The sequence below is a fragment of the Phoenix dactylifera genome, chromosome 6, assembly GCF_051530095.1.
Source record: "Phoenix dactylifera cultivar Ajwa chromosome 6, Ajwa_hap1_PhDact_Kaust_v1.1, whole genome shotgun sequence".
Taxonomy (NCBI): domain Eukaryota; kingdom Viridiplantae; phylum Streptophyta; class Magnoliopsida; order Arecales; family Arecaceae; genus Phoenix; species Phoenix dactylifera.
The window spans coordinates 25,083,087-25,155,175 of record NC_143195.1 but is presented as its reverse complement, the minus strand read 5'-3'; the positions used below and the strand labels follow the sequence as shown (position 1 = coordinate 25,155,175).

Genomic DNA, 72,089 nt, shown 5'->3' with positions numbered 1-72,089 from the left:
GCTGTTACACTGCTTTTTCTGTCCGTTCTGCACACTCTGCGCAGCCTGACAATATGACCGTTGGTGGGTTGGAGTCGACTCGCGCGATCAGGAGTCGACTCGACTGTAGCGGGAGTCGACTCAAGCTTTTCCGGAGTCGACTCGGCAACTATTCCAAATTTGAATTAAAGTTGCCGTCACGACTGGGAGTCGACTCGTCTTGACCCAGAGTCGACTCGCCAACTTCTGGAGCTGACCTGGCAATTTTGGAGTCGGCTCATCCACTGAAGTCCGTGGATCCAATTTTGAATTTTGTCCACTCGAGTCGACTCGACTGTCCTTGGAGTCGACTCGAATCTCAGAGCCCGAACTTCCGATTCTCTGTCTTTTGGCTCATCCAGTCTTGGAGTCGACTCGAACTTTCTTGGAGTCGACTCGGCTCTCAGTTTCCGAAAGTTGGTCTTCTGCCTTTTGACGTGAAGCTTGTCTTGGAGTCGACTCGAGCTGTCTGGGAGTCGACTCGAATCTCAGAGGCAGTAACATGGTTTTTTGTCTGTCGATGGTCGCACAGTCTCGGAGTCGACTCGCGTATTGCGGGAGTCGACTCGAATCTCAGAGTCCATAAAATGCTCTCTGACATTTTCTTTGTGTACCGCTGAGAGTCGACTCTTGCTTTCTCTGGAGTCGACTTGCCAACCATCGGAGTCGACTCGCGTTCCACTGGAGTCGACTCGAATCTCAGACTCGAAAACTGCTCTCTGACTTTTCTTTGTGTACCTCTTGGAGTCGACTCTTACTACCCTGGAGTCGACTCGTTGAACATTGGAGTCGACTCGCGCACTTCAGGAGTCGACTCGTTGACAGGTTCTGAGATGAGGCTTTCTGTTCTCAGTCAGAGTCGACTCGTACTAGTCTGGAGTCGACTCGAGCTCGTGCCAGTGAACTTGATACGCTTGGAGTCGACTCGTGATACTCGGGAGTCGACTCGAGTCTCAGACTTTGGTTCAGCAGACTTCTTAACTTATCCAAAATACTATGAACCAAAATCTAGAGACACTTGGACAGGATTTTCACTGAAACACTCAATTGAATTCATTAGTAATCACAAGATATACTCAAATGCTTTGAGCTCATCAAAATCAAATGGGGTTTTAATCAATCACTCCACAATCTCTCCCTTTTTGATGATGACAAAACTTTGAGTATATGTAAAATGACTTGCTCAATAAATAATGAAATAAAATTCATAAATGAATTCAAATGTCTGATAATTTAATTTATCCAAGTTTGAAAGGAGTGAAACAACAAATTTCGGAGTTAAAGCTCCCCCTTTCATTTGGAATTATATAAGCCTTCATATTATGCAATCAATTGTTTGGCTTATATGTCATTAATGATTTAGCTTGATTAAAATTCAGATTCTCCCCCTCAACATATGCATTCAACTATGTTTTGATTCTCTGAATTTCCTTTTAATGCTTTGAAGTTTTTGAACTGAATTTTTGTTTTTAGAGGAAAAATCTGTCAATTTGTTCTTGAGTAGGATTCAGCTAATCTCCGAATATCCCTTGAATAGATTCTGGAGATTACTCCATTAGGAGCCTCAAAAGAGAGATAATGAGCCTCGAGGTACCGAATCCACTTAGAACAAATTTGTGTGTGTTTTTAAGAGTTTATCTTTTTATTTATTTCCATTGATTTCTTTTACATATTTTTTTTTTATTTTTCTCCCCTTTACACATTTTATACATATTTCTCCCCCTTTTTGTCATCATACCAAAAAGGAGGTAATCAACCACAATCGATGGCACAAACAATCATCAAATGGCACATAATTGAAGATAAGATGTCTACTCATTGTATTGATATGAATTGAAGTAGATTTGAGCATACAATAAGTAAAGTAAAACAATACAAAACAGAACTCAAACACATCTATGTCCTCCTCGAGGATGAAGCTCCCCCTCTCGAGGATGCATCTCCTCCTCTGGAGGATGTGGCTCCTCCTCTCAATCGGCTCTGCTCCATGAGGAGGGTGACTGCATCTGTGACATGGCCAAGCTGTGTGATGATAGACGTGGTGGCTCTGCTATGTGTAGTGGAGAGCTCTGTCACCGACGCCTGAAGCCCAGTCACCGATGTCTGAAGTGCGTCCAGCTTGTCGATGAGTACATTCGCCAAGCGCTCGGCCCCCTCGGTGGTGGTGTGCATGTCACGACCTATCTCCTCTCGCATCTGTCGAGTGAAGCTCGTGACCTCACTCATGCTGTGGAACTGGGCCTGGACCAAACTCCGGACATTGTAGATCTCTTCCCGTACATGAGCCGTCATGTCAGTCACGGCTGTCAAGGAAGGGACCAACTGAGAAGATACGGGTGCAGGAGTGGGAGCAGGCACCGCACCTCGGAGCTCCCGAAGCAGCTCATCCCTCACCTCTCTGACTATCTCCTGTCGCAGCTCCCGGAGCTGCTCAGGATCAATCCGGACCGCCATAGAGGGTGGTGCCGAGGAGGAAGGTCCGACGGAGGTGGTAGGAGCAGGAGGAGTGGATGGGAGGTCTGGATGGTCTGGAAGGTCTGGGTAGTCTGAATCGGGCTCAGGACTAGGTGAAGGTCTGGTGGTCTGAGCGGTGAGGGTAGACTTCCTAACCCAGATTCCTTCTCTCTTCCGAAACCCCATCCTGTGCATGGTCCCCGTACACAAGCGATCTGTCCATCGCAGTGCACGAGAGGGTTCCCTCTCAGGAATGGGAATCTCGTACTCCCTAAAGAGAAGAGTAAAAATCATGCCGTATGGGAGGGTGAGCCTAGGTCTATCTAGGGGCTCACACATATACCTATAGATGAGTTTGGGGAAGTTGACCGAGGTGTCCTGAAGAATGTAAGACATAACAGCTAGGTCCCTCTCATTTACAAAATCAAATCTTCCTGTCTTAGGGAAGATGGATCTGGACAGAATACTCAAAAGGATTCTCACTTCAATAGGAAGTGAGCTAGCAGATACCTTGTCTAGGGGGGACTGAGGTGGATGCCCTAAGGCGACCGTAAGGGCCTCAACTCTATCCTCAGGGTGTGCGGGAGCCATCCCTACTAATGGAAGGTGGAGGATGTGGGCAATGAGATCCTCCGTGACACGCACAGGGACACCTACTACTGTGCCCTCGATACCTCCATCTCCCCGATGGACGGTACTATAAAACTCTTGAACAAGGCCAGGGTAAGTGGGAAGGTCCAAAGTGAGGAAGTACTCTAGGCCCTGGGCTCTAAGCCTATCACCTATGATGAACCCTTCTCGGGAGAGATAGTCAAAGTCGACATACCTCCCGGTGGTGACGGCCTTCCCGGCCAACGGCCTTGCGGGAACCGCCCTAGGCGGGGAACGAGCCGGAGGTGGTTGCCTCGCGGGATCGTGCCGCGCCTTGGAGCGCCGCTCGGGACCGGCCTCGGGACGGGACCTCTTCCTAACCACGGTCTTACGAGGCATCTTGACCTAAACGGGAAGAAACACCTAAAGGACGGAGAAAGGTCGACGGAGGAGACTCGGGACGGACCGGAGACGACCTAGGAACGGACGAAAATTCTAAGAACCGGTGAAAAATCGACCGAACAGAGGTTGGAGACGATCGGGGACGACCTAGGAGTCGGCTCTAGGGCTTTTTGAACAGTGGCGGCTTGAAAGAAAAGTGTTTGCGAAACGACAAACCTAGGGTTAAAAAGTCGGATCCCGACTGCGAGTCGACTCCCCTGAGTCGCGAGTCGACTCGACCTCGAGTCGACTCCAGAATATGCGCGAGTCGACTCCCCCTTAGGAGCCGGCTCTGAAACTTACTCGAGTCGTCTCTAACCTTGGCACGCACCTAAAAGTCATTCTATAACCGTGCCAAATGAGGGAAAATCACCTAATTGGGATCTGATTTGATGATCATTGAATAGAAACTCTATTTTAACCGCATTCTAATCATCAAAATCAATTAATCTAGTGGAAACTCCCACTAGGATGGATCAATCACTTTTAATCCCCTCCTAAGCACGCTAAACCTCTCTTCACTTAGGGGTTTTGTAAAAATATCCGCTAATTGATTATCAGTACAAACAAATTGGAGTGACACATCACCATTCAATACATGATCTCTTATGAAGTGATGTCTTATCTCAATGTGTTTAGTTCTTGAATGTTGAATTGGATTTTTAGTTAGATTTATGGCACTTGTATTATCACAATTAATGGGGATTTTATCTTGTTTACTGCCATAATCTTCTAATTGTTGTTTAATCCACAAGATTTGAGCACAACAACTCCCGGCTGCCACATATTCAGCTTCTGCAGTGGATAATGCAACCGTGTTTTGTTTCTTGCTAAACCATGAGATTAGATTTTCTCCTAGAAACTGACACGACCCGCTGGTACTTTTTCTATCAAGCTTACATCCAGCGAAGTCTGAATCTGTGTACCCTATTAAGTTTAGGCTAGATTCTTTAGAGTACCATAGCCCTATGTTCTTAGTTCCTATTAAGTATTTAAAAATTCTCTTAACTACAGCTAGGTGTGATTCTTTAGGATTAGCCTGATATCTAGCACACATGCAAACACTAAACATAATATCAGGTCTACTTGCAGTAAGATATAGTAAAGATCCTATCATACCTCTATAAAGTTTTTGATCTACAGATTTACCTGATTCGTCTTGATCTAATTTGCATGATGAGCTCATGGGGGTGCTGATTGATTTGTTTTCTTCCATATCAAACTTCTTGAGCATCTCCTTGACATATTTTGCTTGATTGATGAAGATGCCTCCTTCAGATTGTTTGATTTGAAGCCCGAGGAAGTAGTTCAGCTCTCCCATCATGCTCATCTCAAACTCACTCTGCATCAAATCAGCAAACTCTTCGCAGAGGCGATTGTTAGTAGCACCGAAAATGATATCATCAACATAAATCTGTACTAATAGCATCTCCTTATTTTGCTTTTTCAGAAATAATGTTGTGTCTACATTTTCCTTAGAGAATTCATGTTCTAATAGGAATTTACTAAGTCTCTCATACCATGCTCTAGGTGCTTGTTTTAATCCATAAAGTGCTTTGTTCAGTTTATACACATGATTAGGGTATTGATGATTTTCAAAACCAGGAGGTTGTTCTACGTACACTTCCTCATTAATATACCCATTTAAAAATACACTTTTTACATCCATTTGAAATAGTTTGAAATCCTTAGAGCATGCATATGCTAATAATAGTCTAATAGCCTCAAGTCTAGCTACGGAAGCAAAGGTTTCATCAAAATCTATGCCTTCTTCTTGATTATAACCCTTTGCCACTAGTCTAGCCTTATTCCTTATAACAATTCCATTTTCATCTAGCTTATTTTTATATATCCATTTTGTACCTATAATTGGATATTTAGAAGGTCTCTCTACTAGATCCCACACTTTGTTTCTAGTAAATTGGTTTAGTTCTTCTTGCATTGCATTTATCCAATTTACATCATTCTCGGCTTCTTCTATATGTTTGGGCTCAAAGTGTGAGACAAAAGCTAGATGGTTATTTAGATTTCTAAGTGAAGCTCTAGTCCTAACCGGTTGAGATGGATCATCTAGAATGAGTTCCTTAGGATGCCCGTGAGCATACCTCCAAGCTTTTGTTAGCCCATGATCCACAATAGGCTCTTGACTTGATGATGCTTCTTCAATCAATTTTTGATTATCATCTTGTAATCCCATCTCATCTATCTTTTCTTCAAGTATTTCAACATCATCATCAAAATTAACTTTCTTACTAGAGGAGATGTCACTAGAGTCATCAAATACTACATGTATAGATTCTTCTATGACTAAGGTTCTTTTATTAAAGACTCTATAGGCTTTACTAGTTGTAGAATAACCTAAGAATATTCCTTCATCAGATTTAGGATCAAATTTCCCTAGATTATCTTTCCCATTATTATGTACAAAACACCTACATCCAAAGGCATGAAAGTAATTAACTTTTGGTTTTCTGTTTTTCCAAAGTTCATAAGGTGTTTTCTTTATAATGGGTCTTAATAAAGCTCTATTTAATATGTGACAAGAGGTATTAATGGCTTCTCCCCAAAAGTACTTAGGGAGGTTACTTTCACATAACATAGTCCTAGCCATTTCCTCTAGTGTTCTATTCTTCCTTTCCACAACCCCATTTTGTTGTGGTGTCCTAGGTGCTGAGAAATTATGGGTTATCCCCTTTTTACTACAAAATTCATCAAATGATTGATTTTCGAATTCGGTACCATGGTCACTTCTAATGGCTATGACTGAAGACTCTCTAGCATTTGTTACTTCCTTATGGAACTTCTTAAACATAGAAAATGCTTGATCCTTATGCGCTAGAAACATGACCCATGTGTACCTAGAGTAATCATCTACTATAACTAGACCATATTTATTTCCACCTAGGCTTGTTGTTCTAGTTGGACCAAATAGGTCCATGTGTAGTAATTCTAGAGGCCTAGAAGTAGATACACATTTTATGGATTTAAAAGAGTTCCTAGATTATTTGCCAAATTGACATGCTTCACATATTTTGTTCTTTTCAAATTTTAATTTTGGCAAACCTATCACGGAGTCTCTTTTAACTAGTTTAGTTATTGTGTCCATGCTTGCATGACCTAACTTACGGTGCCATAACCAACTAGCATCATTATCTTTAGTTTCATTTACAACTAGACATTGGTTATGTTTTGCAAGATCTTCTTGGTCTACAACATATACATTTCCACGTCTAATTCCTTTAAAAACTAAACTATTATCATTAGGATTTGTTATAATGCATAGTGATGGTTTATACATAACATCATATCCTATATCACATAATTAACTAATGCTTAACAAGTTATGCTTAAGACCATCAACATATCTAACATTATCTATAAAAGTAGAAGGGGTGATTTGAACTTTACCAATACCAATGATATGACCTTGGTTGTTGTCTCCAAAAGTCACAGCACCTCCCTTCTTAGCTTCAAGGGTGAAAAATTGATCTTTATCACCCGTCATGTGCCTTGAGCAGCCACTATCCAAATACCAGCGGTTTTTGTTGACCTTGGCTGCAAGACACTCCTACACAAGCAAATCATGTCATCTTAGGTACCCAAGTTTTCTTGGGTCCTTCATGGTTAGTCAAGTTGGTTCCTTTTGGAACCCATACCCTTTTAATTTTCCTTTTTGTTTTACTTTTCCTATAGTCACATGCATTTGCCTTATGTCCTATAGTTCCACAACAAAAGCAGGTTATTTTCTTAGTTTTAGTTTCTCCAGCTTTAACAAAGAAGTTACTAAGAAGTTTTTGTTTATTTCTTGGTTTATACCCTAAACCCGCTTTATTAAATACTGCTCGTTGACTATTTAGTATCATGTTTAATTTTTCAGAACTATATGTAAATTTTTCAACTAAGGGTTTGTATTTGTTAAGTTCTTTAGTTAGTGTTTGATTTTCTACTTTTAGATCATTAAGTTCTTTTGTAAGATCCTTATTTAAGGTTTGTTTATATTTTTTAAGTTCTGAAAATTCCTTAGTTAGTTTTTCATTATCTTTAGTTAAGGTGTTAGTCTTTTGAGTTAAAAGTTGGTTGCTTGTTTTAAGTTCAATATTTTCTTTGGTGATTAAGTCCTTATCCTTAACTAATTTATCGTATTTATGTAGGTATGATTGATTAGCTATTTTCAGTTCTTTATTCTTAAGATTTATAGCCTTATATTCTACCATTAACTCATTAAATGCATCATAAAGTTCATCAAAAGAGAAATCAAGATGCGTATCGGAAGTTACCTCATTTTCGTTGGCCATGAAGCAGAAATTGGCCTTCTCTTCTTGTTCATCATCTGATGAGGAGGATGATGAGTCGGAGTCGGATAGTGTAGTGACAAGAGCCTTCTTCTTCTTGTACTTACTCCCCTTCTTCAGTAAGGGGCACTCTGCTCTTATGTGACCCGGCTTCTTGCACTCGTAACACCCAATCCCCTCGTTTTTTCTTTCCTTACCTTTGTCCTTGCGGTAGAAATTTGAGGGGCCTCTCCTTTGATGATAGGACTTCTTGTGGTTGATGAATCTCTTGAACTTGCGCACAAGAAGAGCCTCACCATCATCTTCCTCATGTTCTTCTTCTTCACTGCTGCTACTGCAAGACAGGTCCTTGTTAGATGAATTAGATTTAAGTGCTATTACCTTTTTCTTATGGGAGGACTCTTCTTCGCTGTGTTGCTTCATGGTTAGCTCGTGAGTCATTAGGGATCCAAGGAGCTCTTCGAGTGGAAGCTTGTTCAAGTCTTTAGCTTCTTGGATTGCCGTCACCTTGGCTTCCCATGACCTTGGTAGACAGCGAAGTATTTTTCTGACAAGATCACTGTTAGTATAGCTCTTGCCAAGGCTTTTTAGGCCATTGACAATGTCAGTAAACCTAGTGAACATGCTAGTGATTGTCTCATTAGAATCCATTTTAAATAGTTCATACTTATGAACCAATATATTAATTTTGGATTCTTTAACTTGATTCGTGCCCTCATGGGTCACTTCAAGTCTATCCCAGATCTCTTTTGCAGAGTTGCAAGTAGAGACCCTATTGAATTCATTTCTATCTAAGGCACAATAAAACACATTCATAGCTTTAGAGTTTAGTTGTGCCTTCCTCATGTCATGTTCATCCCAATCCGTTTCTAGTTTGGATACCTTGACACCATCTACATATATGGATGGGATGTATGGGCCATTTACTACAATGGTCCACATCTCATAGTCTTGGGCTTGGATGAATATTCTCATCCTAGCCTTCCAGTATGAGTAGTCGGATCCATTAAAGAAAGGGGGTCTTTGGGTGGACTGACCCTCAATGTGAGAAGATCCAAATGGGGTTGTCATTTTGATCTTTTAACTCTTGAGTGGAAGAGTTTTTGGCTCTGATACCACTTGTTGCCCAGATAGACAACCCAAGAGGGGGGGGGGGTGAATTGGGTTTTAAATTAATTTGGATAATTAAAACGTTATGGATGATTAATTAAAAACTATTGCAAGTTATTTAATTAATGCTAAGTGCTATGAGTGATGTGAGAGAAAGAAGAGAAGAGACAATCCAATGCAAACACAGAGTTTTATAGTGGTTCGGAGCTACCCCTTGCTCCTACGTCCACTCCCCAAGTCTCTCTTGGGAATTCACTATAACCCCCTTGGATTACAGCCGGTTGTTTTGCAAGCTCACAACCAAACTTATTGTTTTACGAGCTCACAACGAACTCGGTCGGTTTTTCCAGGCTCACCGACTAGAACCAACCCCGATTGTTTTTCCGGGCTCACAATCAAACCCTTACACACGTTGGTTTTTAACTTGGCTCACCAACCAACCTTAATCCCCTTGATTCAATCCCCCGATTGAACCAAGTAAATACAAGTTATAGAAAGAAAGGAAAATAAGCTTCTCAAAAGCAGATGTAAAACAATATAATCAAAAGAGGAGTTTAGAAGCCCTCAAACGCTTTTAAGCTGAAGTAGAGGAATGGCTTCTTGAACTCCGGTCTCCTCTCAAATGAGTAGTCGACTTGAATGCAGGAGGAGGAGGCTTTAATTGCTGGGAAGATGTAGTTGGTTGCAGTAAATGCTGATCTTCCCCTTTTTCGTTGAAGAGCACGTTGCAGAGCTTGAAAGCTTGAATGCTTGGAGTGGAATGGTTGTTCTCTGCCTTGCTACAGTCTTCTGTGGCTATTTAAGCCAACCCCCACGGAAACTAGCCGTTACACTGCTTTTTCTGTCCGTTCTGCACACTCTGCGCAGCCTGACAATATGACCGTTGGTGGGTTGGAGTCGACTCGCGCGATCAGGAGTCGACTCGGCTGTAGCGGGAGTCGACTCAAGCTTTTCCGGAGTCGACTCGGCAACTGTTCCAAATTTGAATTAAAGTTGCCGTCACGACTGGGAGTCGACTCGTCTTGACCCGGAGTCGACTCGCCAACTTCTGGAGCTGACCTGGCAATTTTGGAGTCGGCTCATCCACTGAAGTCCGTGGATCCAATTTTGAATTTTGTCCACTCGAGTCGACTCGACTGTCCTTGGAGTCGACTCGAATCTCAGAGCCCGAACTCCCGATTCTCTGTCTTTTGGCTCATCCAGTCTTGGAGTCGACTCGAACTTCCTTGGAGTCGACTCGGCTCTCAGTTTCCGAAAGTTGGTCTTCTGCCTTTTGACATGAAGCTTGTCTTGGAGTCGACTCGAGCTGTCTGAGAGTCGACTCGAATCTCAGAGGCAGTAACATGGTTTTCTGTCTGTCGATGGTCACACAGTCTCGGAGTCGACTCGCGTATTGCGGGAGTCGACTCGAATCTCAGAGTCCATAAAATGCTCTCTGACCTTTTCTTTGTGTACCGCTGAGAGTCGACTCTTGCTTTCTCTGGAGTCGACTTGCCAACCATCGGAGTCGACTCGCGTTCCACTGGAGTCGACTCGAATCTCAGACTCGAAAACTGCTCTCTGACTTTTCTTTGTGTACCTCTTGGAGTCGACTCTTACTACCCTGGAGTCGACTCGTTGAACATTGGAGTCGACTCGCGCACTTCAGGAGTCGACTCGTTGACAGGTTCTGAGATGAGGCTTTCTGTTCTTCTTTCTGTTCTCAGTCGGAGTCGACTCGTACTAGTCTGGAGTCGACTCGAGCTCGTGCCAGTGAACTTGATACGCTTGGAGTCGACTCGTGATACTCGGGAGTCGACTCGAGTCTCAGACTTTGGTTCAGCAGACTTCTTAACTTATCCAAAATACTATGAACCAAAATCTAGAGACACTTGGACAGGATTTTCACTGAAACACTCAATTGAATTCATTATTAATCACAAGATATACTCAAATGCTTTGAGCTCATCAAAATCAAATGGGGTTTTAATCAATCACTCCACAATCTTGAGAAATATAAAAGATAGGAGGTGAATTACTATTAGTAATCTATTAAGTTTGAGTCTCACCATAGGAAAGTAGTTCTTCATTTCTTTTTCCTTTTATTATAATAAGGAGAAGTCTTTTTCACTCAAAGCCCACTTAGGAGCATAATGAAAGGGATAATATTTTTCTTCTTATTTCTTGAAATGTTATGCTTAGATAGGTGATAAGATTTGTCTCAACATCTAGCTTCATTACACACACTGCTTAACTAACACATTAATAAGTTCTCTCCTCTATTTATCATAAGTAAGATTTCCTATCAATTTGTAAGTTTGTGATATTATAAAGAATAGGTATATTATATCTTTTACATCAATAAGGATCGGTCATCTACTCTACATGTAAGATTTTATTTTTCTTTATTCTTTTCAAATGCATGGAAATCAGTTTCTATCTTAATATATCATTTACAATTGATTATGACAATAGGAAAAAGGATTATAGTCAAAAAATGTTAGATGGATAGAAGATGAGGGAGAAGGAAAATGAGAAAATTATAAAAAAAAATGATAAGAATTTAGATGAAAAGAAAAAGGTAAAAAAAGAAAAAAAAAAAAAAAAAGCTAAGAGGCAAGAAAGCAGAGAAGAGAAATGATAAAAAATTGCAAGAATGTAGAAGTAGAAATGAGGATATAGTTTTGGATGAAGAGAAGAAACCATAGAGAGGAGAGGGATGCAAGAAAAACGATAGGCGACAACTTATGGATATAAGATGTTGTGTCACCCATTTTGCAAATTAACATAAAATTAATGTGGTAGAAAGTATGACTGAAGGGCATCTTATTCTACCATTTTCTTGATATTCTTGAGATATGATCGAATAAGGATAGGTTAGATGACATTTTAGAGTTACGGAATGATAATAAAAGTGTTTTCTTGAAGAAAAAAGGTATCCATTGTTTGAGAGGAAGCAAAACTCATATTGGGGCTACTATGTAAAGTCTATGAAATACAAATGTTTGAAAAATCCAATCTTGAGGAGTTAGAGATATACATAAAAAGTATTACTCCAATCATTTATGTCTTACAAGAAAAAAATATTGAAAAGAGGCTTTTGGAGGTAAAGGCAAATGAAAGGTTGGCAATAGATTGCATCAAATTTGAAATATTGTATATTTTTTACATCTTATTTCTTCAAACAAATTAAGAAATACTCAAAATTTATGGAGATTTGAATGGAATTTGGCTATGCATAAGTATTTGCTAAATGAAACTCAACACGCTACAAAAAAAGATTCAGTCGAGGGAGAAAAGTGTAGGAAAGTTAGCTATCTTCACGGATAAACTTTTGTATTACTAGTAAGTTTTTTTTTAAAAAAAAAATACTCGTAATTTTGATTTGTAGCTACAATAACTAATGATATGACATGCATGTATGGTTATTTGAGCATACTTTATTTGGACAAAGATATAGTAATCAAACAGTGTCTTGCTATCTTAATTAGAAACTTTGAGGCCATTATGAAAAGAACAGAGTTCTATTGCAAGAATTATATAAAATATCTTCGAGTCAAGTATTCTTACCTATGCATTTGATGTTCAATTCTCATATTAATAATGTTAAAGAGCTTATTGCAATTATTCAAATTGACAGATTCTTATTACTCTCTTGCTGCCAATGGATGATGAGAAGTGAATTTTATGTGCAAGTTTCTTCTCGAAGATGAAATCCTTCAAGAAGCCAAACTACGAGCAAACTATTCACTAAAGTACTTATGATGAAGGCCAAAAAAATATAACTCTAAAGAAGGCTAAGAGATTGAAGAAGGATGGTAGTAAAAAGGTGCTCCAACTGAAAGAAGAAAATAAGTTAATATATGAGAATGGCCGTTTGGTTGATCTTTTTATGCACAACCAAAAGGCTAGAATTGAAGAGCTAGAAGCACTAATGAAACAATTAATTGTTGAGATCAAAGAGAAGAAGAAGAGAGCACAAGAAGAGACTAATTATTAAGTTCATGATATAATAAAAAAAGAAATGAGAAAGTGGACAATCAAGAAAATAAGCACAAAAATGAGTCCCAAGATATATATATGTCCTGCTTTAGATCAAGATGTTGATAAAAAGGGCAATACAATCGATGAGCCTATCATTTTAACATAATCTTGGGCTACCATTCCTTATCATTTAAGAGGTCATGATATACAAATTTTTCGAGCTTTGTCTTCTCCTTTTCTAAATATACTTATAGCAATTTTGAAAAGCACAAAACCAAAGAAAGTGGCACAGAAGATCATGTAATAGATCAAGAGCCAGTAGTGACAGCTAGGCAATTCAGTGAGATACTCGGTAGTGGATATTTCATGTGTCAAAGAAAAAGCACCATCGATAGTGAAAATAATCATTTGTAAATATCTACAACTTGAGACTTAGATGTTGCTAAATATTGCAGCACTTTTTGCACAAATTTATTGAGTGTAGATGAATTATGTAGGAGAATATCTTTCCAAGGACGACAAAACATTAATTGACAATTGGTTAAAGCATGAGATTGATAAGTAAATTTAATTAGCATCATATATGAATTACTATATTTCTGATGCATTGATCGTTCAAATATACTGATCGTTTGCTTCTTGTGTATAAAGCTTATTTTTATCATCCACACATTTGGAAACATATGACAACTTGATCCATCTTGGCTTTTCATACCTCCACTTACACAAGTAAGGATGCTATCATATTATATTTTCCAATTTTTTTCTTTTAATCTGTTTATATTTTTAGTTCTATATTTCTATAAATGCAGAAATTAATTGACTACGAGATTCCAACCCTGGAGGAATTGATGAAAATTTCTATGGTTTCTTACAAAGGAGATAATTACTAAATCCAAGTTTTTCTTCTTGCCTCTATATTTCAAAAGATATCATCGGCATCTTCTTGTGGTTGACTTTGAAGGAAAAAAAATTAGATAATATAATTCGGTGCATTGAGACCAAAGTTACAAGATGCTTGCCAATCCAAGTCTAATTATTAAAGCTGCTAAATTAATTTAGATTTTTATTTATGTAATACATCTATGCTAACAATCGCCATTCTCATGTTCAAGTATAAATTTTGAAAAGATTCAAATAGAGTTACTTGGCAAGCCACAAATAAAGAAATGGTTATTGGAATTTGTATCGACATGTCCATCGCAAGTTTCGAAGTAATGGTTTTTGTAGTTAGTACTCTTAGTACATTGTGATAGTATATTATTTCATTGTTTATTTGTTAATTGTCATGTTTTTGCAGTTCCTATGATTATAGATAGTATTTTAGTTCTCAAATATATAGAGCGAATATTGGATACAACATCACTCTAAACTAAATAGATTTTTCCTCTCCTCTCAAATTTATTGATCTTTATACTTTGCAGATCTAATACATAGATGTAATTTTATTTTTAGTGGGAGTGTGAATGAAGCCATCCTCATTTTGTGATGCAGATATTGTGACATCCAAATTTATTACTTTAAAGAAAAGGACTACTTGTTGATACATCTTCATAAATTATCTTTATAGATGCGACTGTATGATGTAAACTGATTGTATGATGTCAATGTTTCACTAAGTGAAATACACTTTGAGGTTACTCTTTTTTTTGGTTGATTGAATTTATGATTGTAAATAATAATTTATATGAAAAATAGTTTGTATGTAAATAATAATTTATTATAATGTTGACTGAATTTATCAAATACAAATCTTGTAATATATGGATATACAGTTTATGTGAAATTGGTATGCACTCCGTGGCTTACTGATATATGCTTATTTTGTTATGATTAGATAAAACTATGTAGATAAAAATGTAAAAGATTGTCTGGTGCGGACACCAGTGCCACATCAGCCATCATCGAGTCTACAGTCACCACAGGATCCAGCCAGTTTGATTTTATTTTGGATTGATTTATTTTAGTTGGGTTTATGTTATGTTGATTGGGTTTATTTGCATATTGTCATTTTAGGTCTTTTTGAAATTGTTTTATTTGCAGGGGTCTATTTGTTATTTTGTAATCCTATATATATGGGTCCATGCACTTGTTTAGAATTTGATAAATAGGTTAATAAAATTGATCTTCCTTTCTTCTGATGCCCTGGTGTGAAGCCATGGCCAGAGCCAGGTGAGAAGCCAGGTTCTTTTTCCTCCCCCTCCTCTTCTTCTCTTCTCTTCTCTTCTCTTCTTCCTCTCCTCTCCTTCTTCTCTTTTTCTCCCTCTTTTCCCCTCTATCCTACATCATTGCCATACGATGATACACAAAGTATAGAGTTTCTAATTCAAATGGAATTAATAGGGATATATTGAGGATTGCAAAAGTTTTGCATTTTCTTCATTTAATTAAGTCTATAGGCCATTGCATTACATATAATACATAACTTAGAGTCCTATGTGACAAAGTTTATGTGAAGTCTATACATGTCTGATGGCTTTCTGACACATACTATAAGCTTCTATAATATATAGTGAACAATAATTTGTTATACACCTCAAGGCAATCCGATATATAATTTTCAAAATATGATGTTCACCAGCACGTAGCCTATGGCCAGCTAATACACACATGACAAGTTAGTTATCTAACAATCTGATACACAACTATAAACAAATTGATGTACGATTTTTAGAGTATGGTGTCCATTAGCATACAGTCCATGGTCAACTAATATATACATGATAGTCAACTTTAAAGACCACGCAATAGCACGTATCTGGTAGGATAGTGATTACGGGTATCGATCCACAGGAATTGGGGTACAGTTGTTTTTCTTTAAAAATAAAAATATTTGAAAAAGAGAATTTGTGAAAACTATTAAATTAAGCAATTTAATAAGAAATGCAATTAAAACGATCAGTTTGGAAGAACCTAGGGCAAGGAATCCACCACTAACATCGAGACAAGGGTTATTTATATTTTAATTTTATTCTTGGATAAACATGCAAATTGGCTACAAGCCTAATAAGCATTTAAATAAAAATTTACAAAAGTAATTTGGGCATAATCCATCTTCAGTTGGCATGCAATGTCTACCCTAAACTAATGCAGTAGCACACCACATCTTCCTTAAGCATGGACTATCTTATATTTACCTAGTGATCATGAAGAACAATTATATGAACATCATACTTAAAATCATAGAAATTAAATATGATTCAAAAGAAGATATTCATTAAAAATAATAAGTTCATACAACTCCAAGAATATAAAATAAAATATAAAACCCATGTCCCTTTGTTAGGGCTGCATCCAGCCCTAGTGAGAAGATCAGCCTTCCATAGAAAATTGAACAGCTGCACTGCAGGGGGACTTCATGATGATTGGCTCCTTCCTCCCGTCGGCTCTCTCCTCCCTTCTCTGTCTCCCGTGAGAACTCCTCCGAAGGATGAATGGGATCCACCGGATCCCTTTGAATGGTTCCAAAAGAGAATACCCCCTCTGTTCACGTCTGGGCTTTTTATAGGCTGCAAACTCCCTCTTTCCTCCCCTGTTTCGAGTGCAGATAAGGATGAAGACGTGGTGGGATAAGGATGCGGTTGTTAACTTGATGTGGCTGAGAAGGAATCCAGATTGGGATGAAGGTGGATTACGGACGACAAGGATGATTTGTTAATTCAAATGCTGGGAAGTTGGGATCTCTTGTATGCATGGCGGACAGCTGGGAGGCTTGGGATTAATCTAGGAGTTTGGATGAAGGAAAGAGATCACGGGATGCTTGATTCACGGAGAGGATGAATCTGTTTCGATGGGAAGAATGCGGAGAAGACCTTAGCTGGATGGCTGAACCTCTGTTCCGAAACAAGAGATAAAGATGCAAGCTGGAACAGGGGAGTTGGAACGGTGGATACGGGATAAAGGAAGTACTCTGTTTTGTTTCTGTGAAGAAGAACGGTTGGGATGCTAGGTTTATCCGTGGGAGAATGAAGCTGGCTTCCAGATGCTGGGATGCGAGAGGTTGGACGTTGAGAGGATCTCGGCCGGACGGCTGAAAACGAACTCCGTTTTGAGGCAGGGGATGATGACACGGCTGCGAGTTCGGTTGGAGTTTATCCCGTGAAGATGGAACCAATCCGAACAGGATAAGCGTAGGATCTAGTGGAAGAAATTGGGGAGATGCAGATGAACACGGGCGCAAGGAAGAATCTGGGAATGATTCGGTTTGAAGAAAAGATGACCTGTGAGCTGGGAGAATCTGTTTCCGCGAAGTCTGGGAAGAAGAATCGGAAGCCATGAAGTTGGGATTTGAGGTTGAGCTGGGAGCGTTAACGCTTGGAACTCATTCGTGGTGGATGGAATCAATCCATAACGCTTGGGAATGTGGCTGGCCATGGGATAAGGATGATTAGTAACGGGATGAAGGCTGGGATTCATCACAGGTGGAAGCGGTTCTATTCTTTGGAAATGATGTGGAATAGGGGAGATAATGTTGGAAAGATCTCGGATGATTGCTTGGTTCGGAAGAGGGAAGAGAGCTGGGAAGTTTAGTTGGTTTTGTTAACGGAGAGGAGTTCGGGGTTGTGTTTAGAGATGGAACAAGGATGAGGATGGGTTGAGGCTTTGGGATCCGTGCAACTAGATGGTATACTTTGAGATATGAGAAACAAATACTTGAAGGGATTTTATTAAAATAGGATCATGTGGAAAAAGAGTTGGAATGAGTGAACACATAAGGAGAAGGGAAGAATTTGATGGGATGCAGTTGATCTTGGAGTCGACTCCAAATGATGTGGAGTCGACTCTGATTGCTTGTGAAATGGTGCAGTGTGATGGAGTCATTCGAGTTCTTTGGACATGGGAGGGAGAGTGACATTCTGCTGGAATTATTCCCGAAACAGAGGAATGTTTGTTGGATGTGGAAGATAACATGAAGTTGGATGTAGATGCTAGATAAGAAAATGAGCTGGGATGCATGGGTTGTATCACGGAGAAGTGGAAATGCTGGATTATGATTGGATGCATGTTTGTTTGCAAAGTAATCCTGCCATCCAGGCGTTCATAATTCTTCTTACTTTTGAAAGCCCATGTACTTTGGCATGTGTCATTCGGGATGGCTACCATGTGTGCTCTAGCGTGATCAGGCTTCATGGTTATGAGTCAGATGATGGGTTTGACCCGACCTGCATACATTGAATTCGACCCAAAATAATTAAATCAAACTCGAATTATCGAATAATTTATTAAAATGCAATGATGAAGGGAAACACATTTATTTTTATGTTTATATTTAAAATATGTGCATAAAAATAATAATAAATGCTATATAAAATAGATAAATTTATTCATTATTTAGCACTTATCAATACATTACAAATTAGTCATCCAGCTATCTAATACACAACTTTAGGCAAACCAATATATATTTTTTAGAACATAGTATTTATCAGTACACATGACAAATTAGTCATCCAATAGTCCAATACACACATCCAAGTATATGTTCATTACTCATCGTGTTTGTAACAGAGCAATTTAAATATTTTAAAAAAGCTTTCATGATCGATATAATATAGTCAACATGCAAAACATGTACAAAAAATTCAGCTCTCCAAATTTTTGATGATTTAATGCTTAATTCATCTCATTAAAAATAACTATGGTCCAAAACAGGAGAGATAATATTCAGCCCCATCACATCTGTGTTGATAACAAAAAGTTCCTAAGGAATGACAAAGAGTATACCCAATTGAGCTCTTTCCAATTAATCTCCTGTAAAATAATAAAAACTTCTTGAGTTCCATTCGATAGTTTTGCTAGATCTTTCAAAACTTTTAAAAATATGAAATAGTGATATTCGGTAACTTCCAACTAAATATTCATATTAGCGCCAAACTTTACCTTGCGAGGACCAAATGTTGTTGCTTGAGAACCACATAATGTTGCAAAACATAAATACATCTATTACCATGATAAATATTACCAAGAGATATCAAAAAATATCAAAGTTCTATGATCCTTGTATCACATGCTGGTCAAGACAATAAGGCATTGAAGCATTTGATATGGATATGGGTAGGTTTGAAGAGTACAACTGACAAAGTTGTTAATCTTTTCTTACATGTTTAGAACTTGGACATTAATAGAGCATGCATTATAAGGTGTTCTATGCTTTTGTGAAAGAATAGATGATTCTTGAGAAGGAACAGCATTCTCAAGTAGCATAGTTGTTGACTAGGCCGATGTCATCCGTCATAGCTATATGAATGAAGAACCAATGACTCATCAAAAGTCACTAAATTCAATGCATCATTAGCTCCTCTTGAGACATAGATGTCAAGAAGTTATTGTCACACTTAACAAATTATAATATTTAGTTGACATATTAAGTATCGGCATTATAGTTCATAGATTATCAATCAACACCACTTAGTTGTATCTTGTCTAGGGATAGCTTGTCTTTTCTTTTTCCACCTTTTCTGAAGTGCACTCTTCATCCTTTTAGTGCACTCTCCACCTCTTCTGATATGATTCTCCATATTGCTTGTTTATGATGTCATATTGTTTTGTGTTCTATTGTCAACATCATCTACATTCATTTTGTATAGCATCATTTAACCTCTATAGCCAATGTGTCAAATAATAGCACCTTTGACAGTAATAGTGATTGCCTTTTGACAGTATAATGAGAAGCTAGCATTTTCTTGCCATCTAAATGGACAATTACTTGATGGTCATTTGATAATGCTCCATCCTTTGCACATTTAGTCCACTATTTTACTATATATTGAGAAGGCAAATAAAGAATATTGTTGTGAAAAAGAACCTTCCATGCATGCAAATATAAAATGTCCATACTCTCATATTTTAAACAACAATTTTAACTAAGACATCAAGTGTGTTCAATTCAACAAAACCAAGACAACAACCATCTGATGGAGTAATCTTGTAAGTGTACTTGCCACCCTTGCATCTTGGAGATTCATAAATACATGCAAGTTGGCTTGTAAAGCCCTCTTCAAAATCACTATAAACATGCCTTGTATATTTCTCAGCTGCTTCAATTAACATAGGTGGGACACAAACATAAATAACTAATTTTTTTATTTATCTTGATTTAAAATCTTCATATAATTTCTTCTCTCAAAATAGACTTACTGCCTTGCCATATCTTCCTAGACACATTGAAAGAGATAATCTTTTGCAAAAGAAGTTTTTGAAGTGTACATTCATATAGTCTTATTTCGTTGTGTTGTTGTCAAATCAGCACAAAGGGACTCTCATTAGTATACCAGAATCCCATTTATCGCATAAATCATACAATTCTATCATCCATCTAGCTTCCTTGTGTTTATATTTTTTTAACTAGGCTTTTCCATTGGAATTGAAAATACTTCACATAGCAGCATTCGTATATCCAACTTCTGAAGTAGATTTGACATTTAGGATGACTGGAATATATGTGAGAAAGATTTTTTGTGGCATTTTAAAGTATATTCGATAAGCACAAATAATGACATGTATTGGGTAGAAGCAGTTTAATAGCCTTAGATAGGGCAACACACTAATCCATGAAAATTGTTTTAGGTTATTTTCCAGACATTGCAGCCAAAAAGGATCTAAACAACCAAACAAATGAATCACTAATTTCATCAAATAGTAAAGCTTCCCCAAACATGAATGTTTTCTCGTGGCAATTAATAACAAGAAGCACAACAAAAAGCATTTCATATTTAGTCGTTGTGTCAAATGAAACTGATAAAATAAGGGAAGACAAAGAATAAATGAAAAGGTATATGTTTATTCCTGGTATTTTGTATTCATATTAGAACAATATATATAGCCTAACAATGTGGCTCATAAGGAAGTATATCAAAAGAAATATTAATCATATTGGGACCAATATAGTAACAAGATGGTAAATATGTTTAATATCCTCCCTCAAACTAAAGGTGGTGAAGTAAAACCCACTTTGAATTTGAAAACCAGATCATGAAAGCATTTAGGTAGATGTGCTTTTGTAAAAATATCAATAATCTGATCAACTGAGGTGATTGAAAGGTATCATATTGTACCACAAACAATGTGTTGACGTTCAAAATGACAATCATTTTCGATATATTTTGTGCTTTTATCAAAAACATTATTGTAAGTAATTTGGATAGTACTTTGATTGCAACAATGAATAATAGTAGCATCGGAGTGTTTAACTCCCATATTTTCCAACAACCAACATAACCAAGTAAGCTCCTAAGTAGTATCTACAATGGCACGATATTCAGCCTCAATACTAGATCTAGCATTAATTGTTTGCATCCTATTTTGCCAGAATATAAGATATTGACCCTAAAGAGTTGATTTTGATGATACAAAATAATTGAGTAAAAAGAAAACTAATCTATTACCTTGAGTTTAATTGATTGATTTTAGAAAGCAAAAAAGAAATCTTTCAGTTTCTCTCAAATGAAGATCATCTATCTGAAGCTCAATATCAAAAAGCATAACTCCAAAATAGCCATTAAAACAATCCTTGGAGGCTCACATATAGATATAACAAATTTCGTCCTAAGCTACTTTAATAGCCAATTCTAAGTTTGCAACGAGTCAACCCTAGCACACAGTTGCTAACTAATATGCCCTCATGAGCCAACTCCAGCAGATCGCAAGTCAACCCCAAAACAAGCTCAAAAGATAGACAAAAACCTATGAAATTTAACGCAGTGGCGAGTTAACCCATGAAGTATACAAACCAACTCCAATTTAACAAGAGTCAACCTCTGAATGGCCACAGAGAAAAGATAGAGCTGAAAAATTCATCGCATTGGAGTGTTGACCCATGGGAAGCACGAGCCGACTTAGTCAAACAAGAGTTAATCTCAAAAAATAATGAGTCAACTCTGAACGATCACAATGGAAAGATAGAGAGTAGTAAAACTTAGTCCATTGAAGAGTCGACCCTTAAAAATAACAAGTCAACTCCTGTCACCAAACGAATCCACTCCTAAACTAAGAGAGCCGACTCCACAATATACACAGAAGAAAGACGATGCACTGCAAAAGCAGAAGCAAGATCGAGTCGACCCTTGAAGATTATGAGTCGACTTCTAAAAATCACGAGTCGACCCTGAAAATGTCGAGTCAACTCCTCTATGCCTGACAACAGTTACAACAAGTTTTTCTATGAGTCAAAACGATTATTTTTCATCTTACAACGGTTCTTTTACCTGTCTAACGGCTAGGAGTATGTTTCAATCTCTTCCAAAGGCCGTATAAATGCAGGATAAAAAGAATCTTAAGTGGTGCAAAAAAAAAAATCTTCTATAGCAAGAAGGAGAAAGCAAAAGAAGAGAGCTTTAAAGAGAAAATCATTCAAGAACATTTATTGTGAGCTAAACGATCACATCTTCTACAACTGAGAGATGATGAAGCGTATTTAAGATCAATAAAAGCTAACCAACAAAGTCAAGCTCTATTTATTTCTTTATATTTATTGTAAGGAGCCATACTTTATTATTCTTGCACTTAATTCTTTTAATACTTTGTTGTAACAAGTTTCAAAAACTAAAACTTGGAAAAAGGTCTATCCAAATCTTTAATTGGATTATTTTGAGCCAGGGATAGGCTTGGAAAAGATTTTGGTTAATTGCCTAGAAAAATCAACTGGGTTGATTGTGAGCTCAAGTAAAACAATCGATGTAGGTTTTAGTTGATTTTTGAAAAAATCAATTGGGTTGATTGTGAGCTCATGTAAAACAATCGAACTATAATCCTAGAATGATTATAGTAAAATTACTAAGGAAAAAAGTCATTGGGAGTAGATGTAGGAGCAGGGTCGGTGCCGAACCACTACAAATCTTATATGTTTGCATTGCTTGTGTTGTTTGCATTTATTTCTTGCATATCTACTTATTACTCTTTTGCTGAGTTTAATATTCATCTGTCAAGCTTTTAATTCTATTGTATTACACTTAAGTTTTTGAAAAGCCCAATTCACCCTCTCTCTTGGGTCGTATAGCTGAATAATAAGTGGTATCAGAGCTTGATACTCAAGCCTCTCTTTGACCTAACCGTCAAGAGTTAAAGATCTATGGCAGCCCCAGTTAGAACTTCTCTTGCCAAGGGACAATCAACAAATAGACCTCCACTTTTCAATGGCATAAATTATACTTATTGGAAAGCACGCGGGCGCATTTTTGTTCAAGCACTAGAATATGACATGTGGAGTGCCATAGTTAATGGACCTCACACACCCACGAAAATTATTGATTGTCTCTTCCTAAACGCAAAGGAGAATGGAATGGGTTTGATAAAAAGATGGTACAATTGAATGCTAAGGTTATGAATGTTCTTTATTATTCATTAGATGCAAATGAGTTTAATCACATATCAACTTATCTTTCTGCTAAAGACATTTGGGATAAGTTGGAAGTAACTTATTAAGGCACTAACCAAGTCAAAAAGTCTAAAATCAATATGATTGTATATAAATATGAGTTATTTAAAATAGAGTCTAGCGTGTCAATCTCTAACATATTTACTCACTTTAGTAATATTATTAATGGTTTTAAAAGTCTTGAAAAATCTTATACTAACAGTGATTTGGTGAGAAAGATTCTTAGGTCACTACCAAAAACTTGGGAGGCCAAAGTCACAACCATCCAAGACGCAAAGGACCTCAATGCCCTTCCTCTAAAAAAATTGCTGGGTTCGTTGATAACTCATGAGCCATCAATGAAGCAGAATCTTGAAGAAGATGAGTTAAAAAAAAAAAAGAAGAATCATCGCTCTCAAGTCGACAGCTCAACAAGAAGAGGAGACAAAAGAGGATGAGGAGATGGCTCTAATAATGAGGAAATTCAGAAAATTTATGAGAACAAAAAGGCAATGAAGAAAGCCTTGGTCTAAGGGGGAGCTAGAGTAAAGAAAAGCAGAAAGAGCAAAGAAACCATGCCACTTTAGAGCAGATTGCCCATTACCAAAGAAAGCTTTGAAAAGGCCAAAGAAGAAAAGCAATGATCGCTATATAGAGTGAAATGAATCAAGCTCATAGGAAAAAAATCCAAGAAACAACAAACCTATGCCTCATAGCTCATAAAGATAAAATAAACTCCGAATCTTTAAATGATTTCACCTTTGATAAACTTCAAAAATTGTAACATAAAAATGCTGGCAACTAGCGAGCCTCAGTGGCAGGGAGAAGGAGAGGGTCTTGTCCCTAGTTTCAGAGAGAGAAGGGAATAGAGCAATGGAGGAGGATTCTTTGGTGAGAGGAGGGAAGCAAGGTGTGCCTTCAAACCGGAAAGGAAAGAGATCGAGAGGGGGATTCAAAAGAAAGAGGGACATGAGGGTGTGAGATAAAGGGACTTCATTAGTAAGAGTTCCCTCCCATCTAGATCTTCAAGATATATGCTAAGGAGGCATCCCTAGGTGGTTTCCTCTTACGCCTGCACCAGAAGATTTTTTGTCTTACAATTCAAGCACAGAAAATAGATTGGTTACAGCCTGATATTTTTACCTTCAAGGATGGCATCATCCTGTCTACTACATAATATCAACACAGAGGAGGATAAATTCCTCTAAGGAGAATGTTTTGCACAAATGTGATCACAAACGGAGGATGCTAATAAACAAAGCTTGTCTAGCTGCTATTTCAACAAGCAAAAAATAGCATCTGCTTAATTTCATTAGTTTTAACACCAATGAACCAGTACCCATTTTGAAAATGCAGCTTACCACCACATTCAAGAAACTTACAGCGAGTCCAATCAACCTTCTGATTTTTCTGTTTGATCATCAAACAGTCTGAATGATCTAAGCGAATGATACTCAACAAATATTTGTAAGCTTTGATACTTGGGCTAGGAAGCGGAATGCTTTCCTCTCAGCTTATACGGGATCATGCAATTGCATGTAAAGACAACTGTTACTTCAAGCCATAATACCAAAGGGCAGTGTTGTAGGAACTGAACATAGTTCAAGCAACCATAGAAATTTGTCGTGGAAACAAAAGTATTTATAAAAGTACAGGTAAGATGCACGGAACAAATTAACATCTAAAGCTATTTGCCCACTCTTCCCATCAATGTCCACAATCCACATGAAGATGCCCAAGCAGTCTTTACTAATTATATTTCAGCATGAAGGTTATTTGGTTCCGAAGAAAATTCCACTAGATTTCCTTGAATCCACCTCTTCAACATCTCTAGAGCAGCCTTGGGTTGATCCATTGGGACCATGTGACCTGCATCACGAACCTGTTGCACATGATGCAGAAAATATGACTCAGTGAGTTCCATCATTCAACTAAATTCATATTGAAAATGAATTTTAAGAAAAGGCCTGCCTTGCTTGCTTCCTTTAATTAGCAATTTAACATATGTTGGGTGGTGAAATTCACCATACTACTGCAAGGGAACAAGTACAAGAAATAAAAAGGAATAAAGGTACCTTCAGGAAACTGAGAGGCCCATGGCTCTTCAAAACACCTGCTTCTTTCCCATCCACTGTAAAAGATAATTCTGATGATGAGACGAAATTTTGTTGGCCAGACCACTCCATAGAGTGAACCCATCTCGAGTTTCCTGCTCAGAGGCAACATAAGTCATATGGTAATGTATTCTTTTTGAAGTCTCAAGGTTTGATGGATATTATTTTCTGGGAGTAATTTTGATGGATATTAGTATTCAAGGAAAAACAGCATACATAGCTTAAGGTGCAAGAGGCATAATTGGTCCCATGCAAAAGATTAAAAAGCCAAGTGAAGGAATAGAGTATCCTTACCAAGCCAATTGCATATGAGATCATACTCCCCAGCATAGACAAGCAGCTTGATGCCATCCTCAAGAAGGGCAGGAATTCCCACTTCCAAATTTCTCATCCAATCCATGAGCATAGCCTGGTACACAGTGGGGCTACATGAAACAAATTCAATATCTCCAACTCCAAGGGACTCTCTAACATACTTCAGGTTAAGGAATTTTTCCATGTTTGAAAAATCATAACAGAGGCTCCCTACGCACTGCTTTCTGATGTCGTAATACTACAAAATTTCAGAGCACAAAGTCAGCAAGGCTCAAGTTTCATTTGCCACGTAAGAAACCAATGAAGAGAGAACAGCCATATGCCCTTACATTTATATTTCCACCTATCTTAATGATTGAACTGAATATGGTATTGCAAACCAAATATGAAGCTAAGCAAGATATTGTCCCTGATGTACCTGAAAATATTCAAGTTATCAATACCATTACTTATCCAATAAGAACCTGTAGTAATAAAAGCTTGAGAAAAATTGAACGTGCATGAGAACGTCCTAATGATTGAATATATTAGCAGACACGTAAACAAGTTGGCAGGCACGCAAGCTAGGAAGTGCATAATACATTGTCTCAATGGCAGAATAAGAAATGTTACTAGAGATATAGAAAAGATAGGAAAGCATGGTCACCTTCCATTTCATTTTGAATTTCCTGTTTAGGAGGTGAAGATGCTAATATGAAAGAAGTGGATAATGAGAACTTTGGGACTTGGTGCAACAAAATAATAAACATGGAAACAATTGAAGAATCTACACTTGTTCCCATTACGCACAACTGTCGGTACTACTGAACAATATAATATGCTTTCACTAGTAAAGAAATGAGAAACAAGGATCGAGGTGATGATTACGAAGGTTGGAATATCAGATTTACCACAAAGTTTGATGGCATATTCACATGCTGGATAAAACATGTTGATTCTTTTGTACTCAGATTCTTTAATTATTCCATTATCCAATGCATAGTCGGTGTATGCTTTGTACTGGATTGCTGGATCTGTAAGTCCATTCCCAATGGCAAAGCCCTGCATAACGAAAAGCAAATTAAGTCCCAAAGAGTTGGTATAAGTCATAATTTAAATTATGAATCAGGATCTGTAATAAGTGTACCTTCAAATTTATGTAAGTGCCCTCTTTAGCATTGTTTCCTTGGTGGACACGGCTTGCAAAAGCTGGAATGTAGTGCCCAGCATATGATTCGCCGGTTATGTAAAAATCATTACTTGCATATTCAGGGTGCTCAGCAAAAAAGGCCTGAGAACATTAGAAATAAGGGACAATCACCCCCTCAAAATTTGGCACTCCCATATCCGCAGACTCCAGTAAAACAGGAGGTACAAGTGTAATGAATCTAATCTGAGTGAAAAACAAATCAATGACAGTTGTGCAAAGTTGGAAGAAAGTTTGATAAAGAAACCTTGAAATGGCAATGGGAAGAAACTGCAGACCAGATGGAAATTGCACTCTAGATGTTTTTATCTATTTTCTCATTTTTATTCAATATATTGCTGTGATTTACAGTTCTATCTTGCCTCATCCATTTCCCTGGGATGAACTATGAAAGAAAATGACCAAACACCAGCAATCGAAGTGCACAACATTTTGCTTTTGATTGAAATATCAATTATACAGAAAAGGAAAACACGTCATATAAATAAGAATTGACATCAAAAAGTATATGCAACCAAACATGTCATGGTAGCAAAAAACCATGGCGCAGTGCAAAAAATATTATTAAAATAAGAGGAAAAAAGTAAGAGAAGCATACAAATAGCAACATAGAAGTTCTAAATAAAAAAAAAACAGAAATGTTAGTCAATCATGAGAGCTTCAACCATAAATTTATAATTTAATTTTTTGTCAGGAAGATTCATGATTAATTAGGAAATACAGCTGTAGTCACAAGTTCTCGGAGTGGATTTTTTTATCTAGGACAAATTTTTTAGAGTTTTAATTTCACATAATTTTCCCTTGAATTTTAATGTATAACATTGTTAGTTGGTAAGAAAAAACAATTAGCATGAAATGCTTCAATGTTGACTCAGAATAATGATCATGTATTATAAGAATGATGTATACCTGCAAAAAATCATATAGGTCATCACTAACACCATTTTCATCATGACGAATATCACGGCTATCTGTACTATAGCTAAAACCAGTTCCAGTGGGCTGATCAACATATAAAAGGTTTGATGCCTGCAGAATTCATGAAGAGAAAAAAAGGGTTAAACTTTGTTTAGTTTGAAAATTGGACAAGAGAAAGGGAAATTAACCAGCAATGAAGCAATGTTTAGTTTCAGCTGGATTAAACTTTTAGAAGAGAATTGAGTTTCGAAGAGAGGAAACTGTGTAAATGTACTTCTTGGTTTTGTAGTTACTTTAAAAAAATAAATTTAGACAATTCTGTATTCTAGGTTTACAGAAATTCCATGAGATAGCAGAATATCAAAGTAACAGTAAGCTGGTCACATGATTGATGAAATGGATAGATGTATTCTATTTCTAATGGCTAATTCAACAATATATGATTCCCTTAACATCTAATGCCACTCAGATTATATCCTATAGAAGGAGTTAAACCAGAGACACCATGCTATTTTCATTTAACGAACAGCTTTCCGACACTACCCTCTGTGCAACTAAAGATGTATGACAGTCAACACAGAGAATATAAAAGATCTAAACTTTTTCGTAGCATGTTTCGAACCTGACTTTAGCAATAATTATACAACCCGTTCCTTTCATTTCAGATAATTTTGGCCAAAACTAACAAAATATATTTAGACCACATGCATCATAGACCACCCTTATATAATAAATTTAAGGTTCCTTATGTGTTCCAAATTCAATCGGTTCTTATATAAGACTAACTTATGAGAACAAAATTTAAAAATTAATGTCATTTTTTAAAAATGAGACCGTTGCATGTCTGAATTCACATCATGGCATTATTAAAATTTGTGCATTAACATTTTGATGAAGCATTGAAGGTAATGTATCTCAACGTACATCCATAAAATAGCAAATAAGAAGATGGAATTGCGAAGATATGGAAAAAAGTATCTGATCACCCAGAAAAATAGAAAACAAAAGAGCAGACTTATTTTACATTGGTTACCCTTTTTTAAGTTCAAGCTGCCACTGCTCTAGCAAGGTGATCACGACACAATAAATAAATAAATAAATCTTCAGCACAGAGAATAACAACAACTGTAAACTTAATAGATGCTGTCAACTGTTTGGGGATAGAAGAATCTATAGGTCACGGAGAATAATAACTAATAAAAACTTGATAAAAAGGAACTGTTAAACCGATTAGAGCTTATACCTGGTCCCAACCAAATTCATTCCATGCGAGCGACATATTGTCCGCTATGGTAAATGGCCCATTTTCATAGAAAACGGCCAATTCACTGCTGCAGCCAGGTCCTCCCGTCAACCAAATAACAACCGGGTCTTTCTTGCTATGCCTTGACTCAAAGAACAGGTAGAACATCCTACAATTACCAATCAACCTCCTTCAATCAAATTGCATGCAAGAGAGTACCATGAACACGAAGCACAAAACCCTAATTTCCTCGAACCATGCAAATTTCACATCAAAATAGCAACTTTTTGATCCCCATTGCCCAATTACCATCCGGATTACCCACAAGACAATGAAATCAAAGCCCTAAGCCTAGAAAATACGGAGGAGGAAGAACAGGGGCCCTCACCGGGCGTCGTGGGTGTGGGGGAGGCGGTAGTAGCCGGCGTGGTGGCCGAGCTCCTCGTCGGAGACCCCGCCGGTGAGTCCGGCGAGGTTGAAGCGGCGCTCGATGATCCTCTTCGCCGAGGCATCGTCGGCAGCTTCGGCGGGCTCCGGCGAGGCGTCCTTGGGGAGGAGATTGAGGGCTCGGATAAGCTTCTCTGCGTGGGCGGACGGGAAGGTCGCTGACGAGGGGAGGCGGAGGTCGTCAGGGATCAAGGAAGCGGCGGTGGAGGAGGGCGAGAAGGGGGAGAGGAGGAGGAGGGCGGAGAAGAAGAGAACGAGAGAGAGGCTTCCCATAATTTTATTAGATTAGGAGAAGAGGAAGAAAGGGAGGTAAAGGGGAGTGTGGGGTATATAAAACGGGAAGAGGAGGAGAGAGAAAGGGAATGGAATGGACCAACCAACATGGCGGAACAGGGAGAGAGGAACGATTGGTTGGAGTGGCAGGTGCAGCGAGTTACAGCGTACAAGGGGAAGGGGGGAGGAGATATTTCTTGCAGCTACTTTTTCTCTATTTGTGGTTTTTTTTTTTTGGAAAAAAACTTTATATTATTTTAAAAGTTTGATATTTTAGCTACTAAGCTTTGCAATCCATCATTTGGAGCAATGTCAAAAAGGGCAGTGCTAGGATCAAGATATATGTTATCAAGTTAAATACAATGCTGCACTTTGGCATGTCATTAGATTCTAAGACATGTATGCAATTCAGCTTGCATGATGATACTTTATGGGAAGTTCATCCGCAAGGTTTGACAATGTCGATGCTAAAATCCAGCTCGACTATAAGGTGCCTTAGGATGACTATTGATAAGGTCAGCGAATCTTCAGGTCGGATTTACAAGGTCAGTCTGAGCTTTTTGCTGATCAATCTCCAAGTTAAAGATGAAATGGTCGGCTGTGGCTGTGCTCGGGTTGAGGATGTTGATGTTTGTTCTTCAACCTAAAACAAGAAAAGAAAGTTTGATTGCCAAAGTTTGTCCGACAAGAATCTTTCGATACCTAAATCAGTCAAGGATCTTGAGAAACAATGAAGACTTGAGAGAGAAATGACAGTATAAGTGTGGAGAATATCAAGAGAACGTATCTAGAGGTCTTTCAAATGCTACTCATATAGGCAAGGTTTGGCATCCGTTACCAAATAAGATGGTCCAACAAAGTTGGGGCCTTCTCTCAAGTCAACACTTATCTTCTTTCAAGTCTGCTCTTGTCAACATGATTGTCTGCCATCAAGGAAATAATGGAAAGTCGTTTTTAAAGGCCCGACAATGAAGTAAACATGCGAGTGTAAATTACTTAGACATGCATTTCTTCAAAAAATAAAAAGAAAAAAATTAATGCATTTTGAAGCACAATTTTGGAACTAAAACTAAACAAGTAAATAAATAGATTTAGGCATATAAAAGTTCTCCAACATTGCCATGGGTTAGCTTTGCTGTGCAATAGGGCAAATGGTTCTCTTGGCATCTCTGACGGCATCTTATCGGTGTATTCTCAATTTCTATTTCTCAAAATAGGAATATTATACAAGCTATTAGAAATATTTCATAGTCGAGGTCATGTTTTTTTTATGTAGTGTTAAGGGCAATTACGATTTTATAATGTACCAATTATTGAGCTATATGATGATAATATGTCATCGTTAGAGTCCGAACTCTCGAGGCCTCTCAAAAGATATGTTTATAAGAGTAGGTTACCAATTAATTGAGCTAATAATTGTTGACTACTACTATTATTACTACTACTATTGCTATTATTATTATTATTATTATCATTTCAGTTGATGATATGAAAATCACCGAAGCAAATGGCGGCCACTTATTTGCTCCCTCTAGGTAGGTCTCCCCTCCTAAAATTGGTTTACCAGATGAGTAAGGATGACTAATCCTGTATGGCAAGAGGGGACTAGTGTCGTCGTACATGGGGTAGGGTGTTATCAGTCAGCGTATGTGCTTTTTCCTCGTGTTATTTCCGTTGATTCCTGAGTGGGCCCCGAAAACAAACACCTAGTGAGTAGACAATAGCTGTTTGTTTGCTGCTTACCCCTGTAGGTGCGTTTGGTTAGCCACCAGAATCGAAATAAATTAAAATGAGAACGGAAGGATTATATTTTCAGATATATTTATTTCATGACTGAAATGAAAATAAAATTTAAATATTAAAAAAAGTTAGAATTAAATTTTAAAAAATTGAGATATTTTTATATTTTCTAAAATCAAAATAGCAATGGGACTCCTTCCAACCAAACGATTGGAATGGAAGCCATTTATTTTCTTTTCCATCTTAGATCCCAACTCCCTCCTATCAAACAATTCTCCTAATATTGACTTGTTAGATGAATATTACCAGCTAGTCACATATTTTCCTCCATTCACTAATTCGATGCTGCATTCGTGGTCTAGTGGTGTCACATAGGGTGGGGTAGTGTCAGTTGGGGTTAGGGCTAGAAGGCCAGGCCGGGCCAAGCTATGCCCCTACTTGAACTCGGCCTGATTTTTTTTTTGAGCTACGAGCTGGACTTAGGCCCAAAATTTTTGGATAGTTGCGGCCCGAGCTCGATTGGGCCAGCCCAAATTTACTCATTTGGCCCAAAAATAGGTTTGGCTCAAACGCGATTGAAGTTTTAATATTTCATAATATTGCTTCACAAGAAAATGAGCTAGTTAAAAATTAGGCTTTCTCTTATAACCTAAGTAAATAATAAATAATTCATAATATATTATTCTCAGCTAAATTTATTTTAATTTGTCCTTTACATCCTTGTTATTCTCTCTAAATAAGAACACACAAACATAAATTGGGCTTTGTTTCGGGCCTTATTCGGGCTCGAGCCGTGCTAGTGACATACCTGAGCTTAGCTTGAAAAATAAATAAGCTCTAAGCTCAAACTCCATTTGAACTCTTTCGAGCCTAGCCCGAAATCAACTTGAGCCTATTTCTAGCTCTAGCTGGGGCCATCTCCGGTTATCAAGGGCAAACATACAATAATCGGAAGCCCGAGCCCCGTTCAACCAATTACCATTTTCGAATGTAATCGGAGCCCACCAAGATGGAAACCGGCGATCCTCTATATTAGATGGGCTCAACGAATTACACTATTCATATAGACTCAATTACTTATACTTTTCTTCGCCCATGGCCAAATATTGTTGGCGATAGACCTTACCATTTAGAACATGTTTGGCAAAATCCCGCCCAGAAAAGCTGAAGAAGGATAGCAGAAAGGGCGGGTGGGTGAGGTTTAATCCCATGGGGCTTAGGCTTAGGTCTTGTGACGCTATGCTCTTCTTCCCCCTCTTTTGCTCTCTACCTTCCATCCCTCTCTCTCAAGCAACCCCATTAGTGATATAGAACCCAAGGCCCAATGGCTGATGCATTCCGTGCCTTCGAGGACGAATCCAATCCCTCGTCACCATAAGCCTTGAAGGGCAGACCCAAAGTCTATTGGAAATGCACACGATATTACTTGGAGCACCAAATGTCACAGCTTATCACCCTAAATATCCTCGGATCATGATAATAAATAAAGCCTTGCCATGTTGAGAGCTTTGCCGATGTTGATGGAAAGGAGAGACTCCTCCTTAAAACCACCTTGATCGTCACCAGAAATTGCTATTGCCCTTCTACGCTGGAGCTCAAGGTCATATTAAACTAGGTTAACAATGCTACGTCCCCGTCAACGCGGCTGTTGCCCCCAACGAAAAAAGACTTCCAACCAAGCATCCGTGTAGAGTCATGCGGAAGCCTCCAAAAAGAGGATCCTACCTAAAGAGACAATCGACCCGTGACAACCGAGAAATTATATCATATCATATACTCCCTGCACCATATGGCCATATACTCCCTGCACCATATGGCCATGCATGCTGCTAATTATAACCGCTCGTTTATGTGAATTCTATTCATCAAGCACTTATGTCGGTGCAGTGCTACAGAAATGCTGCAATGTAAGCTCTAGGAGTTTCTAACTTAGCCATTTGGTGACCGCCTGGCTAAATCAGATGGCAACTCCGACTCACACCCACAATTTTCCCTCAATAAGCAGCTTCCACCTATCCTGGTTTCGGACATTGGGAATTTTGCAGAAATTCCTCGTTTTATTTCTTGTTGCAGATTAGTTTTAAATTTTATCAGACAACTACACCCCTGCTCTTATGACTATTTATAAGAATATTTTTTTAAGTGTTCGATAAAAAAAAAACAGAGAGAGAGAGAATATTTTAAAGTGTGCATCGACTTATACTATGTGTATCTATGCGTTGAAGCAGAGGCATGGTAGGCCAATAAAGTTGAAAGTGAAACTTTCCTACAAAAACTGACAAATGATTGCCCATATCAGTATGAACAAAATTAGAGTGGTCTTTTCCTCCAAAAACCTGAAATTATTTGTTTTCTCACCAAACCATCACACCCCTACATTAATGACTTCAATAAGAATATCACAAATATGCATCATGTACTATGCTTGCAGTGACCATTTGAATATCTTCAAATGCATGCATTCATTATCTGCCAAAATATGCACGCGTTCATTCTGAAGATAGGGACATAACATTCTGATGTTCAAAATAGACTGTTTCTGTAAATAAGTATGTAAATAAATAAATAAATATGATCCATTTTTAAAAGTAAACAAAAACTGATCTGCCTTTTGAAAAAATGAAAATAAAGTGGATTTCTTCTGCCAAATCCCTTTCAGTTTGTATTAGTTCCAATAGCAGAAATGAAGAGGAAAAAAACCTAACACCGCCCCATTATTCTTGGCAAGTTCTCTTTCCTGTAGTCATTCAAGATGCATGCAAACATTTGGGTGGGAAGAGACAGCTCTTTGGTCTAATAATATCAACATACGTGTCCTCCATGCAGTGACTGTGTGTAAAGTATTTTGGGCATGACTTCAAGATAAGAAGCTTCACCAAATCTCTTAGATATCTTTTAAAGGTGGGAGGAGAAGATGGAGCAAAGATTGGAATGATTTGTTTCTAACATTTGTTGGAGTATTTGGATGGAAAGAAATGCAAAATTTTTCATGTACTCGGGAAAATCTGCATTGCAACTTTTCAAAAATTTCTATCTTCATATAAATTTCTTAAGCTATTGTTGTTCAAGATACTCAACCTCAATGAAAATCCCCCTTGATGATCTGTTGACTTTTCATTTTTCCTGTGGTTTTTGTTCGTTTTAAAGCTATCTGGTCCAATCCTTGTATTCATTCATTACCTCAATGGAAGCAGATTAGATTCTGCATAATTCTCTCTAGGAAAAGACAATGTTTCTAACAATCCTTTGCCACAATATACTATCTGCCTAAAACTCTGGATATTGGATGATATCTTACCTCAAATCTAACCATGCTATCAGAAAACTCTTACCTTTAACCTAATCATGGCTCCGGCAACTTCACCTAAGACCATATACAGTATTATTTTCCATATTTGATCATGTAAACCCCTCTCCAGAGTAGCACCCAGCAATCAGTGTTCCTTTTCTCTGTTTGCTTTATGCTTAATTTTTCTGAAACCTCTTAACCAGTAGAAAGAGGTTACCTTTGACACTGCTCAAATGCTCACCATATTGGCAATTTTACTAGCAGCACCGCACACGTGATTGCACTCCCCGCAATCCAACTAAATACTGCTCGAAGAATAACATGCCCTCTATATGAGAAATATATAGTAGGTATTAAAGGTGTAAATATTGCTACATGTACAAATCCTCTTAAAGGGCCACACATGCATTACCGCATACAAAGAGGTCATATCTGATTCAAATGATATGAAAGTGCTTTCTTACATGGATCAAGATCTCACGCTTGCGAGTCGTGCTCTTATCTCTTCTAATTCTCCATCATCATTACCCTCAGCAATAGCTTCTCTCTGCAAACATACACAAACTTCATTTTCATCTACTGTCAAAGTCATAAAGAATTAGATCAAAGGAACTTGCATTCATGGATAATGCATACCTCTTCAACAGCCTCACTTACTGAAGGTTGCTTTGCTCTCTCCCTCCTAACAGCATCTGGGAGCTGCAAGGCTGTCTCCCCTGCTATTGTAGTGAGCACTTTGTCTACTTCCTCTTCTGTTTCTTCCTCTATATCCTCTGAGTCCAATGCTGAATCAACAGCATCATTCACCATGTCTTCTATCACCCCAGCCTGAAAGGAAAGAGAAAAAAAAAGAAAAATGGTTGTATTAAAGTAATCCCTTCAAATAGACTATGGTTTGTAAGATTCAGCTAAAAGCAGAAAGCTTTAAATTCAATCGAAACTGAGACAATTTTGGTGGTTCAGTCAAATATTTTATATATTTGGTACAATTTGTATTAATTGCATTCTCATTTCTTTATTTGTTTGCCTTCTGGAAATTTTATCAAATCAAAAGCAGGCATCATGAGTTTTTAAAGATATGGAGCCAATTAATGTTGGGTTTCAAGGAAATAAAGAAGTGCAAATTTTCAACTTAGGTTTGGCTACCACAAAGATGAAATCTAATAGGCATATAGATCACTTTAAATTGTCATTAAACAATAAAATTACATAACAACTTAATGAACAACTTTTCTCTAAAAATATTTTAGACCTTTTATTGTTTAAGCACAAATCTTTAACTACGATAGCCATAGGTATCAAACAATACAATATTTTAGTAGTCTAATTCGTTAATTGACTAGTTTTTCTTACAAGTTTTGATATCCGGGCATTCTTTTTGATTGTTTAATTATTTTTGCCCAAAAAGACAAACTTGCATTGTCAACCCAAACCAGAAGTTTGGCCCACTTAAACAAAAACCAAATCCAAGTTTCTAACCTTGAACCGAACACAGAATAAAAATTATTACTAGCACCCATAGCAAAATACTTAATTTAGCAAGGATATAAAATGCACAATGAGTGCTTCTATGGAAAATATCTAATGAACTAAAATAAGTAAACGGACAAATGAGAATCATGTAGTCAACTAAATAAACCAAAATAACCTTGAGCAATAATACACCAATACACAACTACAGGATTTGTCATCATTGGTCTCCAAAATGCAATACACCAATATAATTGGAGCATTATTGATGTATCCATAGACAACTGAAAGAATTGGCGAAGTGAGGTAGGTCATTGGAGTATCCCTATATAATGAAGTCTCTAGCTGGTCTAACTAGTTATCTAGCTTCTCTGCATCGGTAATCCCATCTTATACAAGGATCTCGATTCGACCTTCAACCTTGAAGGGTTGAAGAGGGGATTTTGAGTACCTGCAAGTTGTTCATCCTCCTTACTAGAGGATAGATCCTCATCTCCAAACATGGAAGACAATCTTCTCTAGTTATATGAGACGTCTCTTCATCTCATCATCCATCGAGGTAGAACTAGCAGCCATACTTGCCTTTGTCCTTCAATGTACTTCAAAAATGGATAGCCCTTCTCCCGCCTACTCGCATTGCTCATGCGTATGGACCACAAACTAAGGCTCCTATAGTTGAAGAGACCCGAGCTCTGTACCAACTTGATCTAATCGGGGAGAAGTATGATTTCTCTCAACCTGTTCAACTTGAATCTCTCAAAAAAAATTTGAAAAAGATAGAAGAATAGGCAAAAATAGAGTTTAGATCCTCTTTTCTTTCATTGATTAATTGATGATTCAATTGATCTAAAAACTGAGATACATAACCTCTATTTATAATAGTAAAATCCACCCATGCACAATTCGGATTGGATTTCTTTCCTAATTCGAATAGGATCAGCTTTTCAAAAATAAACATGACTAGTAAAAATAAATACAAAAAAAACTAAATTTCTATAGGAGGTATGTATCAACTCCTATATCAACTTTGCCTTTTATCGCTCCATTGAATTCTTCCTAGATTAAAAGACATGCGGTAAAAATCTTTTTTGAAAAGAAAACTTTTGGTCTAATCGGCCTGTTTCAAGGCCCGAAAGATTGAATTTGGGCATGACCTCTAGGTACGCAGCTCCCCTCAAGGGGCGGCGCGATATCGTAAATTTTGAAAAGTTATCCAAGTTTAAAAAATATCATCTCAATCAGATACTATATGACCAAGTTATAACCTTTGAAAGTTTAGCACGTGATTAGTTTTCCGACGTGAATCCTATCTAGTCCTACTTGTAGTGGTTGAAATGGTCCACATCGAGTTTGATGATCCTCCTGGATCATATCTCCTCATGTTTAGAAAATTTAGCTCCTGCTTCCCGCCTCATGACTGAATCGCTTGACTTTGCTTGGAGATTGTTTCCAACCTTGCTCTTCTTTCTCCCAGATCTCAACAAAGCACCTGCCCTGCTCCCACATTTGGACTTCATTGTAGGGACGCTACTTGCCAACCTTCGTCATTGACGATGACTACAGCAACTTCCGTTCGATCTTGATCTCGATCTGAGTCGATTAGTCGATGGAACCAAGGGACAAAAGTGTGGCCTCTCATGAGTCGTATCGACTTCTCGTACCATCGTCACAAACTTGTTGGAGGCATTAATAAGTCGCTACACCTGGCCTGCAGTTGCAAAGTCTATGTTACCTTATATTTTTGAACTGTTAATCATACTCCTTCCTATCCTTTACGAGATGATGCATCCTCTGCCATCTGTAGAAGACTGCATCTCGATCCCAAAGGTACGAGCTCCCGAGGATGACTTGACAAACATCCAAAGGAACTACTTCATATGGTACTTTGTTAATGTATCTTTCGGTAATTGCAAATTTAAAGATACATTGGTGGGTGATCTTCAATTTGACATCCTTCTAAATTCATCCAAGAGAGAGAGACGGGGATGAGGCTTGGATGGCAACCCTAAATTCTGAACCAAGCTTTTAGTTACGAGCTTCTTCTGATTTTTAGGATTTATAATAGCTCCGATGATGCTCTGCTTCACCTGTATCTTTAAGTAGAAGAATTTCTCTCGCACCTCTAGATCTACCTCAGTTGTTGTCTCGGATCTTTTCACCATCACACTTAATCTTGCTCAAGTTGGGGCAGCTCCTCAACCTTAAGCCACATTGAGGATCGCCTTCCTTTTTTTCTTGAAATCCTCATCCTTCAACTTCTTCCTCTTCTGTTGCAACTTGAAGTGAAGCTTTTAACACTTCTCTTTGATGTGTCCACCGATGTTACAATGGTCGCAATAATTTTTCTAAGTTGTGCTGACGTGTTTCCTACTTTGTTCCCTTTTCTGACTTGATTTTCCATCATCTTTCCTAAATTCATCGCCCTTCTTGCCTTCCCTAAGTCGATTCTTCTTTTCGATTTCTATGGCCTTCACGCTAGCTTCGTTGATGTCTTCAACTTTGAAAAAATTCAGCTCATTTCGGATACTCTTGTTAAGACCTTCGACATACTTCATGAAGACCGCATGATCATCGATAGAGATGCCGAGTAAGAGGGCTTGCTTGTGGAACTCGGTGGTGTAATCCTAAATAGATTGATCATGCTTCTGCTGCAGGTACTACCACTTGATCCACCAATCCTCCTCGTGTCCGATTGGGTAGAATTACTTCTTGATTAGGCTCTTGAATTTGCTCCGCATCGGGCTAGAGACGTTGTTGTTCCTCATGTATGAAGTCCACTAGGTGAGGGTGTGGCTAGAAAGTTTGAGGTGGGCAACAACTACCTTCTAGACACTGGAATATCAATAAATAGTGAAGTAGGTCTCTAACTGGTCTAACTAGTTATTCAACTCCTCTGCATTGCAATTCTGTCATATACGGATCTCGATTCGAGCTTCTACTTTGAAGGGTTGAAAAGGAGGATTTAGAGTGCCTATAGGTTGCTCATCCTCCTCGCTAGAGGATAGATCCTCATCTCTATACATAGAAGGCAGCTTAGCTACAGGAGTTGCTGGTGCTTGTCTTAAAGGCATTGCCAATCAAGACACAATCTTGGTGAGTTTGGCAATCTTCTCCTCTAGTTGTGTGATACTTATTTTTATTTCATCATCCATCGACGTAGAACTAACAGTCATACTTGCCTTTATCTTCAATGTACTTCATGAATCGATAGCTCTTCTCCCACCTGCTTGCATTGCTCGTGCATGTAGACCATAAACTAAAACTCTCAATGAATTTTACCAACGTAATGATCATTTAGTTAATCCTTCAACCTCTGAAAACAAGACACCCATGTAGACCTGGCTCACCTAACGTACCTTGTTGTGCCACTCGTTGAGTATGGATCAAGCAAAAGCCTGACTTACTCGTGGAACCTGCACAGATCATTCTACCTTTGTAATCACTACCTGATCTCTCTCCGTTCCACGAACTTGCACCTTGCGACTATCATTTTGAGCCCTAATGCCACCTCAACATTGCCATTCAACCATGTTATCATCCCCTTGCTTATCATCTAGGCCCAACAAGGACCCTTTGCCTCTTATCCCTCTCCACCCTAGTCTTCTCTTCCCCTCTCTAACCTAGGCTAGCTAAGTGGTTGAAGCATCGATCGATAAAACTAACTTTCCCCCATTTAATCGTCCAACCCTATGAGCAAGTTGGTTTTGGTTTCCATAAGGGCCATTTTGGCTTGCTATTGGAAGTAAATTAACTCAAGCCAAACTTAACACATCAACCATCTCAACATAAGGTTCATCTATCATCCACAAATGGCCAAGTACCACAATAGCAAAGTGCTAACAAGATCGATACTTCCTTTCTTTAAAAATTTTGAAAATGCTGCACACAAATGAAATGCCAGAATATTTTTTTATACATGTCCAAATAATGGGAAACAAAAAATATCTTGCACATCCACCTAGTTTATCAACCTTTTTGGAAATGATAGAATGAAGAATGTCTTTATACATGACAAAAAAATTATCCCATTCCAAGAAAATATAGTCTTGTCACTCAGACAGAGGACACATGATGAATAATTTTTAATTATAGATGACAAGTCGTGATGCATTCCAACATATTAGATGGTGCATCCAAAGAGATATGTAAATTATAGTAAATGACAATAAAAATAAGTATGTGTAAGTAAAGCATGTTTCATCGAGTATGATTGTCCAATATGTATGCAATGAAGCATGAGCCTCACCATCTTTTTCTTTTTAAATGATGTTTCATTCTCAAGTTAGAAAAAAGGATTGCAAGTCTAGACTAAATAATAATACAAAACAAATCTCCAACACTTTGTCACAAATGGCATACCTTTGTCATCTCCTTGCTAAATTCTTGCATTGTAACAGCCACTTCAGGAGCTTTCATAAGACTATTGACAAGCTTCATAACCTCGGCACTCTTGGACAGATGGCCTACAGTTCTGGCAGTTGCTGAAATTAAACCATGAATAAGAGTCAGTCAATGTTTTGTTTAAAACTAAAGAAACACGAGCAAGTTGAAAATGTAAAATAAATGAAAAAAATCACCAATAGTTATATTATAAGAATAGAGTAGTATTTTATAAGGGAAAATTCAACAATATTTAAAACATTTACAATAGGTGAAGATGTAATGGCATAAAAATATTATAAGGTGCTCTCTCATTGCTGGATATAGGGACCATAAACAGTCTGTCGCATGTCATTGTTTTGGACATTAAAGCAATGCATTAGTTATTTTCCATATGGGTTTCCTCCTTGACTGTTGAAGTTATAACGCCTTATATAATATATATTCACATACAAGTTTAATTTGAATCTCATATATTATCAGAAAACAGGTATAATGCTTCAATCATAGTCTTGAAATGTGAAGTATGAGAAACAGACACTTATCTATAATGATAATTAAGGGAAAAATACAAAAAAACTTTTCGAAACATTAATACTCCATAAAATAAATATATTCACCTAAAAATAAACTGAAGACGAAGTCTCTGTCCAATTGGTAAGAAGGAAAAGAAGGCCACTGCATGGTAATAAATGATAACATGAATACAAAAACCACTTCATCCATGAACTGGGCAATGCCCATTGGTCACACCCTACATCTCGTTGAGGGAGGTTTTGGGTTGGAACTCAGGCAGTGAATCCCCACATTTGGACCTCAGTAAATTACCATGGTTGGTCTCCCTCCCTTTGTCTCAAATTCCAGATCACTTTGGCCAATAAACAAACAATTTTATTTTCATAACTGAACCATTACTCCAATGGTAGACATTAACACTGAGAAGCATGTGTCTGTCTGACTAGTTTATTCAAATGTAGTTAACTGTCACTACAGATAATGAATAGTTCCATTTCATGTGACCTCTTGAATATCTCTTCAGTTTGAATTGGTCAGCCATGATGGACCCCAAATTCGCCAACATTTCTTAAACAAGATCTCAAAAATGTCTGAGTTAACCAAAAGGAAACATAACTTGCCATTTGCACAATTTTATGTCTTATTTTCAGTACTCTGCTGGTTGCTGCAAGTTTGAGAAAGTCCAAATGTACTAGATATGTTTTATATTTTCTATAATGTTATATTTTCTGTCACTTAATTCAACTTTTTAAGAGGTACATAGCACTTAATTTTCCTTTCATGCTCCAAATTTATGTTTTACCAGCACAACTGACTAAAGGTAATACGAGAACGGAGATATAATGAGAGCAGGTAAACTAAATAGAAAATTATCAGAGCTTCAAGTTTAAGGAAGCTTAGTTCGCAATAGGCAGCAACGAGCAAGTTCTCAATATTGGAACGACATTTGACACCCAAATACACGAGGCATAATTTCAAAGTTTTTGGCTGATATGCAACAAGCAACAAGTCATTATGAGAATGAGTCTTGAATGTCTTCATGCCCTTAGAGTTTGCAAATGGTAGTTGATATCACATTTTAGTATTATGGATGATGTTGGTTTGTCTTCTAATGGATTAGTGTAGGTCTCTATTTTACATATTGTTTAATTAAATCACCATTTCCACATACGTTCAAATGAATTAATGGACCCAAAACTTAAATAAGTGTGAGCCATACAGATAAAAATCCTGAACTTTGATGCTCAATTTCAGTATCCCAGCTGAAAGGAAAAGCTATATCCACACTGGTTTTGAAGATCATTAGAAATCCCCATATTAAGCACATGCTCTTATAAAATTGGGGAATGGCAGAAGAACATAAGGTCTGGCCTATTAAATATTTAACATTCGCAAATAGCTTGTTTGTCTACTTATTAAATATGCAAAAATGCATCAAGAATTTACAGTACTGCCATACCAACAAGTTCACCAAGGTGCATTGAGATTGAATTCAGTTGTGCCCTATTTTCATAAAGACGGTTCACCGCTCGTCTCGATCTCACAATTTCCTTAGCAAGAGACTGCATTAAGAAAAAATACTGAGTGCTAGTTGGAAAGAGAGTAACTTACAAGGCAATTAATAAATAGCCAGTATAAGTAAGATTAAAAAGGCAGTAAACAGCATGTTTGTTAAAAGAAGACTGGTTTAATTGCACTATTTATTAGGGGAAAAACAAGGCTATTTCACAACAAGTGTAATTAGAATAAATGGTTATTTAGTTCTGACAGGTATGATTGTGGTGCTCTATACTCAAGCCAGCAACCTCTTCAAGTTATGAGTTTTTACGCTATAAATGAACCTTTCATCAATTGTCAATTCAGATTACAGACTTCAGCAAAAAAATATAGGCTATCTACCAAGATTGGAACTTAGTATCAGAAAGAACTGCAACCTATAGCTTATATTTAAGTGAACAACCTACAGTTCCACAGACGTTTGTTCCTCATGATGATATACATGACCCCCCCCCCCCCCCCCCCCCCCCCGCGCGGGGACTCTCGCTTCTTCTTTTCTTTTTTTAATTTTTGAGTACAAAAGGAGGCAAGCCTCCCCTGGGCTTGCCAATCTTTCTATGCAGTCATATCTGGTGTTTCCTTCTTTTTAATTTCATCTGCTGGTCTGCTGTAAATCATTTTTAAGCTAAAACTTTCAGGCAGCAAACTATGATGGTATTGTATAAATATTACTGGTTGAGACTGAAGGGACATCAACAGAGGTTACATTTGAGGATTTCTTCATATGATACTCTTTATTTATATTTTATTTATAATATCTTCCTCAACCTTTTTGATGTGCTCTTCACCCCCATCCCTTTCTTTCTTTCTTTATTTCTTTTCTGCATTGAGCACTATATATGGTTAATAACAGAAGATGTTTAAGATATCTCACTGACCTATGCTTACCTTCTTCTTCTGTAAACTCTACTTGGTTCATTTGCCACCTACTTATCAGTTCACTTGAGTCCTTATGTCTTAACCATTGCCCACCATCGTTCAAACTTCAAAAAAGTAGATATGTGGCCTCTAAAATAAGGTAAGATCACTTATACAACTTCCAGGCTTCTTACCCAAAGAATCGATTAAATTGTTAGGAGAATAGTTAATGTGAAACTCTGTCATAAGACAATTTTAGACTAAACTAGTAACTAATAACTTGGTTCAAAGCACATGAAATTTGTCCTTAAGTGGTGTACTTGGAATCTGAAGTAGTAAATACTAAAAAAAATTTCAAAGCAGAGAATGCAATTTCTTCTTAAGTAGTGCACTTGAAAATCCAAAGTAGCAAATTCAAAAAAAAAAATCTTCTTTTGGTACTGTCACCTCACCTCCCTCATCCTTTACCTCTCCCTCAACCATTCTCCTATCAACTAAAAGATACCCCATGCTTCAAGTAACAGCAAAACATAGCAGAGAGGCTGAACTTCCATGAAATTCAATTAATTGCAGGAGTAGGCAATCATTCTCAGGCTGTCATTCTTTGCTCTTAGGTTTACAAAACTAGTAGTGAAAATAATGAGAAAGAAAATAAGGAAACATTCTCTTTTATCCCTCCTTTACACTGATTATCACAAGGAGATCAAATACCATACAAGTCCATCACTTACTCAAATCTCCATGCTAATACCTCCTCCCTTTATATGTTAAAAGCTTCATGGACGTATCACTTCAAACCTACCAACTCTTAACAAATTTTGCCATAAATTAAGGTGGACTCAACAACTTTCTATCCGATGATGCGTGGCCAAAATATCACCGATGTTGCTGGCAAAATGCAAAAACCAAACACTATTTCTCATGCAAGGATTCATGTGTGGTCGAAGCAGCCAATAGGAAGCCTTCCTCAAGGTTTGAGCGACAGCTGGGGAACCTCAAAGCAGCTTATGACACTGAAGATGTGCTAGACAAGTTTGGATACAAACTCCCAAAGAGAAGAGCTAAGGGCAAAGGCAAAAGCACTGTAAGTACTGGCATCCTCTCTTGCAATATTATAGACTCACCTAAAGCTTTACAGAAGTTATATTAGTGTTTGGATTCCAGGATTCACAGTTTCTAACAAACAATAATAACAGCTCCAAGCACAGGATCTAATATCCCAGGACATTAAGCTCCATACTAAGACCGCAAATCCAAAAGAGATCAATCGCACAATCATTAAATAATATTCTTTCTTGAAAGGGAAGAAAAAAAAGTCTCCACCCAAAAATTTTCCCCATCCTCTCCTAAAATTTCCTCGACTCCACCAGAAAGAAATGGCATTACAAAATACACAACAAGAAGGATCAAATTAAACTCTCTCGTTTGTTCCAATTTATAACATATTCATCGAATCTAACTCGGAAAAAGCTAAAAAACTTCAAAAACGAGATCGGAAACGATCGAACCTTTGCCGAGACCATATCGTTCCTCTTTGCCGCTTCCTTGATCGCCTTCTGAACATTTTTCTCCTCCCTCTGCACATCTACAAGATCGCATCAAACATCAAAATCTATCAAATAATCAACAAATTGATTGAAAAAAGGTCGGATTCATTGCAAAACAATCGGAATCGAGGCATTCAAGATAGATATCCAAGAAGAGGATGATGCCTCGGATCTGGCGTTCGATGTTGCGGCACTCCTGCCGGAGGCGGCGCTGCCAATCCCTGAGCTGCTGCTGCGGATTTGGCTTCGGCTTCAAGAGATTCTTCACCGTCTCCATCGGAGACCTTGAGGAGATCAGGCTGTGGAATTGAACGCAAGGGGGCGAATAAACTCTTATCCCTCTCTCGTTCTCTGTTCTCTGTTCTCTGTTCTCCTAATTCCCCTTTTCTTCGGCGGGTGGTGGATATATCTCGGTTTGTGTTCTTATTCCTCGTTCCGAGGGGAATAACCGTGCGAAGGGCGGTAGTTTCCGCCGAGTTTTCCAGGAACGGTTGTCGGAAATTATGGGAAACGTGCAAGTTGAATCCTCGCTGTTTTGGGCTCGAGCTCAATTCAGGCATTCCTGTCCCGCAATCATGACGGTCTGTACATTAAGAAATGGTTGTGATTGCATGATCTTGTTGTGATATATGTGCCAGCATGCTGTGTAAAGTGCATGGGACTCGCAAGAGTAGAGGATTTTTATATGGAATGCAATATGATAATTAAGCAAATTATATATGAGTATAATTACTTTAATGTAATACACTCAGATATGGGTCTAAGATAGTGTTCTTAATATTTGGAGTTTTGCCACTTGATTATAGAGACAATATTTTCTTAAGAGTTTTGGCAAAACAAAGTGCAGGTTGATGAAAGCTCGAAGCTATACATGTATGTATGTGTGCATATCCAAATGCATATACAAAAACAAAAATAAAACAACAAATTATGACATGATCAGATATGATTAAATTAATGCAATGTTAATGGAGTAATAGCTCGTCTTTAGTGTCGAGAGTCGTGGAGCTTTGAATCTAGGATTGTAAGATTGATGATGTTTAAGGTAGGAGAGAACTAGATTAAAAGATTTGCATGTTTGTAATGTTATATGCATAAGTATATGCATATCTAAATGCATATACACGAACGAAAACAAAACAACAAATTATGATATGATCAGATATGATTAAATTCGTGCAATGTTAATGGAGTAATAACCAGTCTTTAGTATCGAGTCATGGAGCTTTGAATCTAGGATATTCCTTGATTATAGTGCATCTGAGCTATCCTAATCACTAATCTGGTAACCACTTGATTATTTGTCTTTAACATATCTTATTTGAATATAATGCATCAAAATAGTTCCAATCTCAAATAAAGCTTAAGAGCCTTTTGATTTTTCCAGTTTTATGTCCATCTCTCTTTTGCTTTAAATGCCCATAATTAGAGCTATAGCTCCAACCACAATCAAGTCATAATAACTTTTTCAAAAGCCATGATATAGATTCCCTTACATGCAAACCACCAAAGTTTCTTGGGATATATGGCCACCCTTCTTGTGAATCACCGTCTGTTAATTGAGCCACACAAATGCCCTTGATTGACTTTGTATGCTGGCTTGCAGCTCCTGTTATGATCACAACAAGCCTACCGAGCTCTAAAGTTCAAAATAATAGCTGCTATAATGTTATCATGCCAATGTAAGACTTTTAGGATTATGTTATTGTATAGAAAAATGGAGAGAAAGATGACGCCTGTTATAATGGACTACCTACCTATTGCTATAACATTTTATAATACATATATAATGACTATTATTTGCATGCACATTATTTCTCAGAATTAAATAATAAATTTTCAAACTTTAAATTTTTCATATCAACAGGAACATTTAAAATTATATGCTATGGAGCAAATAGTGTCCATTATAACTGTTATAACGGTCGACAGCAATTACGGTGGACATCCATCATAATTCATAAGAAAATAATCCGGTTATTGAAACCTTTGTCAATCTATTAACTGATTTCATGTGGAGACAAATGATATACTCATAATTTATTCGACATTTCAGCAAATATGTCATTTTCCAATTGCTTTGTGAAACTAAATGAGCACAGATTGATGAAGCAATTTGGAATCAAGCAAAATCGAGAAGTACTAAAATGGCAAGCATTAGTTGTTTATGAATCAAACTATAGTCCCTTGTTTTGGATCTCAAGAGCCATGTCATCTGTTCATAATATAGGGGAAAATAGCAAAATGAATTAAGAGCAGGAAATACAGGCCATGGCTAATACAGGTTTCCATCCAATCTAAGGCTTCCCAGTGAGAGAGGGAGCCAGAGGTAAAACCTAAGTTATGTGAAATTACCTAACTAAAAGAAGGAGAGAGAGGAGAGAGAGAATGCATTTGTTCACCTTTTTGGACATTGAACTGCAGAGTTTCTATCAATTCATTAAACAGAGAAGGTAAGGTGGGGGATTATTGGAAGTCTCCTTCCTTTAATAGTTTGTAATGTTGAGTGGGGTTTTAGTCTCACATTGCTTGTGTAGAGTTTTTTAGATAGCTTAATAAGCATTCAAATCCTACACATGCTAAAGTAACTTTTTGGTGGGAAGTTGTGGAGGGAAAGCCAATATTATATTATCAAAGACTGGCACTTGGCACTTGGCATGTGCACGTGTAAAATAAAATTTATATTGGCAGTTTATATCCGTTTTGCATAAAATAACTGCACTAGCAGTTATATTTTGAACAGGCACTATTCCAAAGGTTGTGTTGGTTCAGAGTTTATTTCAGAGTTATAAATTGCCAATATCCTTCCCAAATTGATATAACTTCTTCTTCATAAATTTTTCATTTTCGTTGTTCTGGGGAATCCTAGTTTTGCTGGCTAGAATTCTATTTGGTTTTGTTGTATCCTGGAGCGAATTTGCTGGATCACCAACAGCAACATAGTAGAGCAAAATTCGCTTAAGGACAGTGTTAATTCACGCTTCAAGACCTGTTTCATATACTAGAGTTCCTTCTGCTTCAACAATCTATGAAGCAGAGAGATGGTTTGTGAGAAGAGTATAGAGGTCTCCAAGTTTCATGCATATCAGAAAGGAAAGAATTTACTAAAGGGATGGGAGTACGACGTACATATGGGTTCGATATAAACTTGGACGTCAAAGATGTATATCGATTAGATTATTTATGTTTTTGGATGGCAAAATAATCTGAACTAAATATAAAGGGAGTCTGGATCCTCTCCAGTTGGGCATGGAATTGGAGAGGGCCGGTTCGTCAATCACATCGAAGTATGGTGGGATGGCCATAACTGTACATGACCATGCAGCACACTACACCGTGTGGCACACGAGGTCACAAAATCACAGCAGTGCTGCCACACAAATGGTCATGACATGCATACATAAAGCATGAATTGTATACATACATTATAGTTGCACCAAACATTTAGATATATTGTTCACACACAAAAAGAGAGGATCCTAGCCTCTCTCTCTCTTTCTCTCTCTACATATCTGCATACATATAATATGTATACAGAGAGAGAACCAGACTGGGCTACAATAGAGTGAATCTCTACTCAGATTTGATCAGATCTATATTAGATGATAGAGATCCCCCATTGATCCGAATGGATGTGATATATTACTTCTAAACTGCTTTCACACCAAAAATCATATGATTTAGAGATCCTTAGCCTACACATCAAGTGATTAAAAACAATATGTATAATTTATATTATGCAGACTATTCAGCATGGTATGCTATAGCAGCCCGAATTGGACAGTACGAGGCATAACCGGTATCAATACCTAGTACGAGTGGCTTGCCGATAATGGTAGGAGGCATAACCGGTACTGATACCCAGTACGAGTAGCGTGCCGATACAGCACCATACCGGCACTGTGCTAGTAGGACACGAGTACGGATCCGGTACCGAAACGGCGAACCTTACTGTTTAGATTTTTAATAACATTAAGAGCCTTCCAATCATATAATTTTTGGTATATAAGTAATTTGGAGAAAATAAATCATATCCAACTGCTTGAATCATCGGCGAAGGACTTTGTAAGACCTTCAACATCCGTCCATCCATCCATACAGGCATACATATTGGGCTACACATTTTACATTAACTTCTTGTAGAAAGAGTTAACCATTTCAACAGCAATCATAAGTCATTCAAATCAAAAATCCAAACCATTGAACATAACCTACATTACAAAAAATGTCTATAAACTATGATTCATATACTGATGATTTACAATCTATACTTCTTGTAAAAAAGTTAACATCCATTTCTAACCTATACTTCTAATCAATAATTAGATTGTGGTAAAATATCCTATCATGCTATTAAAATCATCCATTTTGAAACCCACTTAATGATTATGTTAGAGATTGGCAAAGCACACGAATTTTGATTTCTTAACAATTTTTTATAGAGTAGATCATGTTCGATGGTTTAGATTTTGATTTGGATAGTCTATCATTAATTTTGAACTATTAACTTCTGTTTCAAGGAATAATATAAAGTATGTAATCCAAGCCATGTATGTACATATGCACCACTTTGTAGATAATGATCTATACTCTTACAATATAGATAAATTTGAAGTTATTAGTTTTTGATAATTAAATTATAGTAAAATACAGTATCATGCTATGAAACCCATCTATTTTCATACCCACTTAATGATTATGTTAGAGATTACCAAAACACACGAATTTTAATTTCTATGCAGATTTTATAGTATAGATCATGTTCAACTATTTGGATTCTGATTTGGATAGTCTATCATTAATTTAGAACCATTAACTTCTTTTTTAAGGAATAACATAAAATATGCAATCCAACTCATGTATGTAAGCATGTGCACGCATACATAAGCACGTGTAATTGAGTTGGACTACACTCTATTTTAACATCTTGAATTAACAATTTTAAAATTAATCATACACAATCCAAATTGAGCATCCGAATTCGTTAAACATAATCTACACTACAAAAAGTCATTAGGTACCCAAGCTGCAGAATATATATTGGTAAGTTCTAACCTATGCATCAAGTTAGTACAAAAATAAATGATATCAATTATATTAGTATGGTAAAATACATGATAAGGTACATGAATTGAAAAGTATATTATAGATCATGATATACACATATTACAGTATGGGCAAATTTAAATTTACTAGCATTATATTAAAACTATCCATTGTCACACCTACTTGATATTTAGGTTTAAGACCAATTAAAAATATAAATTTTGGTTTATATGCATTTATTTAGTATAGGTCATGTTCAATGGTTTAAATTTTGAATTTGGATAACCCATCATATATAGAGAAAGATCCTCCATAGAAAGGGTAGCAAATCAATCAAAAGTAGAAGCTATAAGGCTGGACATCACTTTTTTTTGTGCTTTCATATCTACACTCTTTAACTCCACTCATTATCAAGGCTAACTACTCAGACCAAAAGAAACTTTAAACTATAATCAAATAGGTCCAAGAATATAGTAAGATCCACTTGATCTTTTAAAGTTCAGATGGAGGAAAGAAAATTCAAACATGATTAGTAGGTTCAAGTTTGTTTACACATTCAATGAAAACTCCATCAAAAAAACATTTATCCAATCACAAAACCCTCTTTTGTGACACCAGGTTATGTAACCTCGAGTCTGTAGTTTATATTCTCAACCAGTCTCCCAAGGCCATTTTGCCATTCAATGCAATTAAGATTCTAATAACACAAATGCATCCATATCCAAATGCCAGTAATCTATCGTTTTAGAATTATCCTTGGTGAAGTCTATGTAGGCCATACAATTGGAAATCTGTTAAAATAACAGAAAACACTCAATACCAATAGCACAAAATGTTTGTTTTTGATGTTTACCGAGTTGAGGGTCTAATTCTAACAGAATGACATGCTGATAAGATGGCCCTTTTGCCCGAAATACTACCAAGGCATAAAAGATGACATTAACTCACAGGTACTTGCTATCCTCATTCAACAGCTTCCAATGTCAATAGGGTTTAGGTTAAATGCTGAAGTCAAAATTATGCTAGTTTTACACAATAAAATTTTTTGTCTAAATGCTTTTGATGAGTAATCCCTACTTGATTTCCATGACTAAACCCATGTTACTGCTGCAATGAGGGTCCTCCTCTAATCATAAAGCCCTTCTTCATGCCAAATGTCAACTAAAAAATCTACCATCTCCTGCAAAGGTCTTAAAGTTAGATGACATTTAACAATCAGGAAATCCTACATATGAAACCCATACCAGACTAAGCATGTTTAATACACAATAGCAGGGAAGTGATGGGTTCTGAGAGTAGTGACAGAACTTACAGATAAAGGGATTGGTTGTGGGAAAGGTTGATTGATTGAAAGTAGATCATCATAAGTTATGCACCAGCTACAAGGAAGAATCAAGAATAGACAAGCTATGAGGAAACAAAACAGTAAGAAGTATAAATTTAATTATAAAGAATTAAACTGTAGAAATAACATATTAATATATTGAGTAAATTATAAAAATTCTCTGAGGTTTATATTTATTACACTTACACTGAATAGTTTGTAAAACCTACACTTACGCTCTGTTAAATTAACGGCGTTAGTGAATTTGTTTACCTCATGTGAAAAATCAAAATTGCCCCAGAGTGAGGAGAAGGATATATACATTTTCTTATGTCCTTCGGTAGTTGTTGTGTCACATAAGGTTATTTTGGTCATTTTTAAATTTTTTTCTAACATAGTCTTTAGGTCGCATTTAAAGTTAATGGTTTGGCTAGTGTCGTGTTAAGTTATGAGTTAAAGTATTGGATAAAAATAAATCTCAGGGGGGAGTAAGCATAGATTTTTCATATTATTGGTTGTAAGTGTAACTTATCCCTAATCTCAGGAAGATTTTTGTAATTTACTCTAAGATATTTAAAGGATTCATTTTACTATGGTTAGCATTATGAACATAATGTTTTGTTCGACAAGAATTAGCAAATGGAAGTCTTGTCAACCCTTCAGTGTCATAGGTGTGACTTCAAAATACCTCACTGACCTATGATTATATGTAGACTTTCACATCTATAGGGGCACCTAATTTACTTGACAACTCTTCTCTAGAGTCTAATCCAAATGAATCCATTAAAGTAAAGTTTGCAAAGAGATGAGAAAAATTAATATTTAAGTATGAGGGAGGCAGTTAAGCAATTGGACACAATTTTTCTAATATTTAAACTGATATGTCATGAGAATATGCTTCAAATATAATTTTACTAAAATATTAATGGCAGCTTTTGTTAAGAAAAAAGAATAACTTCCAGACCAATACTTTCCTATAGTACATTAAACTAGATATGCATAGGGTTATGATGCACGTGGGGTGTATTAGGGTTCTACATAAAGGGTTAAACCTTAACAGCCCTAGTCTTTATCTCCATGCATTTATAACAAAACGAACAAGTAATTGCACCCATGCATCAAATTCATCATTTACCATGTGCCTGACATTTTCGATGCATCTAATTATAATTAATGAAATTACCAAAATATCTGACTTGAAATTTAAATTCATAAATGTGCATACACATGGATAAAATTTTAAATGTTTCCAAGGCATAACTAATGCAGAATGAATGGTGGGAAATCAAAATTATTAATTTGTTCACACACCATTTAACAATCAAACTGTATTTCTTAGTTAAACTCGACCAAATTTGAGGTTGCTTATGAGGGTTTTGGCCTATCTGATATTACAAAAACGAAGATATGGCACACCAAAAGGATATTATATACAAGTCAGATAATGGTGATACTGTTACACCCGCAATATGAAAATGAGAAGAAAAGTTGGCAAAGTTCTATTCTTGTATATAAAAAAAAGGCTGCTACAGATTTGACAATAAAAGGCATTAAACTATCAAACATAAATTAGAAGATTAATATTGTGGTCATTGTAATAAAAATGCTCAAAGAGCAAATTGCAAATGTTAAAGAAATCCTAACCTCATTATTGGTTCTCTTGGTGGTCTATGAGATTTCTTTGATAGATCACCAACCCATTCTCTTCTTATCTCGTTCCAATCTATAGCAGCTGCAAGATATATATTGAATATTACTCTCAAACAATTTTAAGGGCAGAGTTTCATATTTTCAAGTAGTAAAATGCAAAAATAGAAAGAATATTATTTTAAATGGTTCGGATAAGCTATAAAATGGGCCATATATAGAAGCATAAATATTTAAATGTTAAGTTTAATAGAGACCTCCTAATTGTGTACAATTAATCTTTTACATCCATGACATATTATTATTTTTACATGAATAAACACTTCAACCTTAGCATGAGGGTCTGTCAAACCAACCCGATCCACCTGGTTTGGGGTGTGTAAATCCGAACATATGTGTGGAACCAAGTTTGTTTAGCCTCTCAGTTCAGGAACTGCTGTGAACCAGCCCAAATCAAGTTCTACGCAGTCGAAAGCACTTTAGATCGGTTCGGGCTGATTTGGGCCATCCTATAAACAAAAAGAAAGGAAGAGTCCGCGAAATGCCATTCTCCTCTCCTTTCTTCAAACGTTGCTAAGGGAAGGATGGGTTTTGAGCAAAATATCATATATTCCAGCACAAGATTAGGTTTGTAATTAAAATTTAAAATCCTTGCCTTAATTAAAAGGCATTGAAAGGAAGATGGTCCTGATCATAATCAGTTTTCAAACCTGTAGAGAATGACACTGGGACATGTCGATCTCATATAAATCCTTATGACATAAGCTCTCTTCAATTCACCTAGAAGAGGGGCTATTAAACCACATAACCACAACATTCAATATTTGAATAAAAATCTTGCACACCATAAATAACCATTTTCATAATCTATGCCATGCCCTTAAGTAAACAATTCACCACCATTCGAGCTTTGTATTGCTTAGTTGAACCATCAACAAATAATAACACCTTCCCTGAACAGTGTTGGAGAAGGCAAGCTCTCACATATTAGCACGTAGAAGAACAAAATGCTCCTTAACTACAGCCTTTTATCATTTAGGAACATTAGAATCCTCCTATAATGTTTTAACTCCTGAAGGGAACAATGGTTGCATAAAGAAAAATGAAGGCTTGAGAAAACCCTAAGACTATTAAAATTAGACCAGTGTTTCTCTAATAGATGTTAATTGTAAATTGGGTAGTGACAATTATAGAGATATACAAAGAGGGATGACAAAAAGTGAAGTTAAATGTAAGGAGAGGATGACAGAAGTAAAAAAGCAAAAGTTCAAGAAGAAGGTAATTGTTGAAAGAAAGATGTATATGTGGAAAACTCGGGCATACAATAACATGCAGAGATATGTAGCAAATGTGTTTAAAAGGCTTAAAATTGTCTAAACTAGGTATCATATTTTGACATCCAAAAGCTTAACACTGCATCAAAAGTGGATAGCAGATTTGCTTATAATCAATGACACCACAAGATTTTACAGTTTGTCCAATCAAAGGATTATATTATTGATTTCTCATATGTTTGGGATTGTATAACAAGTAAAAAATTAATGTTAGGAGGAAAAAATACATATACAGAATATAAATGGGATACTGGGAGGATGATTGTTGATTGAGTTGTGAAACACTATACAAACCATGCAAGTAGTATGATAAATTAGGTGAACTCCTATCTAAAAGTCGAGCCTTTCTTAAGTAATGTATGAATGGAGGATCAAAGAAGATAGTAGGAAAAATTGAGTATATGATAGGTAGCTGCACACAAACTATTCTGTTAGCGTACATTAGGGCAAAAGAGCTATAATAAAGTGCACTAAGTGAAGAAAAGATAAGAACAAATGACTTAACATACACCCCTGCAACTATACGTGAAAACCTTTTAGATAAAGTGCACAATAAACTATTTGGTCATTGACTTCCCAAATGGTAGTAAGTCACTGTCAACATCTCTTTACACAATCTGGGCCACTTACACCCCAAATTAAGGCCAGTGAGAGCTGTACATGAAAAATAGATCAGTTTATCTATCAATTGCCAATATGTATAATTAAGAAAAAAAAGATCTTGACTATCAGTATTCACTGGAAGCCTATGCATAGGCACTGAAGTAGTCAAGCTAAGAAAAAAAAATAAAGTTGTTATAACAACTTTATAATGGTCTTTTGCTAATATTTCTGCAATTTTGATATTCAACTGATATAGATAGTAAAAAAAAAAACCTTCATTAAAGTTTTCAGGCATAGATGAGTTGGATAGGATTGGTTGTTTTCTGTGACTGCTTAATTAACACAGCAAAACCCCCCATCAAGGAGCATATGATGGCTGGTCATGATCCCATGATCCAGCTGGTCAAGATTGTTTGGACAAAATGTGGCCCAAGAGTCCCCCAGAGAGGTGCTTGCAGAGAAGTCTAAATACATATGGATGGAGAACAAAAGGTAGGGCTGGAGGCTCATAGGCCCTATCCCCTGAGAGTGTGTTATAGTTTTAGATAGGTGAAGCATTAATTTCCTTAAGTATCATCCGCTTTGTTCCTTTGAAAAATCTACAGATAAACTTATTAGTAGACATAAAAATCCGAACAAGAGAGCAGGAAGACAATTTGAAATTGGATAACAATTATACATCTGTTTATATTTTCTCTGTGCAAGTGAACATTCAAAATCTTCATGATTGGTAGATTCAAAGTAGATAATAGATGCTGAGCACAAACCTACTTCTTTACCTGGTTTACACCTAAAACAAGAACTTTCTCAACGGACTCAACAATAACAAGACGAACAATATCAGAAGTCGCAAATGAGGAACCAACTTGGCTTTCTTATGAATATCATCAAAGAGGTTTTATTTACACTTAACCTTCATAAGCAAAGAGAGATAAAACATACTAAAGAAGGTCACCATTTATTGCATCAGCAAGTAAGAAATGTAATCATTCCACATATGAGAAACTGAAGAATAAAACATATTGAAAGGGTGTCCAACTTGTCCAACACCGGATCAAATCAATGAGCAAAAGAGAGACACCTAAACACATTCAAAAAACAACAAAAAGACTTCGGAGACATTATAAGGAGATACCCCACAAATACATGAGTCAAGTTCATGAGGTAAGAAGTCGATTTTTTTGTGCCAAATCAATTTAAGAAAATTTTTATCAAGGTTTGTTCAACCGGTACTGGAGGGTGTACCGCCAGCAACCGGTTCAGCATGGTATGGGTCCATAACATGCTATTCCAAGGAGTACCAAAAACAAGGAGGGGGAGAGGGAGAAAAGGAGAGAGGAAGAGAGAGAGAGGGGGAGGGAGGGAAAGGAGGAGGGCGGAGGTTAAACCCTAACCCTAGCGGAGAGAGGGAAGGAGAGGAAGAGGGAGGGAGGGAGGGAGGAAGTGAAGAAGGAACAGGGAAGGTCAAGGAAAACCCTAGAGAGAGGGGGAGGGGGGTTTACCGAACCAGAGGTGATATTTTTTAACTGAATCGGGCCTTAATCGGATAGTGGGACTCATGGGAGGATTTAATCGAACGGTTCTGAGCCAACAAGGCAAACCATTCCGGTTCCTCATTGGTTTAGTTCGATACATCCCGAATCAAGCAGTACGGAGTGCTACAGTTAATAATGATCTCTATACTAAACATATGTGTCCCTGCAAATTTTGTAAAATAGGCAATGCTTGCATTTAGCAACATTCCACTTTATTGTTGTGTAAGAACTAATTTGGTGAATCATACCCAAAGGACCAAACCATGGTCGGCGGAATCATCCCGAACCGTCCGATTCGGGGCGTCCCGAGCCGTTCCGGCGGCGGACTGAGACAGTTTTAGCAACGAAACCGAAACTCCATCGCCGGAAGGGAAGAAGAAGGAAAAAAAGAAAAAGAGAAAGAGAGCGGGGGAGGGAGGGAGAGGGAGAGGAAGGAGGAGAAAGGCCGGCCGGTGGAGCCTAGGGAGCCTCCGTGCGGAAGAGGCGGAGGCCGAATGAGGCCCTTTTATTTTTGTGAATTTTAAGTTAAAGTTGACTTCACTTAAAGTCAATGGGTTTGCCGACTTTCAATTAAAATTTTCAAAAATAAAAAGGCCCCCTCAGGGCCCCTATTTCGAACAAAACAGGAGATTGAAGGCGGAGCCCCGCCTTCGCGGCTCTTCGGCTTTTGCCGGCTCTCTCTCTTTTCCTCTCTCCCATTCTCCCTCTCCCCCGCCTCTACTGGATCGGTATAGGGCCGGAACGGCATGGCGTAGGACCGTACCAACCCATGCCGCCGAGCAACTAGTACGGCACCTGGTACCAACACAGTAGACGTTGGACCAAACAAATAAAAAAAATCATATGGTATGCACAACATTGCCAATAGCTTCTTATTGCATCAATTTCTTTTAAAAAATTATATTTATGGAACAATTTGAAAAGCTTGAAGGAATCAGAATAATTTTTGTACAATGAAATGATAGTAGTCTAGTATAGTTTATAGGTAAAAAAACACATTTAATCCTGAAGAGTTAGAAACTCTAACAGATCTCTACGCAAATGAAAATTCAAATCTGTTGTGTCACCAAGCATGCACATATGCAATTAAAGCAGAGAGGCTGTAATGAACATGTGATAATTGACCATGTCTAAATGTTAATCTAGTCAGCACAAGAAAGTTATCTAGATTAAACAGCATTTAAAGCGGGCTTTGTTGCTATCGGAGAATGTTCAAGATAAGAATAAACTAGTAGCTCTTTAGCAATAGAAAGATTTAACATGTTTCTTTAATGATTTGTTCTCATGTTATCAACATGCTATCCTGCGCACTTGTAATCAAAAGCTTTACATCATTTTCAACTGCTTGAAGTTGTCTACGCAATCTCATATTGGAGTGGTTCATTAGGTCAATTGGTTGATTTATGAAAGCTAGGCAAAAAGTGTAAAGGTCTTCTTGACTGCTGAAGGGCCTAGTAGAGAAAGTTCCCAAGTCACTCCACTTAACCCAGATAACCCAACTTTTTTGATTCACAAACCAACAAAACCCTATGTTACATGGACTCAGGTTCAAAATGTGCTGGATGGACATGCATGTTTAAGTGTCAGAACCTTTCAACATGTAAGATTTTTTTCTTATATAGTCCTAACCAAGTTTCATACAACCATCCATGTTTAACTATTGAATGCAGGTATTTAGGCTAAATTGAAGGGCCTGGGTAACACAGATACAGCTTAAGGGTCCAACTTCATAAGCATGCAGGAAGCAACATGAGATCAAGATGCTCGATGCCTAGTATCAGTAATCAAACTATAAAAATAGCATCCGGACAACTCCTAAAACCCAAAGAAGGAAAATGCAAAGATAGTGTAAACTACAAATCAGGCATTGGTTCACTCTTTTACTAGGAATTTGTCTAAAATTTAATGTAACTAATCTTAAAATCTACAATTATAAATGCTAAGAAAAGATGGCATTTTCTACATCAAGTGCATAACAAGAGAGATCAACCTTGGTTGATAAATGAACCATTGCTGCCATTTTCCTCTGCAAAGTTTCCATCTTTATTGATAGTAGTTGGACCAGAAGATAGTTGTGTCTCAACAGAGTGAGATATGATACCGTTATTCTCCATTGCCCCTAGACTTGCTGAACATTGCCTTCTCTAATGGGTTGACAACCGACCAGTGTTCCTCTTTTGGGGTGTCCTCAATGAAATCTGGTATTCATTGAGGTTTAGCTGGAACTCCAACAAAATAACTGCTTGGTACAAAGACACACAAAATAAGAGATGCTCCCCATGTGAACTGCTCATAAGCACAATACTAAAAGAAGCAAGGTCCGCTGTACCGACCATACCGACGTACCGGTGGGCATCGGTACCAGTACGGTATCCGTACCTTACCGAACCGAACCGGTACTGTACCGGTTCGGCTGGTTCGGGCCAAAAGCCAAAAAAATTTGAGGTCGGTACGAGCCGGTCGGTACGGACCGATACCAGTTCGGTACAGCTGGTACCGTCCGGTATAGATTACGAATAGTCGGAACCGAAAAATATAGCTGTACTGTACCGGTTCCGTCCGATACCGGTACGTACCGGCCCGTACGGATCCGTACCGATCGGTACGGCAGACCATGAAAAGAAGTGTAATCTAAACTAGACAACTAACATATAATTGTAGCTTAACTCACTAAAATGAACAACATTTGCACAGAAAAATAAATACAACAGTATTGCAATCTACTTCAAACCATGAAAGATACCTAAGCCATATAAGCTAAGAGAGAGTCTCTTCAATAAGATAATCCATTAGCATGACAAAATGCCCATTTGAATAGCAGACACAAATGGCTGTCAAGCTTCCCGTCAATGTAGAGTAGTAGATTTTCTTCGTGTTCCAATGGAGCCAGCATCAAAGAACTAAACTATCAGAACAGCAACAAAGATATTTTCTTAATCTTATATAACAGTACCAGAGATACAGATAAAAAGATATTTTCCATGTTGGTGGTGGTTATGGAGGTAAATGAGAGAGACATTGATACATATATTTTTTCTATGTTATATGATATAAGAAACACAAACAAAAAAGTTGTCTAGCAACTAATAGAAACTCCAATAATGAGAACAACTGAATCAACTTCAAGAAGAACCTCTGTTACGCCATTGCATTCATCAACATCCTTAGAGATAGCTGCCAGCTCCGAACTTGGAAAGGAACTTTGATGAAGTAAAAATATGAATATAGAAAAATATCTGGAGGGGAACCAGCACAAACACAATAATGCAACATATAGTCAAGCATTGACCACAACTAAAATGTCCACAACACTTCAACACCATGGTTTTAAGTTTAGGCCCAAACCAATCAGTTTCACCCAAAATGGATTGGTTTGATCCGAGATCAAACTGAAACTAGCCCCTAGTTCTGGATTTCAGTCTAATTTCAGTGCCTTTGTCTAGTTTCAGTCAGGACTGACCGACCCATATTATAATACGAAGACTAATGCAAACAACTAAATAGTAATGGCTTCTCCTTGTGAACAAAGCAAATGTAACATTCTATAACTACATATTTTACAATCATTTGACTTTAAAAATAATGAGGAGAAAATCAAAATTCATTATATTTTTGAAATCTACTTGAATGAAATGATCAAGAATTGAATGCAGTAGGCATCATTGAAAGGTCAAAGTTGATAAGTATGATAAATTTTCAACAACTGAAGTTCAAAAAGTAAATGATATAGCATTCAAATAACAAAAGCCCATTAATTTTATAAACTTTATTTGTATCCAATATTAGCTTCGGCCTAAAACTGCTGACGCTACATGGAAAAAATCTCTATATAACAAAGTTTTCTTGACTTATTTTATTTTTCTCCCTGTTTTGAAAATTTTCTGAATTTTTTGACCAATCTCTTGAAATTTCGAGCGAAACTGCTAAAAATGTCAAAACTGAAACTATACAAGCCCAATAAGATTGAAGTCAAAAATGAGTTTTAAACCTCATATGAAATGAATACTAATTAAAAACCGAAACCATGCAAAACAGTTGACAAATGGATTGATTCCAGAGTTCAAGTAGATTTCTTCAGCCATTCGTTACAATAACCCTATGAGTTTCAGGCCCATCAGAAGTATCTTTCGAAAAAAAGACTAAAATGTTTCAGTTCTCTTCTAACGTTTGACAATATTCAAAATCCTCTGTTTGAGAAGGTTAGATCTCTTTTAAATGGTGCCTACTGTGGTCTTCTATGTACATGAAAAAAATCACCTCACTCTCTTTTCCATTATTTTAGCTTAAGCTTGTACTGGTACGTTCATTTCTACTCCCTCGTCCTGGTTTTGCGGCATTACACCTCTAAACTCTCGTTTCTGATGAGGAAGGTTGCATCTTCTAGACTATTCATAATTCCAGCTGCATACAATATTTCTAGTTTGATTATTTCCATGTAATTAACTGCTCTATTCATTTACTGAATAATCACACATAATGAATTTGCATACTCTAGATTTTCTCTGTAATCCAATTGATTGAGACACCAATTCCAATTATTCTTACTCCAGATATTTTGGTTCAACTAAATATTACCGTCCTATCGTCCATAATTGTCATCCTCCATAAATCCAATCTAGAATTTTCCCAAGTTTTTATCTTAAAATGCTAACATCACATCAATCAATAAGAACTATAAAACAAAATCAGACTAAACTATTAGCAGCCAGTTTGTTCATAACAAGCATTAAGAGATAAATAGTTTAATGCTGATGGTTGAAAAGGAAAAAAAGATGGCCTCACTACCTTGGTTAGCCAGCTACCTCGATCAGTTCTCAAACCCTCTATTCTATCTTGGTCCATCTCTTAAGCCTGACTCAAAGTAGTAGTCCTTTCAACCTTTCCCACTCAAGATGTACCACATGTTCACCTGAACATACCAACCTCTATCTCACACACCTTATAAACAGGCAAGACTAGGCTGCCTAAGATACCAATCTGCACACCATTTCCAACCTTGCTGGTGTTCTATAAAATTTTCCGAAGTCACACAAGCATCAAATGATTACAGCACTTTATAATCAAATGTCAACTTTACCCACCTAGGGTTTGTTTTGTTGGACATTTACTAAAGTTAAATAGGAATATAATATGTATTAAGACAATCACCATTCTTATATACAGTGGTTAGTATCTTACCACCATAGTTAATGTATTGCATGTATTTATGTATATGTATATGTATGCATATATGTATGTGTGTGCACGCCAGCACAGGCATGCATTTTTGGGCTACTACCCTAGTTCATGGAATGCATGCTTCATGCTTTCCTTTCCAAGCTCTTTACTCAAGAATTATAAAATCCGAGCCATCCCGATCAGCTGTCATCATCTCTGCTCACCATCAAATTTCACCAGAGTGCCAAATTGTCAATGTACTCATCAAACTGTCTTATCATTGCCCGAGGAGTACGATAGCACTTCAATCTGGCAACCTGCTGATATAAGATGCTAAACAAAGAGATCAGCAACAGGTTGGTTGCTGGCGGTCTACCAGATGATCATATTGATTGAAAGTTTCTAATCCTCAGCCTATCCACTTTCTATCCTGCAGCTATCATATCAATCTGAGGAATGGATTCTTGCCAAGTATTTGTCCAAGGACTGCCCTGTTACTATCGGAATAGTGTAGAAGCACTATTTCGTTGGTTTTCTCTTGTCCGAGCTCCCTCAAATTCAATCTGGAGACTTCTCTTGCACAGCAGCATGTCTAGCTGAATTTTGTGGCCTGCAATTTCTTAATTTGCAGGAACAGATCCCTCAACCTTGACTGACCAGCCAATTACTGGACAGGTAAGCTTTGTGAATATATCTCAGGCCTTTTCTGCAACCAAGATTTGTTGAGTTCAGTCTATCTTGACTTGGAGTTCATATGTGATTCGTAAATCACGGAATTTCAAATTTGTTGTGGGAATATTTATTTGATCTTATGTTGTTGGATTCACTATCAAGATATCGCAGCTATGTATTTGCACTGAAACATTTGTAGTCCCTTTTTTAACTCTTTCGAATACCCTGCCTGATTTCACTTTTTTAGCCTTTTTGCTTTCATTTCATGGTGCCTTTTATTTTTATATCCAGGGACATTATAGTTGCTTGACTCTTGCTCCATATCAAACCGTAGTTCTACACTTTATTGATGTGATTGGAGGCTTTGCTATGAAGCTAAAAGGACCTCCAACTGTTATATTTGGTCCATCTTTCTAAAGCTTTACCTTCATGTCAAGAGATGGGGGCCACTTTGATGGCACAAGTCCTAAAACATTGTATCAAATATGACCATAAGCCTCTCCAAGATTTCATTCAATAAATAATCATATCATGTTTCTGACTTCTGCCTACCTGCCACAAATTTTCCTCATAATTCCATTTTTACCAAAGTTCATGGAAAGAAGGAGCTGCCTTTGTTCAAGCTACTAGGCGACCATGTCCATACACAATCCAAGATATACACATTAGTTAAAGGAAACTAAAGGGTCCTGGAGTTCTGTCTAAAAATGTTGTCAAAATATCAGGATTTAAGCCAAATAATATAGTTCTACCTGATTATTAGTAGCCTTATTATATGTGATTTACATTATGCTTCCAAGTTGCATGACCTTACTTGCACATGTTTTCCTCCCACCAGTTTGTCTATAAGGTTACAATTTTAGCCTCTCTCTCACTAAATGTTGCATTAAACAGGTATCCCATACCAATCTTATATATGATTGATCTCAAGTTAAGCGTCAACCAAAACAAGTTCAGTTTTAATGATTCAAACTTTTTCATAATTCCGTTAACCTTAGGCTATGTACCTGGGCTTAGGGGCACAATTGAGCCGAGCCGAATCGAGTAGTTAGATGCTCAAACTTGACTCGATTCAAAATACTCAGGCTCGAAACTCGACTTAAGATTGACCAAGCCTTGTTATCCAAGCTCCAACTCGACTCGATCAAAAAGAAGCAACACTCGAGATCGACTTAACTCTAATATCAACTGAGCCATATTCGAGCTTGAACTTCAGCCTTAGTCATAATTAAAAAATACGATTTAAAGTTAGATGTTAGGTCAGATTAAAAAATAAATATTATATTTTTAAATATTAAATTAATAATTATATTATAAATAAAATATAATATTATTAAAAATATATATACTTGACAACATTTGCTAGCCTTTGAGCCAAATATTTTGTTACTCGGGCTGGACTCAAGTTAGTAGTAATCGAGTCAACTCGAGCTTAGACTTGAGTCTAGCTCAAGTAACTCGTGGGCTGTTCAGCTCATTTGCACCCCTATTTGGGCTAATGCTTGTCAATTCTTATTCTTATGGCTGTTTATTACTAATCAAACTAAATTCATACTATTTTTATATCTTTTATTTAAAGTTTTCTGGTTGCTAGACCTAGGGTTTTAAGAGGAAAAAAAGAAATAGTATGATGTAGGATTAAATTAAAAATGACTTGAAATTAGATATGTAAGAAATCTCAGAGAAATTTAATACAAATAATATATGAATCATTAGCATATACAAGCGATATAGTGATACATGACATATTGTTTTTAATGCATCAAGATGAAAAACCAAAAAGTCTTTAAGAGCTAAAAACTAATATAGCATTATCAAATGATTTATTTGTTTTCACATTATTTTAACCACCTTTCCTTTTCATTAAGAAAATGCTGACACCTTTGGAGAATCACTCTTATTTTTTCCTAGCATAATTTTTAAATTTTAGTAATTACCAGATAGAGATAGATATAGTATGTTATATGAAAGAATGCCAAATAAGGTTAACTATTAAATATTTGCTTGGATGGCTTCATCATACGTTACTATCTCCTTGAAAGACATAATATGGAGTTTGCGGTTATATTTTTAACAAATAAAACTATGGCATACTTGAAAATTAGGCATATTTCTTAGAAGGTGCTAAGCAACTACTAGAGTTCCTAGGTGGAAATTCTAGATCATTTTTGCACATAAAAAAAGGAAAGGTGGAAAAATGACATAAAAACAAACAATCTCATATTTTTACATAAATTTTAGCTCTAACATACTTTTCCATTTTCAATTCTATGCAATATCTATACAGCAAGTATCACCTTCTCATTTGAATATAAAAATTATGACTCGCAATACCATGTCATATTTTGCAAATATAGTATCAGGCTATTATTAAGCAAACCCTGCAATACAGATATAATTCCTCCACTTGGAGGAGATTCTGGGTCCAAGTTTTGGGTAGTGAATAATTTACTTTCGGTGGCTCCTCCTTCCATGTTTCTCAAGAAAAACCTCCAACAGATCATTTCCTCCTCCTTTTGCCTAAAATGAGAACTGGCAATTGTTATCCAACTAGATTGTGCCAGATTTATGAAACAGATACAGCCCACCAGATTTAAAGAAATTTTAAACACAAGGTTGTTCTGAGTACCTTAGTAAGGGTAAGCATTGAAAATGTACGCTTACACCATGAACTAATGTATCTTGCAGGTCAAGCCATAGGACAATGACCATGCCAGCAAGATATAGACACAATACGGATTACGTATCACTCACGGATCCACGTAAATCTACATCAGTCCATGCTGGTGCATGACTGACTGTCATGCAGTAATAGGGAGCCACTAAGTTTACCATGAGACCTGGTATGGTACATGGCTAGGCATGTGGCCAGCACGATGTGGTACATACCTCGTCAACCCATGCTTGTGGTCACAGGAACTGGCAATTTAGTCCTTGGCTTGAAACCTAGAAAACCAATTAGCGAGTAGAAAAACATATGCAACTAAGTTCATGTGACCATGGAGAATAACATACAACATATATTGTATGTTATATTTGGTTATTAGGAACCAAGGAATAATGGTCACAAGATATCTAAAAGCATTCTTTGGAGCTTAGAATTTGAAAAACAATTAAAAGAAAAATCATAAGAGTCCTTTAGTGAAAATTTAGATGTTAAATCATGTGCGAACACAAGCAGCTAAAAGCTTGAATAAGGAAAGATCCTCCTCACCATGAATGCAAGCAAAATAACTAACACCTAATGAAAACCTGAAAGATCTCGTGAAGCATTCAAATAGCTAATATTTTGAGTTTATCATGCTACGTCCTTTGTTTTCTTTTTTGACAATGAAGCTCTCAGGTACACCTGACCCCTCTGCATAGGTCTTTTTGAAATAAAACAATGAACACACACAAGAAGGGTCCTCTTAAATCCTCATTTGCCAACTAGCGTGCAACTAAGTCGCCTTCAGACTCAAAAATTTTAGTACTCAAACTGTACAAAGAAACCCACAAGGATGACCTTGTCCTCCATGATGATACCTAAATTATCGTAATCATATTGGCCCTTGATGATGCCCATTGCCACATTATCTATCTAGACATACATTCAACATCCTTCAACCTATGTCCCAAGCCTTCCATCATACCAAAAGTTCAATAGACAGAAAGTTAGTATGCGGACAAAGTGGCATGCAACCTTAGAGGTCGCAAGAAATCCAATAGCAATCCAGGGGAAACATTCCAAACAAACAAATCAATATTAAGATTAACCAAACCATGCTCAAAAGGGCCAGAGTGTATAAGGATTAAGGTGAAAATTGTGCTTACTCAGAACTCAACTAAGTTAAAGCTTGAGTCACCTGCTAAACATAAAGGATGCTATCAGAGCTCCTGAAATTTGTTTTCTTTCCCTTGAAAATGCACAGCTTAGGATACAATCCTCTAGTAGAAATATCGCAATGCCAACTTTCTGATTTGCGATCTCGATGTGTAACATTTATTAATAATATCCCCCATCTTAAACTTTTCACTGAAGAACTCTGTATTAAATACAAATGATCGTTCTTAAAATAAGATTCCAATCAATTGAATCACAATCTTATGCTTCCTAGCCAGTCATAAGTGCAATTAAAATGTTTAACACACAACAAAAATCATCAGATCATTATCTTTACACTAGTCAGAATATCATCTTTGTTTTATTTGAAAAAACTCTATTGACCACCTTCTACAGATATATAAAATCTGATAAACTAGCCAAATTACATAACATACATACTAGTAAATAATCCTCGAGTCAGTGAGACAAATGTTCAATATTCAAGCTAAGACCTTTTTTCCTAGATGGCAACCAGGATTCATCCAGAAACAAATAAACCAACTCAAGAGTACCATAAGGAAAAGAAAAAAAAAGAATGATGAGGTCTGGTCATCCTAACCCTAGCCCAAATACATGATATAAGACCTTCGATGATAACAACCAAAGCATGACTTAATTGAGAATTTACATATAAAAAATAACTTGGCATCGCTGTTGGACACTGATAAAAAACAGATAAGAAACAATAACCGAATAAAGTTTATCAAAAAAAAAATTAATAAATAAAAGAAGGGTAGCAAAGAGTAACTGAATTACATCAACCCCACGTCGAAATCACCAAAATTAAGTAATGGAGAAAACCCCGGAGAACAGGCCAAAAGGATCCATCGATTCAATTGAATTGCTCTCAGAAAAAGGAACATAGAGGACAAATTGACCTTTTTCTGAGATCGGATAACGATCAGTATGTTAAAATCTGATGATAATTCGACATTTCCTTCTCCGAATCGAGGAATCCGACTCGGAATTTATAATTGGATGAAGAGATTTCTCGAAGGGGAACGAAGGGGAGGGGGAGGGGGAGGAGAAAAAGAGTCCATACCTAGGGTGGCTGGCGTTGGACTCTCTTAACCTTCCTCAAATGAGGAATGAGAGGAGAAGAAGAGAAGGGATTTATAGCACTTCAACGGAGGGGAGAGGAAGTCAGAGCCCTCTTCAAAATTCAAAAAAAAATATATAAAAAAAAGATAAAAAAAACGAACTTCAGAAAAAAAATATCCAACAAAAAATATCCAAGCATGAGTATACAATGTGGACTTTTGGGGGGTTTTTTTCAAACTCTTTATCAGCACAAAAAAAAAAAAATCTTAAAATCATGCAAATCTAGGAAAAAAGGGAAAGCAACCGCTTGAATGCAGAAAAGGAAAGGAAAACATTTTGGAATATAAATAGAAAATATTTAAAAAACAGTTCAAAAAATATAAATTTCTGTGCGCTTTAACTATTTTTTGATAAAAATGCTGAAATTTTTATAACAAAATCTCATGACAAACTCTACAATCTATACTTAAAGATATTTCAACTATAGTATCTTCTAATATTTTATGGTAATAATTATATTAATATAGTGTTTGTGTCCATGTTATAGGAGTTCGGATTAGTAAAGCTAGAATAATTTGTTAAAAAACAATAACTCTTTATTTGCAAAATCTAACTGGGTTGTTTGTGGCATATTTCAAATGGATCACTTTGAAGAAACTCATTATCTTCCATAGCTTATTACCTAGCATAATCAGTGTAACAAAATATTACAACTATATAATTGTTCTACTTATTTATTTAAATCATATACACATTACTAATTTTTTCTCTATTTTTTTTAGGTTGAAATAATTGTAAGATGAACGCTCCAATCAAAACAAAAACGGCTGCTTAAGTTCAAAAGAGAAGGAAACAAAATATGCTGCATCAAATCCAAAAAGATTAGATATCTTAATATAAGCATATATTTTTTTCTATGCTACTACAAACATTCATTATTATGTTTAACAAGTTTTCTTTTTTCATTATTGCCAATCTTTTTGTTAATGGGATACTGACATAACATTTTCAATAAGTATTAAATATATTTTATTTGAATATATATTTTTATTTTATTTTTCAAGTTCTTATTATTCTTCTATTATCATTAAATTATATTTCAATTTTTATTATCTTCTCGTGCATTGCGTGGGTATCATTCCAGCGGTGGTACTAAACGCATTCTATATCCACATTAAAGCTGCAAATGGATCTGGTTGGACTAGGCTAAGCACTCCATTAAAATCTGATGTCATATTTAAATAATAATTTTGGATTTGGATCCAACTCATTAGCTGATCAAGTCGAGTTAGATCGGGTCCATAAAAATAATTTTAGATCTAAATCATTCGAGTCAAAGCAAAGTCAGATATAACCTGAATCCAACCTGAAATGTTCAACCTCAAGACTAAATCAAGTTGGATTTGTAATTTAGCATCTATCTACTCTTTTACAACTAAAATATAATAATTCATAATTAAATATAAAATTACTAAAAAATTAAATAGAACTAAAAAGTACCAACTTAAACTTCAATTTTTGTTCAAAGCTTTTAATTTCATCCAAGCAATTAATTATTTTTAATTTACAAACTATGATTTTTAAAGTATATATTAATATGCTTGAAAGCATTATGAATAAGAATCTACCGAAACAAATGTTGAAATATGAATGTTTAAATACAATTAAAGTAAAAATTGATAAGAGGAGATGTAGTTGTTGAGATGAAAATGAGGAATTAATTGAAATGAGAGTCTTTTTAATGGATTGGAAAAGATATTTAAAGTGAAGAGGAGGAAGATTTATATAATTAGGGCTTTTGGGTCAGGATCCACTTTGGGTTGGGTCGAGCCTATTTTTTGTTGATCCAAATTAGACTTCGAAGATATCCCGATTAGAGCAGATCGAGTTAACAAAATACAAGATCTAAACTGGACCTAGGATTTAGATCATGTCCAATTTTGAACACGTCCCAACCCATAAATCATCAAATATTGATCGGATTGGACCTTATCAGGCTGAAATTGGGTTGGATCACGAGCTAAACCAGCAAATTTGCAGCCATAATCCACATATTTTGAATTGGTGCTTTGGGCACAATTTGACTATATCCTCGTGCCCTATGGTAGATATTCTTGAGCTCCAAAGAATTTGCATTCAGAAGAGGGTGTTCTGATGACCTGATCAAATTTGAGCTAAGGAATTTGGCAGCATATCCTGGCTAGCCAAGTATCTAATACTATAATTTGCTTGTCCTTTTCTAACCAGCTTATAGATCTAAAATCCAAATCAAATAAAGCATGCTACCCAAAAAAAAAAAAAAAAATAGTAGAGCATATATTTCTTTTTTCTTTTTATTTTTTCCTCAAAATCTTTTTTTATATGTACTTGTGATCCATAAATGATGATCAGATGGCTGACAACCAAGGAGAGTTTCAATCGATTCCAATTTTAAGCAACAATTTCAATCTATTACATACTTGTGTTAGTTAATAATAAATAGATTTATGTTAAGAAAACGGAAAAAAAGAAGAGAAATAAAAGGGTGCTACTTTGTCGAATGATCAGATAGTTAATTTTATCCGGATTTGGATGAAAATTTAGTATGTTGTTCCCAGTATTGAGAGCTATAGGATGAACGATTTGGATCTTTGAAAAGTCTTCTCCATTGATTATTTCAAGCATCAACACTTGGTGAGATCTATCCTCTATTTTTTGGTTTATTATTGAAATTTGCCTTATTGGTGATGAAAGTTCTTATTGTGGAAGCCAAGATTCAATCTTTATAATATTTATGTAGCCTCTAGTTGAACGAGAGAGCCTACTATAATCCCATTATATTAAATATTGGATTTTTTTGGCTGGACTAGGTGCCCTAGTTTTTTCTTCACACCGAAGGATTTTCTATGTTAAAAAAATTATGTTGCCTCTTATTTGTCGATTGCTTGATTCTTTTTCTTGATAATTGCTTATGTGGAGATTATTGTTGCTTGGTGAGTGATATCCCATTTAATTGTACAAAGAGGAAAAAGAAGTTTGCGGCATCATTATTCCTTGATTTCAATTTCCCAACACATGTCGACCTAAGCTAGACTTAGGTTGGGCCTCGTCTTAAGCTAAGCTAGGGTTGGTTAGGTCAATGTTAGGTTAGATTGGGAAGGATCAAATATGTAATCAAATTATATAGATAACACAAGGTTAGGGAAAGGTTTTGATTTTTTATTGAGTCAATATATTGAAATTTTGTTTGGTGCACTTTTACGATATAAGACTAGATATATAGTTCAAAAAATATAAATATTTTCCTAATCAAAACATTCCAGAAAGTTAAGAAACAGCGAAGGGATAGATGGAGAAAACATTGGGTAAGCCGAAAATATAAATATTGAGCTCCCCCTTTACCTCAGATATAAGCCGAAAGGAACTATCTCGGCCATAGCCGAGCAGCCGACTATCCAATATTAACTTCTCGGCCCAAACAATCACGGAGGCATCACATTCTGCACCCCACTAGTGCACTCTACCGCGTACACTAGCACCCATATTGTGGTCGTACCATCAGCCATTGCTTAGCCATCATTGCACGCCACGTCATCCTAGGTAATGACAAATTGACTTTTCTATATAAGAGAAGCAACCCGAGAGACCTCAGGTACATAATATACATGCAACCCTACTCACAGAGCGACCTTCTGCCGAAACTCTCTCCTTTCTATACTATTGCCTTATTGTTCTGACTTAGGCATCGGAGGATTTTTTGCCGAAAACTTTCTGGCAAGCGAATCTCTTGTAGGCCACCCAGTGGAGGAGATAGCACCCGACACCTCAACTAGCCTGCTTAGTTCATCTCCAGTCGACTTCAAGGTCGTCCGAGCTGCACTCCCACCTCAGCTTGAATTCAATGACAATAGATTGGCGCTAGAAGGAGGGCTCATCCCCCAGCTACATCAACATCAACCGAAGAAAGAAACAACCAGCATGAAATCTTAAAGAACCCTCGGCGCATTGCATGCTTCGTAACACCGCGCTCCAACCTCCCAAGGGTCGTTGTAGAGCCTCGAACCTGCTCCACTGGAGCGGCCCACCGTGCCTGTAGATAATGAATAGTTTAACCTGCTTACTCAACAGGTGCGGACATTGACCGTGGTGGACCATGGCCAGTAGCAAACAATGGCATGGCCTGGACCAGTCCAACCGAAACACAACTAGCGCAACCCCCATTCTCAATCACAGGCACACCACGTAGAAATTTCTCTTTTTTGCAACAACCATTAGAAATGGCGGTGCTCGAACATTGTACCCAAGACAGCCACTGCTCTAAGGACCGAAATTTCGAGCGGTTGCGTTAGAGTTGGCACATCGGGTGGAGCGACCCCGCGTAGAATGAAAGATGACGCACTCCAAGCCTCCATCCTAACAGAGACTTTGTTTAGAGCCTCTTGCCTCTTCGTTTCATGGAGCCCCCATCTCGCTGGGGTGTCGACCTCAATAGGAGGGTCGAGAAAATAGATTGCTAGATTCAAGCCCTTAAAGGGCAAACTCTGAGGGCCAGCAACGACCTCAACTTCTCCTCGGAGCCTCCTTCTCTCGTCAGATCATAGATGAACGATCCCACATCGGTTCAAGATACCTCAAGTAGAGTCGTACGACGACACCTTAGATCTCTTGAACCACCTTGAGAACTTCAAAGCTCTCATAATACTGCATGAAGTCACCGACATTATGCTTTGCAAGGCATTTCCTACGACCCTTCACAAGACGGCTCAGTTCTGGTTCTCCGGGCTTCGGCATGAGTCTATCCACTCCTTTAGAA

General features: G+C 37.0%; 3 protein-coding genes across 12 annotated transcripts; all 3 read right to left on the bottom strand.

The window, feature by feature from the left end:
• Positions 1 to 24,752: 24,752 nt before the first annotated feature.
• Positions 24,753 to 29,901, bottom strand: LOC103718598 (serine carboxypeptidase-like). The gene is made up of 9 exons (XM_008807496.6): positions 29,385 to 29,901; positions 28,997 to 29,165; positions 27,745 to 27,864; positions 26,776 to 26,919; positions 26,540 to 26,690; positions 25,979 to 26,067; positions 25,629 to 25,887; positions 25,296 to 25,429; positions 24,753 to 25,102 (listed from the first exon to the last, which is right to left on the bottom strand). Exons 1-9 carry the CDS (start codon positions 29,714 to 29,716, stop codon positions 24,974 to 24,976), a joined length of 1,527 nt encoding a protein of 508 aa, XP_008805718.3. The 5' UTR covers positions 29,717 to 29,901; the 3' UTR covers positions 24,753 to 24,973.
• A 5,177-nt stretch (positions 29,902 to 35,078) lies between these two features.
• Positions 35,079 to 45,379, bottom strand: LOC103718597 (vacuolar protein sorting-associated protein 24 homolog 1-like). Of its 2 annotated transcripts, none has more exons than XM_088723440.2 (6): positions 45,239 to 45,379; positions 45,035 to 45,103; positions 42,571 to 42,673; positions 40,575 to 40,696; positions 35,382 to 35,573; positions 35,079 to 35,292 (listed from the first exon to the last, which is right to left on the bottom strand). In XM_088723440.2, the coding sequence occupies exons 2-6, from the start codon at positions 45,047 to 45,049 to the stop codon at positions 35,215 to 35,217; spliced, it is 510 nt and encodes a 169-aa protein (XP_088579566.2). In that variant the 5' UTR covers positions 45,050 to 45,103; positions 45,239 to 45,379; the 3' UTR covers positions 35,079 to 35,214. The 2 variants fall into 2 exon arrangements, with proteins under 2 accessions (XP_088579566.2, XP_008805716.4); XM_008807494.6 differs by having other exon boundaries at positions 45,035 to 45,111; positions 45,239 to 45,374.
• Positions 45,380 to 45,519: 140 nt separating this feature from the next.
• LOC103718595 (uncharacterized) lies at positions 45,520 to 67,425 on the bottom strand. 9 transcript variants are annotated; one of them, XM_088723442.2, is made up of 7 exons: positions 67,299 to 67,369; positions 66,237 to 66,416; positions 59,306 to 59,462; positions 58,553 to 58,801; positions 53,088 to 53,175; positions 51,432 to 51,498; positions 49,069 to 51,299 (listed from the first exon to the last, which is right to left on the bottom strand). In XM_088723442.2, exons 4-7 carry the CDS (start codon positions 58,674 to 58,676, stop codon positions 51,246 to 51,248), a joined length of 333 nt encoding a protein of 110 aa, XP_088579568.1. In that variant the 5' UTR covers positions 58,677 to 58,801; positions 59,306 to 59,462; positions 66,237 to 66,416; positions 67,299 to 67,369; the 3' UTR covers positions 49,069 to 51,245. The 9 variants fall into 9 exon arrangements, with proteins under 9 accessions (XP_089780049.1, XP_088579568.1, XP_088579569.1 ...); XM_088723443.2 differs by lacking the exon at positions 66,237 to 66,416 and having other exon boundaries at positions 59,306 to 59,467; positions 67,013 to 67,337; XM_088723444.2 differs by lacking the exon at positions 59,306 to 59,462 and having other exon boundaries at positions 67,013 to 67,334.
• Positions 67,426 to 72,089: the final 4,664 nt, after the last annotated feature.

What these genes read in the sequence shown, in the direction of transcription:
- LOC103718598 (XM_008807496.6), bottom strand. Translation starts at nt 29,716, where the DNA reads ATGGGAAGCCTCTCTCTCGTTCTCTTCTTCTCCGCCCTCCTCCTCCTC. An exon ending in CCCCACACCCACGACGCCCG is followed by an intron (nt 29,166 to 29,384) that starts GTGAGGGCCCCT and finishes TGGTAATTGTAG; the next exon opens with GATGTTCTACCTGTTCTTTG. An exon ending in GCACTTACATAAATTTGAAG is followed by an intron (nt 26,691 to 26,775) that starts GTACACTTATTA and finishes TTCGTTATGCAG; the next exon opens with GGCTTTGCCATTGGGAATGG.
- LOC103718597 (XM_008807494.6), bottom strand. Translation starts at nt 45,350, where the DNA reads ATGGAGACGGTGAAGAATCTCTTGAAGCCGAAGCCAAATCCGCAGCAG. An exon ending in CATCGAACGCCAGATCCGAG is followed by an intron (nt 45,112 to 45,238) that starts GCATCATCCTCT and finishes GCGATCTTGTAG; the next exon opens with ATGTGCAGAGGGAGGAGAAA. An exon ending in GCACCTTGGTGAACTTGTTG is followed by an intron (nt 40,697 to 42,570) that starts GTATGGCAGTAC and finishes GTTTAATTTCAG; the next exon opens with CAACTGCCAGAACTGTAGGC.
- LOC103718595 (XM_008807486.6), bottom strand. Translation starts at nt 58,676, where the DNA reads ATGGAGAATAACGGTATCATATCTCACTCTGTTGAGACACAACTATCT. An exon ending in CCAAGAGAACCAATAATGAG is followed by an intron (nt 51,499 to 53,087) that starts GTTAGGATTTCT and finishes TCTTCCTTGTAG; the next exon opens with CTGGTGCATAACTTATGATG. An exon ending in CACAACCAATCCCTTTATCT is followed by an intron (nt 51,300 to 51,431) that starts GTAAGTTCTGTC and finishes AGACCTTTGCAG; the next exon opens with GAGATGGTAGATTTTTTAGT.